Here is a 72,089-nt window from a genome sequence, read left to right as displayed (position 1 = left end):
TCAAACAATGGAGAGCTAAGCTAGGTTATTGAGGTGAAAAGCCAGATCAAGTGGGAATATTCAAGGTGGGTTCAAGGGGGTTCCCAGAGACTGTACCCCATCAGAAGAAGCATGGTTGTAAAGAACTTTAAGTGGCAAGCAGAGAAACTTAAATTCGATGTTAGAGGCAATAGAGAGCCAAGAGTTTATTAAGTTGGGGGCAGGAGAAGAAGAGTAATATGGTCAGACCTATGTTTCAAGAAGTCAGTCAGACAACAGCTTGAGAGAGTCTAGAAATGGCAAAAGGGATCAAAGTATATTCTGACATCCAGATAGTTGGTTGGATGAATTGGTTTCCAAGATAACTTCCATCTCTAAACTCTATGAGAGACAACAAGAAGCAAGCATTTATGAAGCACTTATCTTGTGCAAGGCATTTTACTAAGCCCTGGGAATACATATACAAGCAAATAGAAAGATAGTCCCTGTCCTCAAGGAACCTACATTCTAATGGAGAAAGATAATCTGTAAAAGAGAACTGAAGGGAGGGCAAAGAAGTGATTCAGGGTGTCCTGGAGCCAGCTCTGATTTGTGAGAGTTGATTATTAAATTTTCAGTGTGACCATTTACGACTCAGAAATAGGGGTTTGATTTATTGTTTCATGGGTTGTCTAGACTTAATAAAGTATTAATAATGAAAATTAACCTTAAAAGCATGTTTAGGTTTTTTCCAAAGTCCAAATGTTAAATAATTACCAGCACATTCTTGTACTGCTATGTAAATATTACTTGATCTCACAGGCTGTGCAGTAGATTGCTCAGGGAATAAAGTCAACACTAGATTGGAAGCATGGTGACTGGAGGCTTGAAAATAACCATAATAGTAATAACAATAATCTGTATTCTACTTAGTTATACAAATGCAAAGTGTTGTATATCCCTTACCTCATTTGAACCTCACAACACCTGTAGAGGAGAGAATGAAGGTAACTTGGGGGAGAGGGGTAGGGTATGTGAAGTCAGAAACATAGTGTATTACAAGGCAATAATCACAATATAAACAATAATTGTGAATATGCCTATGTAGTTCTGTATCGCAAAATGAAAGACTCTCCATATAGAAGGTAGAAGAAGTAAAACATTTATTCAGACACTAGATAACCAAATCCCAAAGCCAATAAGTCCAATCTATCAAAGCAGCAACTAGCTCCCCAAACCAGTAAGCCCACTTTATCATAACAGCAAAGAACTTAAAACACAATATCACAGCATTAAGCCTCACCATCCCATAACCTTCTCCCCTCTGCTGGGACCTTCCCACAAGCACACTCACAACACAGCTAGCATGTCTGTGTCTTCTCTCTCCCTCAGCTCAAATTGCTCTTAGTATTTCCTGTTCCATCCTTTCCTGCTCCTCTTGTCAGGAAGCTCCTGACTTAGGCTTCCTGTGACATAAGCAGGCCACATGGGCCTATTAATGGGTGGGAAAGATCTTCAAATTTATATTACCATTAAACATGGCCCAGAGGGGAATAAAGTTGGTTGTACTGAAGCCCTCTCCAAAATGCAGACCTTAGGATGAATTCACCAATGAGAGAAGGGGGTCACCATGATAGAGAAATGTTCTAGGATAAGAAGGCCCCAGATTCCAGACTGACACTGCAGTTAAGGCATGGTGTTGAAGGCTGAAAAAAAAATTGGAGAGGGATATAAAGACTACTGGTCTTATCAAAGATCTAGGTTTGACATGTGACACAACCTCTCTGTGGCTCAGTCTTACTATCTATAAAACAAGTATAATAATTGCATTTGTGCTATCTACCTCACAGAGTTGGTATGAGGAAAACATTGTAAAATTTAAAGTGCTATAGATACATAAATATATCATAACAAATGTTTAAGGTGCTATATACCTATGAGATATTATTAATTAATTAATATATAATAATGCATATTAATATTATATTTGAGACAGCATGGTTTAGCCAGCTCCAGAGTCAAGAAGACCTGGGTTCTAGTCCCATATGTGACAAGTACTGTCTGTGTGACTCTGTAAACAATCACTAGTCCCTAGCAGCTCTCTATAATTTACAAAAGAGTTATTGAACTGCATTGGTAAGAGGAATTTCTGCACCAGAAGTTCCAAATACCTCAAGGGTAAGGACTTGCATTTTTGTCTTTGTAATGCCAAGCATCTAGCACAGTCTGCAGTACATGGTAGGTCTTTAGTACACTTAAATTCTACTGAAGGCTCAGATACAAAACAGCTATGTGACGATGGATGCACTCTAAGACTCTAAGTTATGGTTGAGCTACTGATCTGAAACAAGTAGAGATACTTTTCATAGTTCCCTGCTCTGATGAAACAGATTTGGAAAAATGTTAATAACAACAACCATAAAAATCTCATTGCTGTTCTCCTAATACTTTGAACTTATGGGTTTGCGATGGTTCTGTTTAAGAATTGTAAAGAAATGAGTTAGGCTCTCTTAGAGTGTCATGGATAACATTCCGATATTTCAGATTTAAAGTATACATATCTCTCTAAAGTCAGCATGGCATGATAAATGTACCGGCATATATTGGCCCTGGAATTAAGAAGACCTGGATTGAAGTCCTCCCAAAACACATAGTAGCTATGTGACTGTGGATAAAACATCTAAGGTCACAGGAGGTACTTATTGTCATTGGCAGGAGGAATTTCCATGGCAAGATTTCCCTACACTGAGGAAAACATAGGTCCCCCATCTTTCTCCTCCACAGCCCCCTCTTCCCCAACTCTGTAAATGTATAGAGGTTTTTTTTTTTTTTCATTTAGCTAGGGTAGCTAAGTTAATAACCACTTAAGTATACAATGAAAGTTATCTTTGATTATATCCCAAGAGGAAAGGTTTTGTCATTAATGGGATAAAGACCAATTCCAATGAAATACTGCCTAAGGCAAGTCCCAACTGGAAGGTTCCTGAGTTTCATTCTGTTGTATATTTTGCAGGTATATTACAACTCTTTTGTTGGGGGGAAGAGGGACACCTAGAGAATTTAAATGGTGTCCTAGCATTAGAATGGCATGAATTTTTCAGTTTCAGTGCAACCAAAAGTTTTATGTTCCCCCTTGGATCTATATAACTAACAATCTTGTTAAAACCTAAAGACTATTTTCAGAAATCTAATGTTCCCTTTCCAGGAGAAGCCACCCAATAATCTTAGTTAAGCCACCTAAGCTCTGTAGGCCTCAGTTTCTCCAGGGACACAGTAGAGGTCATGTTTATCTCCAAAATTCTTAGAGATTTTTGATGAAAGTCATTACCTTCTTTTTCAAATTAAATTTAGATCATGGTTGTTTTGATTAAATTTAATTAAAAAGAAATCAAGCCACACAATAGAGGATTGAAAATCTATCTACAATTCATAAACATCTAAAATCCAGACTAACTGCCAAATTCTACTTTCTTCTACCTAATACTTTTGCAGAGTAGAAATAAGGAAGGATTTGAAGCAAACACTGTGAAATAATTAGAGCAAAAGTTCATTACATATTTTAGCTTCTATTTTAAACCACATAATTTTTTTTAATAGAAAGAAGGAAGGATTTGAGCTAAGTAGTGGGGAATAATTACAGACAAGGTCCATTAAATATTTTAATAATGTTTGAAGCCTATGTTAGACATAAGGCATTTTTCTTTCTTACAGTATGTTCTGACCACAATTTGTGCCCCATATCTCATAGATCCATACATAATTTGATCTCACAATTATTTAGATTCTGTATTTTTTATTGAAATTATCTTAAACTGAGAGGCAGTGTGTTATACTGAAAGGAACACTACATCTGGTTTAAAACCCAGCTATTCTACTATTGTACATATATGTGACCTTGGGTTAATTATTTCATTTCTCTAGGCCTCAATTTCCTCATCTATAAGTGTAGATGGGTAGAATAGACTTAATGATTTCTATGGAACCTTCAAGCTCTTTCTGTGACTCTGTCCTTGAAAAGAAATGTTAATAGATATTACCCAGTCTTTTCTCTCTGACTATAATCTTTATGATTAACTTGCTAGATTTAAGAGGTTAAGGACCTGGATTTAAGTTCTAACTAGCTCTGCCTTTTAGAACTTATATGACCTAGAACAAGGCACTTGATCTCTATGGGCCTCAGTTTCTTCCTCTGTAAAATGAAGCAGTGGGACTAGATGGCCTACCTACAAGGACTCTGAGCTTTAGACCTAGGACTTAATTCTCAGTGAGGGAACAGAATTATCTGCAAGTTCATGATGAGTAGAATGTCATTAGATTTAAAATCATAGGACATAGTTCAAACCCAGGCCCTAGCATCTTTACTCTGTATAACCTTATACAAGTAATTTGACCCCTCTGGGTCTCAGAATCCTCATCTGAAAAATAAGGGAGTTGGACTCCATGACTCCCAAGCTCCTTTCAATAGGTCTAAATCAATGAACCTATAATCCTTCCTAAAATAACTAACAGTAGTTCCAAAGTACACAAAGAAAGAGCCATTTGGGGGGGGGGGAGGGGGAGGGCTGATTACTAGCTACCAAATTCTTCCAAATAAGTGAAGATACTTCCAAATAGTTTAAGACCCAGAACAGAATGAAAAGTCCCTCACTCTTCCATTTGCTGACACTAAGACAGGAAATGTTAATTTTTTTGGTTTTTTTTAAAAGTAGATTTCAAAAGTCTTAGTTATCTTTTCCTCTCAATATGCTCTTCCCTTAGAGCAGATCATTCATTTATTCATTCATTCATTCATTGAATGGCAACCTTTGATCTAGTTCCTCAGGAATAAAGCTCCATGTTGTTACATTAAAAATTAGAATTAGTGACTACATTTTGCTTCTATCTACCATTTTGCTTCTATCTACCATTCAACTCCATGTAAGTCGCTTGATTTAAGAGGTTTCATGATTGTACTGTCCCCTCCCTACTATCACCTGACTTAAAGAATGTCACAAGAACACCCCTCTCCCTCTCAACTTAGTGTTTCCTGACTCTTCTTTACCAATGAGAGTCTCAGTCCTTATAATCCTATGTTTCCTGTTTTTCATTCCTTCCAAATTGAACATTAACTGAGAAAAACCAAACTTCTAAGTCCTTTATTTGTCAAGAGCCTTGGACTCAGTTTCTTTTGCAACCACATGCATTGCTAAATAAATCATTTGGATAAAAATTGGTTTTCTTTTTAATTCCACTGTAACAGTTATGGCAATCATGAAGGAACTAAGACTGCAAATCTCCATTGGCAGCTGGACCTTTTCCAAAAGGACACTCTGGAGCACTCTGGTAAAGATTTCTACCTATAAGCTTCCTCAGCAAATAATCACCCATCCCTGTACCTCCATATCCTCCCAAACCATGCATCCAGACAGTTACCTCCTTAAAAGTGAGTAGTACCCTGATGAGGGTACCATAATGGTCAGCTCTAGTAAACTGATGGACACATTGTTAGGGAAGTTTGGTCTGGGAACAGGCGAAATTTCCCACTCAGAAAGGGATGACTAAGGATAGAGCTCTAAGAATGCCTTGGAAGAAGTATAATGCAAAAAGTACTCATAAGAAGAGTAGAGTTTCAAATGATCTCTAGTTATTGTCATTATCAATTGATATATGATATCAATATATGATATCAATTCAGTTATTGATAATATTAAGCAGGGACTTACTCTCATAAACTTTTTGATTAAAACTTTCAGTGAGAGATAAGAAGGAAAACTTTCACCAGGAGTGCTTTTATGCTTCTATCTTGTCCCCTTGTCTGTGTCTGTCTACTTGATAAATCAAACTAGTCTGCCCCTGTGGCCTGATGAGCCAATGGAAAAAGAACTTTTTCTGAAGGACATTTAAAAAGAAAATCTCTCTATCTCTGTCTTTCTTTTTTTTTAATCTGTGTCTTTCTAACTTTAGCCAAGTGTCAAGAGACACAAATAAGAAGGAAGAGAATCTTTGTTCTCAGTCTGCAAGGAATTTGTCATTGTAAAACTAATTAGAGACTAAATTTATATCTCTACTGTAAATTTACAAATTATAATTCAAATGTTTTTGTAAAAGCTGAAATGTTTCATTAGGTTTTGGGGTACCACTCTATAGAATTTGTTTTAAGGAAAAATAACGATAAAATTCTGTGAAAGTTGCATGGAAACAACACTTAAACCTCTTATCACTCTTTCCCTGGAGAGGGATCAATTAATTGTTTTACTGCAAGGGGGAAAGATGATTTCACTCATTAGAGGAAGAGATTAAAAGTAGTATTAGTGAAGTTCCAAAGCAAAGGAAAAAATGGGTTTGAAGTTTGCAGTTTAAATTTCTCTTAAGCACTCAAGAACTGCTTATTATTAACCATTTTCTATGAACTTGTTTAAATGAGAAAGCAACTTAAAGAAAGTAAAATTTAATTTCAAAAAATGTTTGGTGTTATGACAGTATTTCTTCTTTGAATGATATAACAGAACTTAGGTAAACTAGTGGCAAAAATCACCTAAAGGTATTGGAATAGACCTTGGATTTATAAGCTTTTTAAGAACCCCAAAGGAAACAGTATTGCAATCAGTTGGTTTTGTGTACTAAAAACTTGTGCTAAATTGTAAAGGAAAATCAGTGGAATGAAGATAAATTCTATAGATGGTCTGGGACGTGATTGGAAAATAAAGACTGAAGGAATGAAGCAAACAGAAGAAAATAAGAGAGATGTTGGATCCAAATATGAAAAGAAAAAAAGAGAGATGCAGTTTTGATGGGCTTCAATATAAGTCCACTGAGGAGATATATAAAGAAAGGAAGAAAAAAAAGTTTAAGCAAATATAGATGAGAGAAGGATGGGTAGAAAGTTAAAGGAAAGTTAGTGTCTGTTTGCACTGATGCAGTTTGAATGGAGAGTTGGGAAGTAAAGGGTTTGGGAATTTTGGAAAGAGAGATTTGAGGGAGGTTTTGATCTTGTTCAGGTAAGAATATGAGAAACCTTATTCTTTGGAAAAAACAAAAATATTTTTGCAGCACTGAGTTATTTGAATAAAGCATCCTTTTTCTTTAATAAGTAGCTTTTCTTGCCTATTTGCCCTATCTTCTTTGACCTTCCCAGAGTTACAACTGAAAAGCATTAGGGAAAGGTGGAGCTGGATTAAGAAAACAAAGGAGGGGTGGAGCCAAAATGGCAGCTGGAAAGCAGGGACTTCAGCCCCCCTCCAAGTCCCTCCAAAAAACCTATAAAAAATGTCTCTGAACCAATTCTAGAACTGCAGAACCCACAAAATAGCAGAGGGAAGCAGGGCTCCAGCCCAGGATAGCCTGGATGGTTGTTGGGTGAGGTCTTTCATGCATGGAGCAGAGCAGAGTGGAGCAGAGCCCAGGGTGGGTGCCGTGGACCAACCAGACCAGGAGCTGGGCAGAGCGTGCCCTAGCGCCCTGAATCAGTGAGCTGTGGCAGTTGGCAGACTTCTCAACCCACAAACACCAAAGACAACAGAGAAGAGCTGCAGAACCCACAAAATAGCGGAGGGAAGCAGGACTCTAGCCCAAGACAGGCTGGATGGTCTCTGGGTGAGGTCTATCCCACACAGAGCTGGGAGCTGAGCAGAGTGGAGCAGAGCCCAGCATGGGCGGTGTGGACCAACCAGACCAGGAGCCGGGCAGATCGGGCCCTAGTGCCCTGAATCAGTGAGCTACAGCAGTTACCAGACTTCTCAAACCACAAACACCAAAGACAACAGTGAAGGATAGTGGGAAAAGCTGCAGGAGTGGAAGGAGTTCACAGTTTGGCCACCGCCCCGGGGGCAGTGGAGGTGGGGCAGCAACAGAAGTACAGCTGCAGTTGCTTCCAGCCACAGGCCCACCTGGTGGGAGGAATTAAGTGGCAGATCAGAGCAGGAGTGAAGAGCCTGATGAAGATCTAAGTCCAGTCCAGGTTGGGGGTTCTTGGGGAAGGAGGAGTGCTGGTGTGGCAGAGCTGGCACATCCCGCCAAGCTTGGAACATAGTTCTCTTTACTCTACAAGCAGTCACACCACGATGAAAAACTCAAGGGTCAAGTAATTTGGCTGGGAACATGGCCAGGCAGTGAAAACACACCCAGATTCAGTCTCAGACTTTGGAATCTTCCTTTGGTGACAGAAGACCAAAACATACAGCCAGAAGAAGTCAACAAAGTCAAAGAGCCTACAACAAAAACCTCCAAGAAAAACACGAACTGGTCTCAGGCCATGGAAGAGCTCAAGAAGAACGTGGAAAAGCAAGTTAGAGAAGTAGAGGAAAAACTGGGAAGAGAAATGAGAAAGATGTGAGAAAACCATGAAAAACAAGTCAAGGACTTGCTAAAGGAGACCCAAAAAAATACTGAAAAATATACTGAAGAAAACAACACCTTAAAAAATAGACTAACTCAAATGGCAAAAGAGCTCCAAAAAGCCAATGAGGAGAAAAATGCCTTGGACAGCAGAATTAGCCAAATGGAAAAGGAGGTCCAAAAGACCACTGAAGAAAATACTACTTTAAAAATTAGATTGGAGCAAGTGGAAGCTAGTGACTTGATGAGACAGCAAGATATTATAAAACAGAACCAAAGGAATGAAAAAGTGGAAGACAATGTGAAATATCTCATTGGAAAAACCACTGACCTGGAAAATAGATCCAGGAGAGATAATTTTAAAATTATTGAAACCTGAAAGCCATGATCAAAAAAAGAGCCTAGATATCATCTTTCAAGAAATTATCAAGGAGAACTGTCCTGATATTCTAGAGCCACAGGGCAAAATAGAAATTGAAAGAATCCACCGATCACCTCCTCAAATAGATCCCCAAAAGAAATTTCCTAGGAATATTGACGCCAAATTCCAGAGCTCCCAGGTCAAGGAGATATATTAGGAAGGCAGAATTTATGATTTCAAAGAGAATCTCATATGTGCCTAAAAGGTCCGGAACTGCAGGATATAAGGAATTCTCTAGGCAGAAGGCAGGAGAACTAAAGCATGTATTTACACTCCACAGTAACAATCCCACAAACCAGCGCCCCCATTTTGATATTTTCATCAAAAGCTTCCAGGCCCAATAAGTCCGCCTCACAAGGGTAACCAGGAGGCCACAGAGAAGCGAGATCATATAAGGCAAAATCGTATACATGCTTCCCCTCTACAGTAAGAAGATTACCCACTAGCCTCCAGTCAGCTCTGCTACCGGCAGCTCAGCTTCGGCTGTAGGCGTCTCTGGCTCCAACCGGAAAAGGAAAGGAGGATCTTCAAGCTGTCCTCTCCCCTCTTATAGAGTTTTTGACATCATCAAGCGCCGCCTGAATGACCAGGGCTGATTGGTTCTTGACTTGGCCCCTCCCTCAGTGTAGATCACGTTAACACACCTCCCCTCAGCCAGCGCCACGACTCATCACACAGGAAGCTCTGGTCCTGCCCCGGAAGAGCAAGCCCCAGCGTCCAGGGAAGCTCAACGAGGCGAGCTGAGTCATTCAAAGAAAACAAAGTCCATTCTGGCTACAGGAGAAAATATCGCAAGCAGCCAGAAAGAAACAATTTGAGTATTGTGGAAACATAATCAGAATAATCCAAGATCTAGCAGCTTCTACATTAAGAGATTGAAGGGTTTGGAATACAATATTCTGGAGGTCAATGGAGCTAGGATTAAAACCTAGAATCACCTACCCAGCAAAACTGGGTATCATGCTCCAAGGCAAAATATGGATTTTCAATGAAATAGAGGACTTTCAAGCTTTCTCAATGAAAAGACCAGAACTGAATAGAAAATTTGACTTTCAAACACAAGAATCAAGAGAAGCATGAAAAGGTAATTAAGAAAAAGAACAAGAAAAAGAAATTGCAAGGGACTTACTAAAGTTGAACTGTTTTGTTTACATTCCTACATGGAAAAATGATGTGTATGATTCATGAGACCTCAGTATTAGGGTAGCTGAAGGGAATATGCATATATATATAATATGTTTATGTATATACATGTATATGTGAGTGTGTATGTATGTATATATGTGTGTGTATATATAGAGAGAGAGAGATAGCAGGCACAGGGTGAGTTGAAGATGAAGGGAAGATATGTAAAAGAAATAAAATCAAATTAAGGGATGAGAGAGGAATATATTGAGAGAGGGAGATAGGGATAGATAGAATGGGGTAAATTATCTCACCTAAAAGTAGCAAGAAAAAGCAATTCTGTAGGAACAGAAGAGAAGGCAGGTGAGGGGGAATGAATGAATCTTGCTCTCATCAGATTTGACCTGAGGAGGGAATACCATACATACTCAATTAGGTATCTTATCCCACAGGAAAAAAGGAGGAAGAAGATAAAAAAGGGGGGGGGTGATAGAAGGGAGGGCAGATGGGGGTGGATGTAATCAAAAACAAACACTTTCAAAAGGGGACAGGGTCAAGGGAGAAAATTCAGTAAAGGGGGATAGGTTAGGAAGGAGCAAAATATAGTTAGTCTTTCACAACATGAGTATTGTGGAAGGGTTATACATAATGATACCCATGTGGCCTATGTTGAATTGCTTGACTTCTTAGGGAGGGTGGGTGGGAAGGGAAGAGGAGAGAGAATTTGGAACTCAAAGTTTTAAAAACAGATGTTCAAAAACCAAAAAAAAAGGTTTTTGCATGCAACTAGAAAATCAGATATACAGGCAATGGGGCGTAGAAATTTATCTTGCCCTACAAGAAAGGAAGGGAAAAGGGGATGGGAGGTGAGTGGGGTGACAGAAGGGAGGGCTGACTGGGGAACAGGGCAACCAGAATATATGCCATCTTGGAGTAGGGGGGGAGGGTGGAAATGGGGAGAAAATCTGTAATTCAAACTCTTGTGAAAATCAATGCTGGAAACGAAATATGTTTTAAAAAAAGAAAACAAAGGAATTGATTTGGTTCTTTGAGTAATTTAAAAAGAAATAAAGAAAAAATTGTGGGGCGCTGGGAGTGCCACCATGAATTTTTGAACAGGAAAAAAAAATATGTCCTGAAATTTGAGACACTGCCAGCTAGTGGCCCTTGGGAAAATTGAGATTTAAGTCTTACCATTAGCGACAATAAATCCAGATTTTACTTGGTTTAAATTTTCTTCTGAAACAAAATCATTATGTTGTCTCATTTATAGTGTGATTCATTCTTGTATTGTGATAATTGTGGTAAACTAGAGCATAATACAAATCATATTTGCTACTTAGCATTAAAACAATATGCTGAAAAATGCATGGATCAGGAACACCTGAGTTAAAATCTGGTCTCAGGATTTTATTAGCTGTGTGACCTTAAGCAAGTTTTCACTTGTTCACCTCAGTTTCCTAATTTGTAAGTAGATATATAAAAGCTACCATCTCCTAGTGTTGTTGTGATGATCACTTGATTGTACATTACTTAGCACTATATAAATATTAGTAAATGTAAGTACTCTATATTGGTCCTGGATGCAATCAGCATAAAATGCCAAAAGTGATTAAATGTATGATTTTCTATGTAAGATGATTTGGAAATGCATTCAACTGAATAGACGTCACCTGCCTAGTGATAGGTTTTGTTTCATGTCTTAAATAAATGGCATCCTGTATGTTATTATTGCATTTGGGAAATCATTGTATCAGAAATTCTATTAAAAGTAACCTCTCTTTTCATTTGGATACTGTTAGAGATGAATTTAGCTGTTAAAAGAATGGGGTAAAAGTGTTTGAAAACTGTTAAATATTTAATGGAGAATATTTGCTTTAAAGTAGTAAGTTACTGTGGGGGGGGAATAGCAAAATCCTCTTTAAGTTGCCTTTATCTGTGAGGTTCCTTAGGACTTTCTACTTGGGCAAGTGATAAAATCTCCTCAGCTCTACTGGCTGCATGTGTGAAAATTCTAAAGTATTAGCTCCTAGCTGAAATGGGGAAGTTTGCAAATCAATCTATAGATAGTAAAAAGCAAGTTTTATCTGAGATTATTTGGCTATCACTTACAAAATTATGAAATTATATTTGTTAATAAATAATATGTTTTGATGTTACATCTTTGAGCCAACTTAGTAACAATAGACAGATTCAAATATGTCAATCCTGCCTTAAGGGAGAACAAGCAATAGGGATTGGAGATTTGCTGTAATCCATATTTTTCTGGGGTTTTTGGGTGAGCTCTCAGGTATTCACTGAATGGGTTCAGAATGTGACCATTCTTAATTTATAAATGAAGGATAAATGAAACGTCCTTAGATTTGCTCATTGTTAACTGTTATTAAAACATGAGAAGAATGATAGCTTAGCCCTAAGCTGTGATTAGTGAACATTTGCTATTTGAGGTAAAATCGTGTGCAACTGAAATTGATACTATTCTAAGCTTTGATTTCAGTCATGATTGCCTAAATTGTTATTAAATCAATAATCTATCATTCAAGGGAAATGCTAGGTGCTGCCCAAACAGAGTAAAGTCTGGGAACTGCTACATGTGGATGTTTATCCCTGAGAAAAGCCGAGGGAATGATCTTGGCATAGGTTAAGGCAGGATCCTCTTGAGTCATTTTCACATTGTGCTGTGTCATTTTTGAACAGACCATTTTCCCCCCTCATTAACTATGAACCTGGAGTGATATCCTGTGAATGATGTGGAACTTTGCTGTATAATTGGCTATTAACTATGATGCTTGCCAAGAATCAAATGGAGCTAAGGGAGTTTTCCACTGTTATGGCTTATGTAAGGTTAGGCTATACCCTTGAGGGGACAGTCTTGATACAGTCAGCCACATCCCTCATTTTCCTTTCACAGGAAATTTCTATAATCAGCTTAGGTGAAGTGTAGAAGTTTTTGTTTTTGCGGTATTAAATCTACTAATCATTAGAGTAATATTGAAACATCTCTGAGTTACTATAATAGGATGCAAATATGAAAAATCTTACTATTTCCATCTGAATTTGTAGTCAATTTCATATACTAAGCAACTAAACAAATGGACTTGGACTTACCGTCTACTTGCTAATAGTTGTATATTCATGTGTAAGATTAGGTCATTTCTTTCAGAGTGATCTGGAAATAATATCCTCAAAAGAAGGGAATAAAATAAAGATGTCAAAAGTTTTCTAATTGAACAGAGTAGTAAATCTTGAGAGAGCAACAAGATCAGACTGTTTTCTCTAAGAACTAGGAGTGTGTGTGCAAAACATAGGTCAAGATAAAGGCAGCAAGTGGTATGTAAAACCTGAAATTCTATGAAGTCTTGTATGAATTATGGGTTCCTAATTTGATGTTCTTATAGCATTGTTGCTAATAGGATCAGAACCATAAGGCTTGAGCTGGTTTTTACCACATGAACTAGTTATTGGAAAAGCAAATTTAGGAGGTTGTACTAAATTGTATTGAGTCTTGTTACTGGCAGATTCTAGCAGAATTATCTAGGAATCTCTGCAAGTGACTAAGAACCAGACAAGTAAAGCTACTAGGAGGAAACCCCTTCAGACCTTCCCTAAGAACAAGACCTATTCCAGAATGTCCAAAGGAAGATGTTTCTAGGGACCAAAAAACTACCTGAGACATTGGGGACTCAAGATGAAATGTGGTGATAGAATGGGCATTCAAAGTGGATTAACAGATGTTATTTAGTATTGCTGAGCATTATTATATTGCTCTGGCTTTTTGTTTCATGATGTTTATGTTTGCTGAATTTTCCTGGGTGCTTTGGTGAAATGTAAATTTCCACTCTCAAATTAGAACATGGCAAGCTCTCTAAGTAGTTTGATCTGTAGCCTGACTTAGTTTATCCCTAGAGTCTACTTAATAAGATTTTTTTAAGGCATATACAAGATTATGACTCTATTTGTACTCCTTTCGGCTCTCACTTCACCCTTTAGTGCCCCCTAAACTAAACTATCATTCTGTCCAGAAATCCCTAATAAATAAGGCATTAAAATAAGTAAGGGGGGGGGGAGGTGAGAACCCCAGCATCAAAGGGAGGGAATGTTACATAAAAAATTAGCATTAGTGAAGCATTTTGTGAAGTTAAGTTTTAACTCCTTATAAGTCACTGAATTTAGGAGTTAGGCAATGCTGCTATTATCTTACTTTTTTCTTTCTTCCTTCATTCCTTTCTTCCTTTCTTCCTTCCTTTTTCCTCCTCCTCCTCCTCTCCCTCTGTCCAGATGGGGAGTCATACCTTTACGTGTGAGTGCTCCATCTAAAGAAATATAAGTTTCAATTGCTTATACTTCATAAGGTACCTTGGGGTTTGGGGGCTAGATTTTTTTCTTCTCTACTTATTTATTCTAGCAATAAAAAAACAGAGACAATTAACTCTTTTGCCTTATGTAGTTTTCATTTATGATTTCTCAAAATATAGCTTAAGAAAACCAGGTTTTGATAAAGCCCATTGGGATTCAAATGGAGCTACTTGATTATGCCTTTAAACTCAAATCTCTCTGGCTCTCACTGATTGACCAGTAATAGGTCCCAGCCCAAGCCTCACTTTCTCATTATTTGGGTTTTTATGGCTCAGAGTAAGTGTAAATAGTAGCTGTTTCTGTTCTAGCAAGAAATCCTGAGGGTCTTGCCCTCCCATATTGATTCTTTTGAGAAGGCAAACTAAGTCATGTTTTGGTTCAGTTCTTACCTAGCCTTTGATCACTCAGTCAGTGTTACCTCAAACTGAGACCAGGTTCACACCTTAGCATAAAAAGGCCAAAGTCTCCCACTGAATCAGGGCCTATCATCAGTCATCCTGATCTATGTCTTGCCACTGAACTCAGAATGACTTGAGGAGAGAGTGATGCTGATAACTTAAATCCAATTCACTTGCAAGTCAAGACATCACCCTCTTGACGTCATTCATCCTCTTCAAGAATGAAGGATGAACAACAATAATCCACCATTCTGTGAAGTTTTAAGTTTCAACTCCATGTAAGTCACCTAATTTAGGAGGTTTCACAAGAGTATTACTCCTCCTCACTGTCATCAGACTTAAAGAATGTCACAAGAACACCCCTCTCCCTCTCAATTCAGTGTCTCCTGACCCCTCTCAGCCAATGAGAAACCAGATGTCTCAATCCCACTCATCGTGTTCCCTGTTTTCACTCCCTTTAAATTAAATATTAACTGTGAGAAACCAAACTTTTGGGGTCTTAGTTTACTGAGAGCCTTGAATTTGGTTTGTTTTGCAACCATACACATTGCTAAATAAATTGTCTGGATGAAACTCAGTTTCTTTTTTATTCTGTCATAATAATGTTGAAGACACTAGTTAGGTAATGGTACATCCCACTGAGTTTTTGTTTAGAAATCTTCTATCTACAAATGCAAGAGGGACTCCTGGAACTTCTGTGAATGTAAAAAGAGATCCAACTTATTTTGATGTCTATAATTAGTACCATATTCTAGCAAAGCAAAACCAGGAGCCAAATCATTGCAGCAAACATTTATAAAGCACTTGTTATTAAGGCACCATGCTTGTCAGTAGAGATACAAAGTGAGAGATGACATGGGCCCCAATTTCAAGAAGCTTACAGACATAAGAGAAAATATACCTAGACAACACTGGGTAGTGGAAACAGGGTTGGCTTAGGTTCCAGTCTTTCTTCTACTAATATTCATTAGTCATGTTACCAAAAGAAAAAAGAAAAGAAAAAAGTAACCCTTATGAACCTTAATTTACTCATCTATAAAAGGGACTTATAATACTTGTACTACCTACATTATCAGATATATACAAGTTAAGGATTTTATAAATTTAAAGCTCTACATAAATGTAGCTATCATGAAGTACATTAACCATCATGATAAAGCTCAGAGTCAGATGAATAATTCAGGAAAAAGGCTGTGAGGAATGTGAGGAGAAAGAGAGCACTTTCACCTGGCAGAAGGAATTGGGGAAGGAAAACTCTGAGTGGAGCCCAGAAAGAAGGAAGGAATTGCAAGAGATGGAAATAGAGTCCTTTCCAGGAAAAGGAGACGGCATAAACAGAGGCATGCAGATGATGGAAGGCAGGACAGAAATAGGAGGGCCCTGAATGCATAGCTGGAAGTATATACTTTATGTCATAGACAATGTTGAGCCGTTGGAGGTTTTGAATACACCAATGATGTGTTCTTAGCTGAACATTAGGAATATTCCTTGGGTAGCGGTGTTGAAGACAGAGCATTTTCTGGAACTGAACCAGACATGCTCAGAGATTCAAACAATTGAATACAAGTCAACCCTGCTTTGATCAGACAATTCATAAGAAAATTCTGGTTTTTAAAACAGACAAATTAAATGATGATTATACTCAGTACAAAAAAGTTCTTTGAAATTGGAGTTCTTTAAGTACTAATCTTTCTTAGTGAATTTAAAATATGCATTGACTTATATACCTTTTCTTCAGGGACACATCTACTGTATAAAATAAAATAGACTTCTAATTATTTTTCATTGACCTATACTTATTGCTAAATTAGTAACTTGTATTGGAGTCACTATGGAGAACTCCTCAAGCATTAGGCACATACAGTGTTTCCCTTTAAGATACCAGCCCACTAAAACACTTATTATAGAAAAACAGAAAAACCCATTTATCCATTTTATGGTCTCTGAGTTATCATTTCCCAAACAATAAGCAATTTTGTTTCTTCCAACTTTGAAAACCCTACTTCTGCCTCACACTAAGGACAGCCTTTTGATTAGATGATAGAGCTAATGCAGCACAGTTAACCTACTTGCCTGCCAAATTAGATAGTTTTAGTTTAGCTCTTGTCAGTGACTAATTATGAATTCCATGAAAATAGACTATAAACTAGAAATGCTTTCAAGCAGCTTCAAAGTTTAAAAATAAGTTTTGTATAAATTTAAGATAGCACTGCTCCTAGTTTTGGATCACAGATTCAAACTATTGAATACAGGTCAACCCATAGTACTGCTACCATTTTTTCTAGTAATTGAGCTCTAACCTATGAACACACTGTCCAGACTGCTGTAAACCTAAGAAAATTCCCCTCGGAAGGGTCTTGCCAGAGTGGGAGATACACAAATAGAGACAGCCATGACACCACTCCAGTATGCTGTACCTTTGCTCTTTTCTATGCATATCCACTCAACTCCCCCCCCCCATAATATTTTAAGAAATATCAGGATTCAATAACTTATCAAAAATAATGCCACAGTTCATTGGTGGCCGTAGTTCAGTCCTTTCCTCCACCTTTCCATACATTTTCTTATTTTATCAACAAAGCAAATGTCTAAGTGTACAAATAAGAAACAACCACAACCAACAAGATTGCACCTAAAACAGAAAACCACTATGTATAGAGTGCAAAGCTCCAAAAATCACCATGTTTTGTGTTGTTTTTTTGAGTCTCCTTTGAAATTTTTCTTCTTTTTCTATGTCTTTTTCCAAATCTTTATTCTCATTATTATTTTATTTTATTTTATTTTCTTAGATTTTTTTCTTGAACGGTAGCTAGCATAGCTTAGAAGATAGAGAACTGGCCTCAAAGCAAGGAAGATCTGCTTTCAAGCCCTGTCTCTGACACTTGCATGGGCAAATCACTAATGTTGTCAGTGCCCCACAGGAAACTAAAATTATAAAGCACATTTGAAAAAGAAAGGTTTCCTTAGTGGAACTCCCTACACTATCTAAATGATTGGACAATTCTGGTCAAAAAATAAAAGTTATTGTTTTTGTACAGATGTCAGTGTCACATACTTTTGTCTTGTAATTAAGCTCCAATCTATAAACTCATTGGCCAGCCTCTTTTATCATTCTTTTGCTTCTACTTTCTTCATGTTGTATCACTTTTTGCATATTTTAACTATATTAATTTGAATTCTTCCCATTCATCCATTCTTATATTATAATAATATTCTGTTATATTCATATGCTAAATTTGCTCAAATTTTTTTCTAATACTGCTATTAATATATTTGCTATATTCTGGGAATGCAGTCTTAGTAGTGGGATGAGTGGATCCAAAAGAATTAATTCTGGGGCTTTGTGCATGTGATATAATATTGGCTCTCAGAAAAATTGAGCACATGTACAACTTCACCAGCAGGTTAATATTAATGTTTTCCCCCACCTAAAAAGCTCTACCAAGAATTAATTTTGCTTCTTTTTTTACTTACTGTTTTTACCCACTCGTATTTCTTCATTCCAGAGTTGACTGTTCATATCCTTTGAACATGTATCTATGTGGGGAATGAAAAGTCTTATAAATTTGTGTCATTTTCTTATATATTATAAGATTTTGTGAGTTATAAAATCTAAGTTATAAATCTATCTATGGAAACATTATGAATATGAGACTTTTATCAAAATGTTGATATCGATTATTTTTCCCAATCCATGTCTTTCCTGTTTTGTTCTGATTCCCCTTTTTATTGCACAAAGCTCTTTACCTAATCAAATTTGTTTTATTTTGTCTCTTTTATATTTGTATTTGGATTTCTTTATTTTGTTGAATAGCTAAGAATTTTATCACACTCAGGCTATAGAGATGGCATTTTAACATCTTCCGATTCTTACGATTCCTCATACAGTTTTTTGCCCCTAAACTATTATGAAGCTAGTTTTACATGAATAAGTGATAATAGAATGTTGGTGAACCACATAAACTCTGTATCTCAAGGCTGGTATCTGAGTGAACCATCATTACAACACCCCCTGAGGAGTGTTCACAAAACCTCTTCTTGAAGATCTCACCACCTCCCAATACAATACATTTCATTTGGGGATATTTTCCCTTATACAAGGTAACCCCAAAGCCTTACTGGATTCTAAACTTGAAAGCATTGAGCAAATCAAGTATTAAGCAAAAAAAATGTCCCTGCAAAATCTAGTTTATTTAGCTTTATGCGGAATAAATCTAATCCTTCTTCCACAGGATAGCCCTTCGAATATTTGAAGACAGCTTTCATGCACCACTTCCTCTGAGTTTTCTCTTTCCCAGACTAACTATGCCCAGTCCCTTCAACCATTTCTCATATGACATAGTGTACAATCCTTTCACCATCCTGGTTGTCCTCCAACTTTTCATTGACTTTCTTAAAAGGTGGTATTCAGAACCGAATGCATTTTTCAACATGTGGTCTGACCATGCCAGATTAGTGTAGAACTTTCACCTCCTTAGTTCCAGGCACTCTGCCTCAGTTAATGTGGCCTAAAATTGAATTAGTTTTGGCCAGAATACCATATTCCATACTGAGCTTGCCATCTACTAAAATCCCCAGGTTTTCTTTTCTTTTTTTTGACACAAGCTGCTGTCCAGCCATATTTATATGATCCTGGTTGGTGCAGTTGACATTTGGAACCCAAATATAGGACTTTATTTTTATTCTAGCTAGACTTTATTAGATTCTGGTTGTTCACCCTAGCCCAGGGAGTCCTAAGTGCATCCTGACTCTATAATCCAGTACATTAGCTTTCCCTCCCAGTTTGGAGTTCCCAGCATAATTGATATGCTAGCAATATTTTCACAACACTCTCAGTCTCAGTAATGAGATCACTGAATCTAAGAGAATGTATGTGTATTATCACTATATCCCAGTCACTGAGAAGAAAATGAAGAACAAAAGAGGATAAAGGATAAATATTTGGAAACAATCTGAATATCTATCAAAATGATAATATAAATAAAGACTCTCTTCACAAATATTTGGGGATCACACAGTAAGGTGAATTTTTATGACTTGTTTACCAATACTATTTTCTCCATCTTTTACTTTAAATGTATACAAAGAATCTTAAGGCTTCTTCTGCCTGAAACATAGTTTAAAAAAAGAAAAGAAAAAAGAAACTTTATGGATCTCTTTTCCACTAGCAGAGAAGGAATTGGGAGGGTAGAGGAGGAAACTATTGCCAAATACGTGTCTTTATAGTCTGGGGGGAGGGGGAACCTTTCACAAATCTTTTTTGTTTTTTTAATGTCCTTGCTTGTTGGCTTTGGCAGCTTCAACCTCTGCCTCCATAAATACCCAGGAACTGTTTAATTTGTTGATGACTGTGATAAATGTTGGACTCCACATTGGGAGGGCCAACAGATAGGGAAGCCTAACTTTTAGAGCTATGGTAAGGCGGTACTTTGATGATTTCAACCAAACTGTTGAATTTTCTTTTCAAGACATTTATTCGGAGCAAGCACAGGACAGAAGATAAAGCTGTGCAAAGCTCCAGGTCCTTAACTGAATTAGAACATAGTTCTCAGTGCCACTTTGGCGGGAGACTGTTTGCTATTGCAGATACTGTACTACCTTTAATCTTTATTTATAATGTCATAGTCTTCTTTTTATGTCCCTAATGCCTCTTACAAAATAAACCACAATGATCACTTGAGCATTTTTAATCTTCTAATTTATTCCAAGTAGAATTTTGTTTAAATTTTACTTTTTCTCAGCTTGATGGTTACAAAGGCAGTCACACTGGCAGGAACTGCAAACTCCACTTTTCAAGCACAGCCTTTTCTGCTTTACAAACTTTTCATCCAGGAATGTATGCTGGGGAAAACCAGCCAAGAGCAAATGAGGATTTAGGAGCTTCCTATTCAATGTTATTTACAGAGTCCCGCCTAATGGAGGAAGCTTTCTGTGCCTTGCTGTCCAAAACTACAGGGTAGTACCGAGCACACTGGAATTAGAGCAGAAGAACCCAATTAACCCTGATGCTGCCATCTTGTACCTGTGTAACCTAAAGCAAGTCACAGACAACCTAATCTTCAGTTTTTTCATCTGTAAAATGGGATTGGGCAAATTAAGGTCCCTTCCAGCTCAAAAATCCTCCAGGATTGCTCAGTTACAAGCACAATAAAATAACAGGGATTTAGCCTCCCCTGGGGCAACAAAATTAGAGGGCACCAAAATTGAACAAATCTACTTCTTTCATTAGCATAAAAACAATTAACATAAACACCTCGTTAGTAAGAATTCTTTGTTTAAAAAAGAAGCTATAGTAAACAATTGCCAAATTCGCTATACATTTGTATTTATTTATTTTTCACGTCATGATTTAATAAGTTCAGTTGAGGTCTATGCTGCTTTACCTGGGTACCAAAATTGCTAGTTCTAGTCCAAATCCTATCATTGACTCTGTTATTAGATTAGAGTTACCTATGGCTCCAAGAAGCTGGAGCATGCCCAGGAGCCACATCCCAGTAAAACTGTCTCAGTAGATATGTTAAACAAGGTTGAAGGTAATCAATAGGCCTCAAACCCATTGGTGTCATTTCCTGTACATACCTTCCTCTCAAGCTAAGCCAGTCTCTTCAGTTTTTTCCTGCCTATATGCCTTTGTTCATGGTGTTTCCCCCTTTTTGTCTGCCTGGGGAATATGGGGTGTTCAAGGAGGACTAGCATCTCTGATGTGAAAGTTTGCTCATCCACCTTTGGTGTCTACCTGGCACTCAACTTTCACCTGTGGCTCCGAGAAGCTAGATTAAGCACAGTAACCATATCCTGGCAAACCATTTCAGCAGACAGGCTAAACCAAACTGAGGGTAACCCACCAGAGAGTTAGGTAGTGTCTACCCCAAGATTTTGAAGGCTTCCCCTGGCAGAATGAGTGGATGAGAAAAAATTGTTCCATGATGGTGGCCGAAGCAGATGCTGTGGAGCATTTAAAACTTGGTCAGATATCAAAGACACCAAGGTCATCCACTGTATCCTCAGATGCTGTGGAGCATTTAAAACTTGGTCAGATATCAAAGACACCAAGGTCATCCACTGTATCCTGGGCCATTGCCAGTCATGCTGACTTTTGTCTTGCCACTGGACTTTGATGACTCTGGAAGAGAGAGTAAGGCTAGCAACTTTGTGCAACTCTGTCTCACTTAAATCCAATTCACATGTAAGCCAAGACATCCCCACTGATGTCACCGGTCCTCTTCAAAAATTAAGCATGAACAGCAAGGACAATTAGAATCAACTTGTTTCTTTCTCGGCTCCAGTTTCCTTAGCTATAAAAGAGAATTGTAACTTATTTTGCTCTTCGAATCATTGTTATTTCTAAATTGTCTTTTTCCCCCTCTTCCTCTGTTTCTGTTTTTCCTTATATTCATAATATTTCCCCCTAAGTAGTCTAATGATTCTGTATTTTTCAGTTTTGTCAGCCATCAGGCCATATTGAGTACTAATTTTTTAGTATATCATGACTTGTTAGTGTTTAAAATATGAAATTTCTTGTGCAAAGAACACAGCTACATAAATCTAAGTAATTCAAATCACAGAGCTGCTTATTGGTATCATTCCATTGTTAAATGTTTGTAATTGGGTCTGCAGATGCTGCCACTGGGAGTCCTCATCCTGGTTCCACCTGCCAGACACTGATCCCCACCACTTCTTCCTCTGCCACGGTGCCCAACCCAGGCATCTGTGCCCATGGCCGACCCCAATGTGTACTTTGTCATTGCCATGAGCCCCTGGACCAGATTGCTTTTAAGCTCTTTGTAGCCAAGATTCTAAAGACAGCAGAACTTCTATGCCATGAGCACTGGAGAGAAGGGATTTTGTTACAAGGAATCCTGCTTCCACAGAATCATTCTTGGGTTCATTTGCCAGGGTGGTGACTTCACACACCATAATGGCACTGATGGCAAGTCCATCTATGGGGAGAAATTTGCTGATGAGAACTTCATCATGCAGTATTCTGGTCCTGGCAAATGCTGGACCCAACACAAATGGCTCCCAGTTTTTCATCTGTACTTCTAAGATAGATTGGTTGGATGGCAAGCATGTGGTCTTTAGCCAAGTGAAAGAAGGCATGAACAAGCGTTTAGGTTCTCAGGATGGCAAGACCAGCAAGAAGATCACTATTGCTGACTGTGGACAACTCATAAGTTTTGATGTTTTGTTTTTTGTCTTAACCATCAAACCAGTCCTCTGTAGCTGGAGAGAGTAACCCCAGACCCTACATTCTCTTATACCCTGTAATCCTTGTGCCTTTACTTGCCGCAATTCTCTTTAGATTTCATTTCCTTTTTCCTTCCACAAGTCTGACTAGACAACAGAGCTAAGTTTATGATTATGAAATAAAAAACTGAACTACAAAAAAAAATAAATAAATGTAATTTATTAACTTAATACTTTGAGTTATATGTCAGGTGTATATCTACCTGGAACTGGGAGTAGGGAGACATAAGATGTAAGCCCAGTTTGGCCACATAGTTTTCTCTCTGGGCCTTGGTTTCTCTTCCTCCGAAGTGAGGAGGTTGACCCAGCTGTAATTCCAGCTACCAGTGAGGTTGAGGCTGATGTTCTGGGCTGTAGTGGGTCAAACTGATGGGGTAACTGCCCTAAGTACTGCATCTAAATAGTAAGAGCCCAGAAGTAGGGGGCCACCAGATTGCTTAAGCAAAGGAAAATTGGCCCAGATAAGAAACACGGAGCATGTCAAAGCTATTATACCAATCAGTAGTGAGTCCAATCAAGCCCATGAGCAGCCTCTATACTTCCAGAATGAGTGAAATGGAAAGACCCCCATCTTTAAAAAAAGGTATTGGAATTGGATACACATGCTTCATTTATAATAAATATCTATAAACATTTAGGAGACATCTATTTCCTGGAATCCCTGGCTCCCAAATGAACTCTCCCAAAATTTTCCTCAAAACAACACTAAGATAACTTTTCACATAGAAAATTCTAGAGTGGCAGAGCCAAAGAAAAGTTGGAGTGAAATTTTTTCTATCCCAAGGCAACTTTGGAGGTTGGCAAGAGAGGTATATGACACTAGGATGGGGGCTGGCCAGAGCACACACAGTGACAACACCAGCAGTGGGCCTCAGAGGCAGCTGCAACAGCAGCAACAGCAGCTTCCTGAACTCTCAGACAACATATGGCAACAGGGTTAAACGACTGGCCAGAAAGAAATTACAGGGGACCCTGAGCTGATAGTGGGTGCAGGACCCTAGTACATTGCCCTTACATAGTTTCATTTCATAATTTCTGGGCAGAAAGAAGCACTAGCACTTGCGGCCCCAGGAGAGCAGGGGATCTGGTCACAATTCCAGGACCAAGAAGAGTGCAGGCATTTGTAGCTGCAGGGGAACAAAGGCCCTTTCTTGGTAAAGGGCAAAGCACAGATCAAGAGAGGTGGCCATAATCTCTCCTTGGATCATACAACTTTAGAAACACTGAAAACTTGCAGACCCCCAGAACTAGCTCTGAAAACAGCAGCAGAAAAAAGACTAATGACACCTAGATGAGCAGAGCCCAACATTAGCATATAATTCAAAATCAAGAAATAGGTTGGGAAAATGATAAACAAGAAAAAACATAACTTGACCAAAAGAAAAGCTACTATGGTGGCAGGAAAGACCGTGACAAAAATTCAGAAAAAAGCAATAGTGTGAAAACAGCTACCAGCAAAACCTCAAAGAAAAAAAAATATGTTAATTGGACACAAACCCAACAAGAATTCCTGGAAGAGTTAAATAAAGAGAGGAGTAGAAGAAAATTAGAAAAAGAAATGAAAGTGCATAAGAACATTATGAAAAGAGAAGCAATAGATTGATAAAAAGAAACACAAAAATACTGAGGAAAATTACAACTTAAAAAACAGAATTTTACCAAATGGTAAAATGAAGCAAAAAAAATTCACTGAAGAAAATAACTCGTTAAAAGGCAGAATTAGATAAATGGAAAAGAAGATACAAATGCTGAAGAAAATAATTCCCTAAAAATTAGAATTGAGGGGAGGTAGAGCGAAAATGGCAAAGTAGAGACAGCAACCAGCTGAACTCTCTTAGCATTCCCCTCCAAACAACTTTAAAGTAATGTCTCAAATAAATTCTAAAGCAATAGAACCAATAATAGGTCAGAGTGAGGAATTTTTCCAGACAAAGCAACTTATGAGGTCAGCAGAAAAGATCTGTGACCCTGGATGTCAGATAGTCCAGAGACCACATAGCGGCAGTAGCAGCAGCAGGCCTTGAAAGTAAAGTGACTATGAGAGAGGCAACAGCAGCTTTGGGGGCTCTCAGAATAGAGAGAATAATGGGGTCAAGTAACTAGTCTGAAAGAGATTCCAGGACACCATGAGTTGACACTGGGCAAAGGATCCAGTTGCGTTGCCTACATGCAACTCTGCGTCACAGTTCCAGGGCCAAAAGGAGCCCTGGCACTTGAGGCTATAGGGAAACAGGGACTTTAGTGACAGATAGCTCTTTTGCATTCCAGAATATCATATCCCAAACTTTCTGCATCTTTAATGTGTAAAAATTGTAATTAGCCAAGTGAAAACTAATGACTCCGTGAGACTTCAAGAAACAATAAAACAAAGTCAAAAGAAAAAATAGAGGAATATGAGAAGTATCTCATGGGGCAAAAAACTGCCCTGGAAAGTAGATTGCAGAGGAAACCATTCCTTTTAAAAGCACTAGAAAGCACAAGGAAATTAGGAGGCAAATTTTACCTGTGAGAACTATGAATGGGGGAAATTTTATGATGAAATAAAAGATAGAGAGGGCCACAGGAAGTAAAATGGATAATTTTTGGGAAGCTAGGTGGTGCAGTGAGTAGAGCACCAGCTCTGGAGTCAAGAGGATCTGAGTTCAAATCCGGCCTCAGACACTTGACCCCTGCTAGCTATGTGACCTTGGGCAAGTCACTTAATCCCAATTGCCTTGCCTTCCCCTCTCAAAAAAATTGGTTATTTTGATAATAAATCAATAAGTTTTGGCATAAATCAAACCAATGCAGGGAGCCAAGATGGCAGCTGGAAAGCAGGGACCTGCCTAAAGCTCTCCCCCAGGACCCTCCAAACACCTATAAAAAATGGCTCTGAACAAATTCTAGAGCTACAGAACCCACAAAATAGCAGAGAGAAGCAGGGCTCCAGCCCAGGAAAGCCTGGATGGTTGCTGGGTAAGGTCTATCTCACGGAACTGGGAGCAGAGCAGAGCCCAGCATGGGCTGTGTCAGGACCAACCAGACTGGGAGCCAGGTGGAACAGGCCCTAGCATCCTAAATCAGTGAGCTGTGGCAATTACCAGACTTCTCAACCCGCAAACACCAAAGACAACAGAGAAGGTTAGTGGGAAAAACTGTGGGGACAGAGGGAAAAGAGGGGCAGTGGAGGTGGTGCAGCTCTGAAGAATTACAGCTGCAGTTGCTTCCAGCCACAGGCCCACCTGGTGGGAGGAATTAAGTGGCAGATCAGAGCAGGAGTGCAGAGCCTGCCTAGGTCTGAGTCACGGTCCGGGTTGTTGGTTCGGCAGAAGAAGAGCACTGGTGTGGCAGAGCTTGCTGTGTAGAAATAGCTGTGAAAGCAACAGCAAAGCCCCTCAAGCTTGGGACAAAGTACTCTCTACTCTACAAGCATCCATACCCCCACAAAAAACCCAAGGGTGAAGTAGTTGGCTGGGAACATGAACAGGCAGAGAAAATGGACTCAGATTCAGACTCAGACTTTGGAATCTTTCTTTGGTGACAAAGAAGACCAAAACATACAGCCAGAAGAAGTCAACAAAGTCAAAGAGCCTACATCAAAAGCCTCCAAGAAAAACATGAACTGATCTCAGGCCATGGAAGAGCTCAAGAAGAATGTGGAAAAGCAAGTTAGAGAAGTAGAGGAAAAATTGGGAAGAGAAATGAGAATGGTGCAAGAAAACCATGACAAACAAGTCAATGAATTGCTAAAGGAGACCCAAAAAAATACAGAAAAAAATACTGAAGAAAAAAACACCTTAAAAAATAGACTAACTCAAACGGCAAAAGAGTTCCAAAAAGTCAATGAGGAGAAGAATGCCTTGAAAGGCAGAATTAGACAAATGGAAAAGGAGGTCCAAAAGACCACTGAAGAAAATACTACCTTAAAAATTAGATTGGAGCAAGTGGAAGCTAATGACTTGATGAGACATCAAGATATTATAAAACAGAACCAAAGGAATGAAAAAGTGGAAGACAATTTGAAATATCTCCTTGGAAAAACCACTGACCTGGAAAATAGATGCAGGAGAGATAATTTAAAAATTATTGGACTACCTGAAAGCCACGATAAAAAAAGAGAGCCTAGATATTATCTTTCAAGAAATTATCAAGGAGAACTGCCCTGATATTCTAGAGCCAGAGGGTAAAATAGAAATTGAAAGAATCCACAGATCACCTCCTCAAAAAGATCCCAAAAAGAAAACTCCTAGGAATATTGTCACCAAATTCCAGAGCTCCCAGGTCAAGGAGAAAATACTGCAAGCAGCCAGAAAGAAACAATTTGAGTATTGTGGAAACACAATCAGATTAACACAGGATCTAGCAGCTTCTACATTAAGGGATCAAAGGGCTTGGAATACGATATTCTGGAGGTCAGTGGAGCTAGGATTAAAACCAAGAATCACCTACCCAGCAAAACTGAGTATCATGCTCCATGGCAAAATATGGATTTTCAATAAAATAGAGGACTTTCAAGCTTTCTCAGTGAAAAGACCAGAGCTGAATAGAAAATTTGACTTTCAAACACAAGAATCAAGAGAAGCATGAAAAGGTAATTAAGAAAAAGAACAAGAAAAAGAAATTGCAAGGGACTTACTAAAGTTGAACTGTTTTGTTTACTTTCCTACATGAAAAGATGATGTGTATGATTGATGAGACTCCAGTAGTATTAGGGTAGCTGATGGGAATATACATATACATGTATATATGCATATATATATATACATATACATATATAGACAGAGGGCACAGGGTGAGTTGAATATGAACGGATGATATAAAAAAATCAAATTAAGGGATGAGAGAAGAATATATTGAGAGAGGGAGAAAGGGAGAGATAGAATGGGGTAAATTATCTCACATAAAAGTGGAAGAAAAAGCAGTTCTGTAGGAAGGGAAGACAGGGCAGCTGAGGGGGAATGAGTGAATCTTACTTTCATCGGATTTGACATGAGGAGGGAATAACATACACACTCAATTGGGTATCTTACCCTGCAGGAAAGAAGGAAGAAGGAGATAAAAAAGGGGGGATGATAGAAGGGAAGGCAGATAGAGGAAGAAGTAATTAAAAAACAAACACTTTTGAAAAGGGGCAGGGTCAAGGGAGAAAACTGAATAAAGAAGAGTAGGATAGGAAGGAGCAAAATATAGTTAGTCTTTCACAACATGAGTATTGTGGAAGTGTTTTGCATAATGATACACATGTGGCCTATGTTGAATTGCTTGCCTTTTTAGGGAAGGTGGGTGGGGAGGGAAGAAGGGAGATAATTTAGAACTCAAAGTTTTAAAGGCAGATTTTCAAAAAAAAAGGTTTTTGCATCCAACTAGGAAATAAGATATACAGGCAATGGGGCATAGAAATTTATCTTGCCCTACAAGAAAGTAATGGAAAATGGGATGGGGGGAGTGGGGTAACAGAAGGGAGGGATGATTGGGGAATGGGGCAATCAGAATTTATGCCATCTTGGAGTGGGGGGAGGGTAGAAATGGGGAGAAAATTTGTAATTCAAAGTCTTATGAAAATCAATGCTGAAAACTAAAAATATTAAATAAATATATTTTTTAAAAAATCAAACCAACGCAGCCAAGTTTAGAAGGAAGACAGAAAACTGGAGGGAATTTTTGCAGCAAGTTTCTCTGATAGAGACCTCATTTCTCAAATATATATGAAACTCCATCAGATTTATAAAAATATGCATCATTCATCAATTAATAAATGGTCAAAGGATACGAACAGGCAGTTTTGGAAGAAGAAATCAAAGCTATTCATAGTCATATGAAAATTATATAAATCACTGTTGACTAGGGAAATGCAAATTAAAACAACTCTGAGGTACTATCTCATACCTATCAGATTGACTAACATGACATAAAAGAGAAATGATAAATGCTGGAGGGAGTGTGGGAAAAATTGAGACACTAATGCATTGCTGGTGGAGTTGTGACGTGGTCCAATCATTCTGGAGAAAAATTTGTTCTTCTTTTTTCTTTTTTTTTTTTTTGGTTTCAACAAATTGTTTTTTTTTATAAATAGTATTTTATTTTTTCCAATTACGTGTAAATATAGTTTTCTACATCAATTTTTATAGGATTTTGAGTTTCATATGTTTCTATTTTCCTTCCCTTCCCAAGATGGCAAGCAGTCTGATATAGGTTATCCATGTGCAATCATGGAAAATATTTCCATATTAATCATGTTGTGAAAGAAGAAACAGAACAAAAAGGGAAAACCCAAAAACAAAAAAAAAAACAAAAAAGTGAAAATAATAAGCTTTGATCAGCATTGAAATTCTATAGTTCTTTCTGTTAACGTGGATAACATTTTCTGTCATGAGTCTTTTGGAATTGTTGCCCAGCAGTACCACTACCAAGGATGTATGGTTGTTCAAGAAGGACTAGCACCTCTGGTGTGAGAACTTGCCAAGCACTTTTCATAGCTGCTTATCCACCTTTAATGTCCACCTTACACTCAACTCTCACTTGTGGCTCCAAGAAACTGCAGCATGCACAGCAGCCACACCCTAGTAAAAAACTATCAGGTTAAGGGTAACTGATAGGATGTCTAACTATTGGTGAGTTAAGGGAATGTCTGCACCAAACATGTGAAGACTACCCCTGGCACAGTGGGCAGATAATGTCCATGAAGGCAACTGAAGCAAGCACTGTGGAGCACCTAGAGCTTGGTCAGACACTGAAGATGCCAAGGTCATCCATTGTATCCTGGGCCATTGCCAGTCATCCTCACTTTTGCTTTGCTACTTAACTTCAAGGATTCTGTTTTTTCAGTCTTTTGTTTTAATGTTTCTTTCTTTTTTTTTTTTTTACTGGAAAACTTTTTATTGTAGGTGGAGTGGGATAGCTGGACACAGTTTAGATGATTCCAGTTTTGTTGGCAACATCTAAAGCATTGTAGTCTGGAGCAAGTCGGACATAGGCCTTCTTCTCTCCATCAGGCCGGATCAGTGTGTTGACCTTGGCCACACCGATGTCATACAGCTTCTTTACCGCCTGCTTTATCTGATGCTTGTTGGTTCTGACGTCCACAATGAAGACTAGGGTGTTGTTGTCCTCAATCTTCTTCATAGCAGACTCAGTGGTCAAGGGGAACTTAATGATAGCATAGTGATCCAACTTGTTTCTCTGAGGGGCACTTTTCCGAGGGTATTTGGGCTGCCTTCGAAGTCTTAGTGTCTTGGGTCGCCAAAAGGTGGGGGATGTTCGGATCTTCTTGTTTTTGTGGCTGTGGACACCCTTCAACACCGCCTTCTTGGCCTTCAAGGCCTTGGACTTGGCCTCTGTCTTGGGGGGGACAACGGCTTCCTTCTTCACCTTCGGCGCCATCTTGGGGAAAAGCTGTTTTAATGTTTCTTGATGTCTCATGAAGTCAATAGTTTCCACTTGCCTGATTCTAATTTTTAAGGAATTATTTTCCTCAGTGAATTTTTGTGCTCCCTTTTCCATTTGGCCAATTCTACTTATTTTTTGCTATATTTATTTAGTATTTTATTTTTTCCTAATTACAAGTAAAACAATTTTTAACATTCAGTTTTATGAAATTTTGAGTTCCAAATTCTCTCTCTCCTTTCTCTCTTTGCTCATTGAGAAGGCAAGCAGTTTGATATAGTTTATACATGTGTAGTCGTGCAAAATATATTTCCGTTTTTGTCATGTTGTGGAAGAAAACTCAAACCAACACAACAACAACCCAAGAAAAATAAATAAAGAATAAAAGGCATGCTTCAAACTGTATTCAGACTTCATCAGTTCTTTCTCTGGGGATGGATAACATTTTCATCTTAAGTCCTTTAGTTTGTCTTGGATCATTGTATTGCTGAGAATAGCTGCCATTCATAGTCGATCATCATACAGTACTGCTGTTACTATGTACAATGTTCTCCTGATTCTGCTCATCTCACTTTGCATCAGTTCATGTATGTCTTTCCAGGTTTTTCTGAGAACATCCTGCTTATAGTTTCTTATAGCACAATAGTTTCAATCATGATCATACATGACAACTTCTTCATCCATTCTCCAATTGATGGGCATCCACTCAATTTGCAATTCTTTGCCACCACAAAATGAGCCGCTATAAATATTTTTGTACATATAGGTCCTTTTTGTTTTTTTTTATCTCTTTGGGATGCAGACCTAATTTAGCTGGGTTAAAGGGGTATACATAGTTGTATAGCCCTTTGAGCATAGTTCCAAATTGTTCTCCAGAATGCGTGAATCAGTCCACAACTCCACCAAGAGTGAATTAGTGTCTCAATTTTCCCACTTCCCCTCCAGTATTTATTATTTTCATTCTTCTGTCATATTAGCCAATCTGACCAGTGTGAGGTGGTGCCTTAGCTTTGTTTTAATTTGCATTTCTCTAATCAATGTTGATTTAAAGGATTTTTTCTTATGGCTTTCATTACTTTACCTGAAAACTCCCTGTTCCCATTCTTTGACCATTTATCATTTGGGGAATGGCTCTTGTGTCTTTTTTTTTAATAAATTTCTCTATATATTTGAGAGATGAGACCTTTATCAAAGACATTTGCTATAAAAATGTTTCCACAATTATGATAACTAACTGCATTTCCATCCATCCTATTTACCCCCTGTTTATACTACTCTGTATCTCCTTTCCTCTGTCCATTCTCAAAAGTGTTTTGGTTTTGACTACTGCCTTCCCCAATCCACCCTACTTTCTATCACTCCACCTTCTTTTGTCTCCTTCTGCTCCTACTTTCCTATAGAGTAAGTTAGATTTCTATACCCAACTGATGGTTTATATTATTCCCTCTTTGAACCAATTCTGATGAGAGTAAGGTTCAAGCATTCAGAATTGATTCAAAGAGGGACAAGGCTATACACATACTCAGTTGGCTATAAAAATCTATCTTACCCAACAGTGAAGTAGGAAAGGAAGGACACAAGAAAAAGGTTGGGGAGGAGGCTGTGTAGAGTAAGGGAGGCAGTGGTCAGAATAAAAACAGACTTCTGAGGAGGGGCAAGTGTGACCAGACTGGCCTTTGTTTTCTTTACGTGGCTCAGTTTATCTCATTGGGTGCTTGGCCTGGTGCTCCTCTTATGGGGCAGAAAGCCCAGAGACCCATGCCTGTGAGCAGAGAACTTCCTGTGTGATGAGTCATGGGGCTGGCTGAGGGGAGGTGTTGACTCCAGAGCCATGCCCTATTGGGTGTTAACCTAGGGGAAGGGGCCAACTCAAGAACCAATCGGCCCTGGTCATTCAGGCGGCGCTTGGTGATGTCAAAAACTCTATAAGAGGGGAGAAGATGGCTTGAAGATTCCTCTTTTCTTTTCTGGTTGGCACGGGAGCAGTGGCAAGTGTGACTCTGGGCCAGCCCTCGCTCTCGGGCTGAGCCCAGATGTTGGTAACTATGAAATGTATTGGGTCTGTCTGTTGATATTTGTAATTTGTTTGTATTTTGTTTTGAAGTTCGGGGTGCTGGTTCCTTTCCCCCGAACTAAATGAATGTTCTGAACCTCAGGGTGCTGGCTTTTTCCCCTGAAGTAAGTGAATGAATCTGTATTTGGTCTGTCTCTTGATGCTTATCTATATGCTCCCCTGAACTAACTGAATGCTAACTGAATGCTGGCGTTTTTCCCCTGAACTAAATGAATGTTGTCTGTATGCTGCCTGAATGCTGGATTAAAGTAAGCTGGTCAACCCCTTCACTGTGCTTTCCTTGTTTAAGCAGATAAAAAGAACCTGTGGTTTCCCAGCATGCCAGCAGCCTCCTGGGTGCTGGCTGTGGGGGTATCTTACGCCCCCACAGGAGCTGCTAGCCGGATTATTAAAACAGCAAGATAAAAAGAAAGAGAGAATGATAAACAAAAGAAAATAGGATAGAGGGACATGTACAGTTAACAATCATAACTACAAATGTGAACGAAATTAATACCCAAGAAATGGAAGCAGATAGCAGAATGGATTAGAAATCAGCATTCAATAATATGTTATTTAAAAGAAACATACCAGAGGAAGCTAGGTGATGCAGTGAATAGAGCACCAGCCCTGGAGTTAGGAGGACCTGAGTTCAAATCAGGCCTCAGAAACTTGACACACTTACTAGCTGTGTGACCCTGGGCAAGTCATTTAACCCCAATTGCCCTGCCTTGCCCCCTCCAAAAAAAGGAAAAAAAAAGAATAACATACTTGAAACAGAAAGACACACACAGAGAGAGAATTAAAATAAGGGGATGAAGTAGAATCTATTATGCTTCAGCTAAAGTAAAAATGGCAGGTGTAGCAATCATGATCACAAAGAAAGCAAAAGCAAAAATAGATCTAATTAAAATAATCAGGGAAAACAACATTTTGCTAAAAGGTACCATAGACAATGAAATAATGTCAAAAATTTTTCCAGCAATTTTTTTATGATAAAGGCCTAATTTCTCAATTCTCCAATTGACAAATTGTCAAATGATATGAACAGACAGCTTTCAGAAGATATCAAAGCTATCTATAGTCATATAAGATACTCTAAATCATTACTGATAAGTGACATGCTAAGTAAAGCAAATCTGAGGTACCACCTCATACTTATCAGATTGGCTAATATGACAGAAGTAAGAAAATAATAAATGCCCAGAAGGGATATGGAAAATATAGGTGCACTAATGCACTGTTCGTAGTATGAACTGATCCAACCATTCTGGAGAACAATTTGAACTATGAACAAAGAGCTATAAATGGTACAGACTTTTTGAGCTAAAATACAACTCCTTGGTCTGTATCACAAAAAGATCAAAAAAAAGGAAAAAAATCTATTTGTACAAAAATGTTTATAGCAGTTCGTTTTATAGTGGCAAAGAATTGGAAACTGAGAAGATGCCCATCAATTAGGGAATGGCTAAACAAATTGTGATATATGATTGTGATGAAATACCATTTTGCTACGAGAAATGACGAAGGGGGTGGTTTTAAAAAAAAAAACCAGAAAGACATACATAAATTGATGCAGAAGGAAGTGAGCAGAACCAGAACCTCTTTGTGCATATTAATGGCAATGTCATAATGGTCATCAAACGTGAAAGATGGAGCTACTTTCATCAGTAAAATGATCCAAGACAATTCCAAAGGACTCATGAATAGAAAAAATGCTATCTACCTCTAGAGAGGGAATTCATGAACTCTGAGTGCAATTGAAATGTAGATCTTTAACTTTAACCAAAAAAAAGCAGCTACCTCTTACGTGAAATCTTTCTGTTCCCCTTAATTCTTGGTCCACTTACCCTCCCTCAAATTACTCTGTATATATCTTCTATTTATTTATCTGTATACTTACTTGTTATCTTTCTAACATGATATAAGCTCTTCCAGGGCAGGGATTATTATGTTTTTAACTTTTTTATTCCCATTTCTAACACAATGATACATAAGAGTGATTAATAAATGATTTTAATTCAATTCAGCTAACAGTGAAAAATATGTTGCTAAAAGGATTGGAATGGAAAGGGAAGGGACTTAAGTTTCCCTGAGATGTTTCTATTTTATCTTATCCCTGAAAGTTTTAGTTTCTCTTTGCTTCACTTTACAAAAAAAAAAATTTGACTATTTATGGAGTAGGCCATCCTTAAGGACCTTTATAATAAATCTCATTTTAATGGAGAATCAGAGTCAATATGGCACTGTATATTATCTTAGTGAGCATACTCAATGCAAATGATTACTTTCTAGTTCCTAGAACATTTATGAGATTCAAGAAAACATAAGCTTCCCTTCTACTATGCCCCATCCTAGTCAGCAACATTCCTTTAAACATCCACAAACAACCTAAGTATGTTTGTTCAAAATTGGCCTGTACTCTGCAGAAGTGGGGAAATGTGGTGATCAAAAACTGCATATGATATCAGACCTCTTTGATATATTGGTCACTTTTCCCAAACATTCCATTTCTTCCCCTTTAAAAATTATTATAAATAAATATAATCCCATCTCTGGGAAGGGTATGGAGAAAGATATAGAGACAAATACAGATAATTTTTATTTTTAAAAGATGTTAATAAAATTCGGTTTTTAAAAACACTTCCCTGCAATTGAGCCATTTCCTTGAATCTGATCTTCCTTCCAATTGGATACCTCTCAGGATTTCCAAAAATGTTTTGATGTGAGTAGATAGATTCCATTATTACTCAATACCCCTTCATGGAGTGAAAGGAAGGAGAAAACCAAGAGATGGGATTTGTTCCTTTGGACATCTGTTTAATTGACAATTAAGAGAATGAATAGATGTGCCCTTCCAGAAAGGTTATCTTGGAGTTTACAATTTACATATGTTGCCTATTTATTTTAACTTCTCAGATAACGGTAAATTTATTCCCTTCCCTATAGTTTGTGGCAGTCTCCCTTACCACATTAACACCTGTTTATATAAAATGCCTTTACAATTCTGAAATGTGGTTTGTATTTGTACTTAAACTGACTCAAGATCCTCTGAATTTACCACTTTGGTCTAGAAATCAGAAAAAGAAGAGGAGATGGAGGGAGCAACATTGTTCCTTTCTACCTTGAGACAGAATTGAGATGTACCAAGTCAGGGGGAGAGGGCACAAGGGAGGGAACAAAACCCAGGAAAAAAAGGAAAATGAACTCTCTTTGACTGCTATATTCATTTTCAATTTTGTTTCAGTTTAGCTCGGATATTTTAAAAGAATTGTCTTCACAGTTGAGGGTGGAGGGGTGGGGATATAGAAAAGAAAGCTATCTCCAAGGCCAGTTGCTGATGATTTAATAGTATTCTATGTTTGGGACAGATTGGCCAAAGCTATGCATTGAGATTGTTACCCTTTACTCAATCTTCAGATGATTATAGACTCAGTAATGAAAAGAACTTCAGAGTTCATCTAATCCAACTTCCTCATTTTACAAGTGAGGAAATTGAATCCCACAGAGATTAAATGACTAACCCAAAGTCACAAAAGAAGTTAAGTGGCAGAGATGGGATTCAAATCCAGTTCTCTAATACTGGGTTTGGAGTGAAGAGATCCTGCCTCTAGCACTTACCACCTTGGTGACCATGGTCAAGTCACCTAACCTTTACAGACTTCATTTTCCTCATCTATAAAAAATAAAGTAAAATAAAATGAAGTTGTTGGGCTAGGCTGCCTCTAAGGTTCCCTCCTCCTCCAAAATCTATGACCCTATATCACTAAATATATCACTTTTTCCATTATACCATGATGCAGAGAGGCTGTTTGGGACACTGAAGAACGTGCCTTGGACTCAGAAGATCTTGGCCTTTGTCCAAGTCACTTCTTCTCTACAGGCATGGGTTTCTTCAGCTGTAAAATGAGAAGGTTGAATTTGATGGTCTCTGTGATGCCTTTTTATTCAAAAGATATAGGGTAACTATCTACCTGGGGTTTGGAGAGAGGCTTCATCTTGCTTTTCTTCCTCACTTCATCCTAGCTTTTATTCAACAATCTCTTCTTTAAAATGAGGCAATTGGAACCCAAAGGAAACTGTTAGGCTCAAAATAAAACCCAGTTTCCAAAGAGAGAGGAAGGGATAAGGCTATGGTAGGAAGCCTTTTGACCCTTTGGGCAAGGCCACTTTAAGGAATTTTCAGAGTTGAAAAAGGTCCAGAGAACACTCCAGTAGAAGACTTCCCAGAAACCTCTCTGTCACAGGCAATTAAGTAACCACCTCAAATAAGTAATCAGGCTCTGTGTTAATCCATACATATCAAACCAAGGTGTTCTGACCTTTGTTATTCTGAAAAAGTAAAGCCAATGCCAGGAGTCTTTAAATTGGAATGATGGAAGTGATCCTTCTAAGAGATAAATATCAGAGGGATAAATGGACCCTAGAGAAGAAACATGCCAATGGAAATGTGATACATTCCTGTATCTACTCCCTTGCAGACAGTAGTTATTTAACATGTTTGCTGAACTGTTAAATGCTGAAGGTATGATTAAGGAAGAGGTAAGCTTCACAAAGGAAGCAGCTAGGTGGTTCAGTGGGTAGAGCTCTGGGCCTGTAGACAGGAAGACCTGAGTTCAAATCTGGCCTCAAATACTTACATGCTCTGTGACCCTGGGCAAGTCACTAACTCTATTTGCCTCAATCCACTGGAGAAGGAAATGCCAAACCGCTCCAGTATCTTTGCCAAGAAAACTTCATGGACAGTACTGTGCCATGGTCCACCTGCCAGGAAGAGTCAGACACAGCTGAACAACTATAACAACAAGCTTCAGAAAGAGGGAGATGACTCTTGCCCTGCCCCTAGCTTCAGGACCAATTTATAGGTTAAGCTCACTGTGACAAAGCCCTAGGGGCTGCTGTAGAGAAGGTGCTCCCAGCACTTGCAGTCCTTAAGCATGTAGAAACAATGTACTTAGCATTTAATCAACAAGTATAACTAGTTAAAATAGGAAGCTTTCAGAGGTGGTGGCCCACACCCTAAGTGAGCCCTTCCCTATGCCTTACTCACCCTGCCCCCAACTTCTCAGATATGACTAAAGGTGTCTTTCATACTGCTTGCCACAGGGAATTTTGTGCCCTAAAAATTGCTAGTTACAGCTGTGCTTCAGGAGAATGACAACATAGGGCAAGTTAATTAATAGTCTGCAGGGAATACATGAAATGAGTCTTAGAAAATCTACACTTTTCTGAGGAAAAAGGAACAATCTGGTAATTCCTTTCTTCCTTCTCCTTCCTTCCTTCTTGCCTTACTTTCTTATTTCTTTATTTTTCCTTTATTCTTACCCTCTTTCTTTTCTTTCCTGCTTTCTTAACTGCTTTCTTTCTTTCCTTCCTTCCTTTCTTATTTCCTTCCTTCATTTTTATCTTGATCCTTGCCTTCTTTTTTCTTCTTTCCTGTCTTCCTTCTTTCCATCTTTCTTTCCTTTCTTTCCTGCTTTCTTAACTGCTTTCTTTTTTCCTTCTTTTTTCTTCCTTCCTTCCTTCCTTCCTTCCTTCCTTCCTTCCTTCCTTTCTTCCTTTCTTTCTTTCTCTTTCTATCTTTCTTTCTTTCTTCATTTCTTCCTTCCCTTCTTTCTTTCTTCATTTCTTCCTTTCTTCCTTTCTTCCTTCCTTTCTTTCTTTCTTTCTTTCTTTCTTTCTTTCTTTCTTTCTTTCTAGAAGACCTCCTAAGGCAGACTATTGTCCTTTTGCTGAACACTAATTGTTCAAATAATTTTTCTAACATCAAATTTAAATTAGCCCCTTTGCAACTTCCAACCATTGCTCTTACTTCTGACCTTTGGACCCAAACTGAACATAGCTAATTTCTCTTCCTTATGATAGCTCTTCAACTATGTAAATATAGTTAGGGTATCCCCCCTATGTCTTCTCTTCCCCGACTGAAAATGCTGAATTCCTTTCAATGATCCTCACGTGGCTTGAACCCCTGGACATGGTTCATTTTATTAATATGCTGTCTAACATATAATGCCCAGAACTGAACACAATCCTCCAGACATGGAGGACCATGGCAGATTGCAGTAGGATTGGCCGTCTTTGACCCTGGTAGCTCTGCCTCTCTTAATGCAACCTGACATCACATTAGTTTTCCTGCCTGCCGTATCACATGCCACTAAAATTCCAAGATCCTTTACAAGTTTGCCTCTTGAATCTTTCTGAAGTTGATTTGTTTTTAACCCAAGTATACAATTTAATGTTTTTCAATGTTAATTTTTCCCCTTAAAAGCAGCAATGGGCTGACAAGATCTTTTATGATCTCAATGCTGTCATCCAATGTGCTTGCTGTCCCTCACTCCTAGCTTTTATGTCATCTACAGATGTTGTCTATAGATTTACCTAAGCAAATGACCAAAATGTTAAGAAGCATTGAACCAAACAGAGATTTCATAGGTACTCCATTGAATAGAACCTTCTACACTGATATTGAACTATTAATGCCTACTCTCTGAGTTTTACCACTCAACCAGTCTGCAATGCATCTAACTGTACTATCATCAATCTTTTGTCTCTATATGTGTTCCTCAAGAATAGCATGAGATATTTTATGCATACAAGGAACAGCGTGCCCCCTAAGAATATTTTACACCAAAAAAAAAAACAAGGCAAAGTTTAGTACTGGAGGACATCATCATCCAGAGACCATGTTTGCAGATGAAGTCAAGGCTTGGAGGAGTAGAAGAGCAATGCCTCACTTAGGAGTCAGGCACTTACTCATATTTCCCAGTTGAAGGCTTCTGAATTGAGCTAAAGTTTTACTAAATTCTGATTGAACTGTTCACTACAGTCAAAAGTCCTCAGTTGCAGAATATCATTGGAATCTTATTCAAGAATGGTCTCTCCTGGAGTAGGTGGCTTGGTCTACCCAATACAGAGAGCAGAATAACCAAGCAACAGGTGAGAACAGGCAAATCAGCAGGGATCTGTGACTAATGGATACTTGTCAGAAAAAAAATTGACAGCAGACTAATTTGGACTCTGTAACTTCTTCGGGTCATTCTGCTCACTTAACTCTGAACAGCATTCTTCATGCTATGTTAGCTGCTCAGCCAACCATCTTATATCTTTGGGAGAAGCAAAAATAATGGTACCTGGGAGGGGGTTATACATTTTTCATGTTCAGTGTCATTACAAAGCAATGTCCTTTCACTTTTAGTGGCTTGAACTAGGTGTGGGTCTACTTCAGTTGTCCCAAAATATATCTAGAGATACAGTAAAAGAATCTGTCAATATTTAAGGGCCATAGGGAGCCTAGCTGGGCTCTTTTACTCCCAGATTTCATGGGTGATAGATATTTTTATGGGTACTCCACGAATAATATTTCAATGTCAAAAGAAAGCAAACAATGCCCCAGCATGCTGAATGCTTATAGGATTATGAGATTCCAAACCTAAAGTTGGAGGGACTTTCTAAGACATATAGTCCAACCCTCCTCATTTCACAGTTGAAGGAAATGAGATCTAATGTCACAGAGGTAGTAATAGTCAGAAGCAGGATTGGAACCATGTTCCTTGATTTCAGGTCTTTTGACATGATTCCCTGTGGAAAATACATAGAAAGACACGGACATGGGTCACACAGGAAAGACAGACAAGCATAGATAGGCTATGATTTCATTTTCAGAGGGAAAACCACATCTGTAAGATCTTAGATCCATTTCAGTATTTTGAGTATGTAATTTAATAATAATAATTCACATTTCTAGAATGATTTAAGGTTTGCAAAGTACTTTGGGATAGGAAGGGAATGCACTCTCCCCATTTTCTAAATGAAGAAATCCGTGCTCATAGAGATTTAAGCGATTTTCTTGATATCAAAGACCTGGTCATTGTCAAAGACAAGATTCAAATTCAAATCTGAATTCTAAGCCCAACACCCTTCCCCACTATTGGAGGCTACTTTTTCCTGTAATTAGATTGTTAGTAATATCTAGATTGGCTGTGGTTGATTGTAAAGGAATTTTTGTAATCCTCACCTGGTCAGAATAAATACACTGACAATGTTATAAAACTGACAAAGAAATGTATGAGTTAAAGAGTTATTAGGCAAGAGTTATCACACAGGGAGAATTTTTTCTTTTGCATCTAATGGTAAGAAAAGGATGGCATTTGTGTTATTTAAAAAGGAATAAGTAACACCTGAAGACATTTCAGAACTGGACTAACAGAAACCACATTGCCTCATGTCATCATGTCAACATATATTTATTAGTTAAGAGCTCAGTTTAATCAAAAAAGAAAGCTTTTCTAATGTGTCCACAAAATCAAGATGAGGACGAGCACAAAAGGGAACAGTGCCCTAAAGAAAATAATACCTTCACACTGCATTGCAGATTGTGTTTGTTATTTCAAGTCAAACTACCCTTGGATCTAAGAAAAGTGTTAACTGCCATGTAAATTAATCATTCTTCAAAAATAGCTGTGACATATCTAGGTTCCTAGTAATTATGTGACATAGTGGATAGAATTCTGGAGAAGCCAAGAAAACATGAGTTTGAATCTTGCCCCCAACATTCACTAGCTGTGTGAGCTCATCTTAGGCAAGCCATTTAAACCTCCCTTTGCCTCAGTTTCCTTATCTGTAAAATGATGGGGTGGGACTTAATGGTCTTTCTAGTCCCTTCCAGCTCTAAATCTATGAGATCTTAATCCTATGACCCTAGAGTATCACTGACCCCATTAAATACATTAGGAAACAGAAGCTCCAAAAGGCTAAATAAGTGGAGAAAGAGTGTGCCATGAATTAAAACCAAATCCCAGGGTAAGAACCACTCTTAGGCATTCATCATCTTCATCACCATTGTTTGTAAATTGTCAACTGGACAGTTTTATGTTGGCAGAGAAAAATAGGGTAACTACCAACCCTCTTGATAGTTGCTTTGTCATTGGAGAATTAGGCCATTTATAATTTACAAGCTTAGAAAGTTGCCTAAGGCTCTGAGAAGTTTAATAATGTGGTGGTAGCCACAGAGCTAATCACTGTCAGAGACAGGATTTAATTCAAGGTCATCCTGACTCCAGGTCAAGTACACTAAATACATTACACCAGCATGCCTGTGCACATAAATTTTTGGTGTGCTGCTATTGTCTAGACCTGTGATTTCATAAATGTAGGGAACTCCCAATAAGGAAATGCCCTTTCCAATGAAAAGCAGCAAATTACAGTATTAGAGAGTTGCCTGAGACACTGAAAAGTTTAATGGCTGGTCAAGGGCCACATGGCCAAAATGTTTCAGAAGCAAGACTTGAACTCAGATCTCATTGACTCCAAAGGCAAATCTCTGTAATTCAATCAACAAACATTTACTAAATGTTTTCTATGTGCAGGAGAGAAATACAGTTATAGAGCTAGAGATGTTTTTTGAAGGACTCATGTGATAAGATGGAAACCAAACATCCTGTGTTCCATTTCAGCTAGCTCTTAAGAGGCAGCCCCATTCAGCATGTCTGGACTAGAAGCCAAATTTTCTATGCTTTAGGTATATTCTACCAAGTCCCACACCAAAGGGGCCCAAATTTCCTTGAGACAAAATGGGTTTCTAGCCCATAAAGAGATGAGCTGATTTAAAAAAAAATTATTTTACTGTGAACTTAAGAAATAAAACAAACATTTCCATAACATAGTAGAATGGGGAGAGATGACTGCATGTGAAACTGCAAATCTATTATGTACAATTTACTATTTCTACTAAATATATAATAAAGTTATGTAATTTTCTTTTTTCCCTCTCTCCCACCCTAGAAATGACTACCATTAAACATAAATACATACGTGTGTGTATATGTGTGTATTCATACTTACATACATGCATACATACATATGTATATGTATGTAAAATCATTCTATAAATACTTCTATTTATCAGTTCTTTCTCTGGATACAGATAGTGTCTTCCTTCATAGGTTCTTTGTAGTTAATTTGGGTATTTACAATAGTCAAATTACTTAGTTGCTCCAAAAATGTTGCTATTATTGTATACAATGTTCTCTTTGATGTTTCCTAGCATCATGTTCTCCTTGATAGGCTTATGGGTGATCTTTGAAGGAATGAGGAGCTCAGAATTTTATTAATGAGAAACAGAACATAAGCTTAAGGGACATAACTATTTTATCTTTAAGGGATAGGAGCTTAGGACAATTGCTGCCATTTCTGCCATTCTGTCAACTATATAATAAGGCAAACATCATTTCTCTACCATCCACCCCAAGCCAGCTCATACCTAACCAAGCCTTTGCTCTATATACAATGCAAGGTGGTGACAATGAATATTTGTTGAAAGAGGAAGCTTGGGAGAGAGAGAGAGCATTAGCAGATAAGGATGTAAGTAAAGCAATAATAAAACCATTTTAGTGCACAGAAAAAAAAAACAAACACACAGAAAAGGATACAAACAAATAAAGCAATTTTGTTACTAACTGGTGATACATACGTGCATGAGTGTATGTATACATATGTATATATTTTTTAAACTGCATATAATAGATCATCTTATAGAATTATCTTTCTTATTCTTCATAGAGAAATGTTTCTTCTATTATTAAATTCTCAATATAAAAAGAAAATTTAATTTAAAAAATGCTAGGAGAGTAAAAGAATAGGCAGGAGACTAGTATGGTAACACTTATACTGGTTCACATCATTAAGTGAGCTATCTTAGTATCATTAGTATCTGAAGACATGATGGCTATCATTACAATTATGCCTTTGGCCTCATCCTAAGAATATTCAGAAGGTAACTCCACTGGTGAATGGAGAGAAAAGAAGTATCTTTTTTATTTTTGAGAACAGGATAGAATCCTCATGGAAGGGCCCAAGTTGCTCTATGGTCTATAAACAAAGGAAGAGAAAGCAAGAATAAAGTAAAATTGTGGAAATGGGACAATTGTGAGAATTTGGGGGTTATTGTTAAAAGAATACTCCTAATAACTTCCACTCCTTTATTCTTGCAACCTTGAATTTCTATTACAGGGGTGCCTTAGACTTTTTTTTTTGCTTCAGAACTTTGATCAATGGTGGGACCAGAAAGGAATTCAGATGGTGAAGAAGGCCTCTTCCTTCCCATTAGAGAGTTAGTGGTAAGTAGATGAAGAATGAAGAATGCATTTTTAAATACTGTGAATGGGTTGATAGTTTTCTTAAGTGTACTTTTTTGTTATTGGAGAAGGTTGTATATGGGGCTTGGAGTCATTAGAAGGTGGCAATGATTTCACAAATAAAACTTTTTTTTTTAAATTGCCATGATTTTTTTCTCTAATATATCTCCAGTTCGATATGGTTTTACCAACATTTGATTTTTCCCCCTCTATATACATAGCCTCACAAACAATCTTTACAGATTTCCAATGAAAATGCAATGTGTAAAGTTCTAATCAAGACCAGCTCCATCTAGGGCCACATTAGGAATGATGGAAACAGTACTAAATGAAGCAGAGAACTGACAAAACAGGGGAGATGAACTAAGATAAACACCAGTGAAGTAAGCCTCTATTCCCAAAAGGCATACAAGCAAAGGAATCACTCTATGAGCTCTGGATCTAAGCCAAATATAGGGGCTCCTCTTCTCCTCTACACAGCCCAATACAAAACTATCAGAGTGGGCAGGCCTGTCTATGACAGGAGTCTCATCCACCCACCTTCTGGGGTGGAAAGTAAAAGTAAAGTAAAAACAGGCTGAATGTTCTGATCACTACCTGAAAGAAAGCCCATGCCACCCAGACATGTGATCATGAGCAAAACAAGTAGAACAAAAAGAATAATAATGAAGTAACATAAATAAAAAGATGTTGATTTCTGAGGGATGAAGGCATTAAGGAAGGTCCAGGAGAAGAGGTAACAAAACTTACTTCCTTACTGATGACAGAAATGTATGGGACTATGCAGACAGAAAATCATACGCACTCTCAGACAACATTCCTTCATTGACTGTTTTTGTTTAATTGCTATTCTGTGTCACAAAGGTAGATACAATCTAGAAAGGAGTGGGAAATGACAACAATGTTATAATGTGAGACAACAATAAAACTTTTAAAATAAAGCCCATGGAAATATGATCACCAAATTCCAATGCTACATGATGAATGAAAAAAATATTCCAAACAGCATGGGAAAAAATGGATCATATTCCAAGGAATAGTAGTTTATATAATACAAGATTATATAGCAAATATTTCAAAGAAAACAAAGATTTGGAAAATGTTTCAAAAAGCAAAAGGAAAATGCCTATAACAAAGAATAATTTATATGGCAAAGGTGAGCGCATTCCTATAAGAGGAATGGTAAAAGAGAAATGGAACTTTAATACAACAATGACTTCTAAGCATTCCTGATGAGAAAATCAGATTTGGTTAGAATATTTGAAAAACAAGTGATGAGGCAGAGTCAATGTTGCAGAGTAAAGGCAGCAGCACAGCTGAATTGTCCCAATATTCTCCTCCAAACAACTTTAAAAATAACACCTCAATTCATAATTCTGTACTGGCAGAGCCAACAAAAAGTCAGGATGAGGCATTTTTCCAGGGTAAGATGACTTAGCAGGTTGCAGGTGAGATCTGTGACACCAAGATATGGGCTGGGCTGGAGCATACATGACAGTAACTCCAATGATGGGCCTCGAAGTGATTGGGGCAGTGGCAGCAACAGCTTTGGGAACATTATAAGGGCAAGCAAAGTGAGACTTTTTGTTGTCTTTGTTTTGGAGTCCTCAGCACTGGGGCAATCAAGTGCCTTTTACTGAATCTTGCCTTTGTTTGTAGGAAGTCCACACCCTTTTGCTAGTTAGGTCATGAGAGGTGTGAAATCCTCAAGGGGTGTAAAACCCTCAAGAGGTGTGAAGCACTCTGACCCAGAAGAAGTGTATATATACTCTGAGGTTAGCGTTTTGTTTGGGGCTCACTTGTTGGAAGAATGTTGGTGTGGAGACTCCAGGTAGCCATTAATGAGCCCCCTGGCTTTGAAAACCCAGATATTTGTGCTTCTCTCTCTGGTAGCTATGTATGTATAGCTAGAAGCCTGTCTATTGATTTGTGTTATATGCTCTGCTTATATTTTCTTTGTTTATAATTTCTGTTTGTATTTGCTCTGAAGTTCAGGGTCCTGACTTTTCCCCCTGAACTGTATGTTTGATTAATGTGAGATTATAAACCCTTTTAAATTGCTTTCCTTAGAAAAGCAGATCAAAGAACCTGTGCTAGCAGCCTTCCTGTGTGCTGGTGTTGTTGGCATTACACCCCCACAGCAGCTGCTTGTAACATTGTTGTTACAAGCACTCAGGCCAGAGATGGCAAGAAGGTCAGACAAATGATCAGAGATTACAGGGGATCCTTTTTGTCACTGCATAAAGGACTTAGCACTATTTGGCAACTGTACTGACTCTATGCAGTTCTGGGTCAAAGTTCCTGGGTGGAGAGGAATATTAGTACTTGCAGTTCAGAAGATCAGGGGACCTAATCATACACAGTTCTGGGACCCTGAAGAATGCTAACACTTGCAGCTGCAGGGAAACAGGGGCCCCTCCTGGACAAACACCAGAGCACAGACAGGAGAGGTGACCACATCTCTCCTTGGGATCATACTACCTTGGAAACACTAAAAACTTATAGACTCCAAGAACTAGCTCTGAAAATAGCAGTATGAAAAATTCTGAAGCTTAAGAAAGTGACTCCCCCATCTCTAGAAGATCCCAACTTTAACATAAAGTTCAAAGTCAAGAAATAGTCTCAGAAAATGAACAAACACCAAAAAAGAACTTAACCATAAAAAGCTATTATGGGGTCTGAGAAGACCAAGACACAAAGTCAGAAGGAGACAACAGTGTCAAAATAGTCACAAGCAAAGCCTCAAAGAAAAGAAATATGTTAATTAGACACAAACTTAACAAGAATTCCTGAAGAGTTAAAGAGAGAAAAGTAGGAGAGGAAAAATTGGGAAAAGAAATGAGAGTGATACAATAAAATTATGAAAAGAGAATTAATGTCTTGGTTTAAAACTAGGCACACAAAAAAAACCCGCTGATGAAAATAAGAGGCACAAAAATTCACCAAAGGAAAAGAACTCCTTAAAAGTCAAAATTGGCCAAATAGAAAAGGAAGTACAAAAATTCACTGAAGAAAAGAACATCTCCAGAAGCAAAATTGGCCAAAAGGAAAAATAAGTGCAAAAAGTTGCCAAAAAAATTTCCTTAAAAATTAGAATTTAAAGAGTATTGGACTATCCGAAAGACAAAATTAAAAAAAAAATCTATCCATCACATTCCAAGAAATTTTAGAGGAAAACTGCTGTGATATCCTAGAACCAGAGGGGAAAATAGAAAATGAAAGAATCCACAATTACCTCCTGAGAAAGATCTCCAAATGATATATAGTTATGGAAATATTATCACCTAATTCCTGAGCTCCCAGGCAAAGAGAACATATTTCAAGCAGCCAGAGAGAATATCATGAAGTCACAGTTAGCATCACACACAAATTTAGCAACTTCCACATTAAAGAAACAGAAGGCTTAGACCATGATGTTTCAGAAGGCAAGGGAGCTAAGGATTACAACCCAAGAATGACTTACCCAGCAGAAGTGTATAAAGTCCTTCAGGGGGAAAATGGATATGAAGTAGAGTACTTTCAACCATTCCTATTGAGAAGACCAGATCTGGGGTGGGGGAGCCAACATGGTGGAGTTAAAGCAGTGGCTTGCTTAAACTCTTCCCCAAGGCCCTCCAAATACTTGTAAAAATGACACTAAACAAATTCTAGAGCACCAGAAACCACAAAATGACAGATTGAAACAAATTTCCAGCCTAAGACAACCTGGAAGATTGACTGGAAAGGTCTGTTGCACCAGTCTGAGAGAAGAGCACAGTCCAGTATGGGCCATGCCAACACAGACTGGGCTGGAGTAGGACTCAGAGGACTGAATCACTGGAAGCTATAGTGGTTTCCAGACTTCTCCACCAACAAAGCCCAAAAACAACTTAAAAGGTCAGTAGGAAAGGTCTCTATTGGACCTGGATGAGAAAGGAGCAAGGTCTGACCCCAGCTCCAACCCCAGAATGGTCGAGGCAGCAACAGGGGTATTGACTGCTTCAGAGCTCTTGGCCCACAGATGGTGGAGGGATCCAGCAGCTGATCAGAGGTGGATTGCAGGGATCTCTTTGGTGGTGCTGAGGCAAGATTCTCTTGTATCGCCCACGCTTGGATCTGGGTCTCAGTCCTGGGTGGTGGTCCTGGGGTGAGCAGGAGTGCTGGCATGGCAGAGCTTGTGGTGGTAGTGGAGAGGGAATCTTCCTCACAGTTCCAACGCAGAAAAGAGTGCTTGTGGTCACTTACATACCAGAGCACAGACCAGGAGAGGAGGAAACAACTCATCTTTGATCATATCACCTTGGAAGAACTAAAAATTTACAGGTCCTTAGAAATGTCTCTGAAAAAAGCTGCATAAAACCCCTGAAGTTTGGAACAGTATACCCTCCACACTGAAAACAAAGACTTTGCTTAACAAAAAGCCAAAAAGTCAAGTAATTAGCTGGAAAAATGAGCAAATAGTGGGGGGAAAATCAGACTATAGAATCTTACTTTGGTGACAAGGAAGATCAAAACATACAACCAGAAGAAAAGTCAAAGCTCCTACATCCGAAGCCTCCAAGAAAAATATAAATTGGTCACAGGCTGCAGAAGGGCTCAGAAAAGATTTGGAAGATCAAGTAAGAGAAGTAGAAGGAATATTGGGAAGAGGAATGAGAGTGATGCAAGAAAATCATGAAAAAGGAGGCAACGGCTTGCTGACAGAGACATCAAAAAATGCTGGACACCTTAAAAAAATAGACTAGCCCAAATCACAAGAGATCCAAAAAGCCAATGAGGAGAACAATGCACTAAAAAGAAAAATTGGCCAAGTGGAAAGGGAGATCCAAAGGCGCACTGAAGAAAATAATTCCTTAAAAATTAGAATGGAGTAAATGGAAGCTAATGACTATGAGAAATCAAGAAATAATAAAACAAAATCAGAATAATGAAAAAATAGAAGACAATGTGAAATACCTCATTGGAAAAACCACTGACCTGGAAAATAGATCAAGGAGAGATAATTTAAAAATTATTGGACTACCTGATAGCCATGATCAAAAAAAGAGCCCAAACACTACCTTTCAAGAAATTATCAAGGAAAATTGCCCTGATATTCTAGAACCAGAAATGAAAATAGATATTGAAAGAATCCACTGATCACCTCTTGAAAGAGATCCTAAAAAGAAAACTCCTAGGAATATTGTAGCCAAATTCTAAAGTTCCCAGGTCAAGGGGAAAATATTGCAAGCAGCCGGAAAAAAACAACTCAAGTATTGTGGAAACATAATCAGGATAATACAAGATTTAGCAGCTTCTACATTAAGGGATAGGATTGTTTGGAATATGATATTCCAGAGATCTAAGGTGCTAGGATTAAAACCAAGGATCACCTACCCAACAAAACTGAGGATAATACTTCGGGGGGGGGGGGGGAGGAAGGAACATTTAATGAAATACACTACTTTCAAGCATTCTTGATGAAAAGACCAGAGTTGAATAGAATGTTTGACTTTCGAATACAAGAATCAAGAGAAGCATGACAAGGTAAACAGGAAAGAGAAATCATAAGGGACTTATTAAAGTTGAACTGTTTACATTCCTACATGGAAAGTTATCTATAACTCATGAGACCTTTCTAAGTATTAGGGTAGCTGGAGGGAATACACATATATTGGGAATATATATATATATATATATATATGGAATATATAATATATTGTATATGCATATATGTATATTATAGATAGATAATAGAGGGCATAGGGTGAGTTGAATATGAAGGGATAATATCTAAAAATAAAGTTAAGGGGTAAGAGAGGAATGTACTGGGAGAAGGAGAAAGGGAGAGGTAGAATGAGGTAAATTATTTCACATAAAAGAGACAAGAAAAAGCTTTTATAGTGGAGGGGAAGAGGGGGTGGTGAGAGAGAATGAATGAACCTTACGTTCATTAGATTTGGCTTAAGGAGGGAATAACATATACACTCAAATGGGTATAGAAATCTATCTTACCCTACAGGAAAGCAAGGGGAAGGGGATAAGAGAGGGGAGATGATAGAAGGGAGGGCAAAAGGGAGGAGAGGTAATCAGAAGCAAATACTTTTGAGGAGGGACGCAGTCAAAAGAGAGAATAGAATAAATGGGGGGGCAGGATAGGTTGGAGGGAAATACAGTTAACTTTTCATAACATGACTGTTATAGAAGTATTTTGCATGACTACATATGTATAACCTATGTTGAATTGCTTACCTTCTCAATGAGGGTGGGTGGGGAGGGAGAAAAGGAGAGAATGTGAAACTCAAAGTTTTAAAAACTAATATTAAAATTGTTTTTACATGCAACTGGGAATTAAGATATATAGGCAATGGTGTATAGAAATCTATCTTGCCCTACAGGAAAATAGAAGGGAATGGGGATAAGAGAAAAGGGGGGTGGTGATAGAAAGTAGGACAGGTTGGGACCATCTTGGGATATTGGGAGGTGAGAGATGTGGAGAAAATTTGGAACTCAAAATCTTGTGGAAATGAACATCAAAAACTAAAAATTAATTAATTAATAATAAATAAAAAGTTGGAAAAGAAAAGACCAGAGATGAATTGAGAATTTCACATTCAAACACAAGACTCAAGGGAAGCACAAAAAGTTAAGCATGAAAGAGAAATCATAAGTGACTCAATATCATCAAACTGCTTACATTCCTATACAGGAAGATAATATATTTAACTTTTAAGAATTTTATCATTATTAGGACAGTTAGAAGGATTTTGCATAGATAAAGGGCATGAGTATAAGTTGATTATGTTAGAATGATCTCCAAAAAATTAAGGGATGAGAAAAGGATGTACTGGGAGAAGGGGGAAGAGAGACCAAGAATGGGAGAAATTATCTCACATAAAAGAGGCACACAAGGAAGATCTTATAAAGTAGAAGAAAAAATGTTGAAGAAGGTGGGTAATGCTTATACCTAACACTCATTGGAATTGGTTCAAAGAGGGAATTCAGAGAGAAAGAGAGAGAGAGAATGAGAGAGAGAGAGAGAGAGAGAGAGAGAGAGAGAGAGAGAGAGAGAGATCTGTGTCTTATTAAGAGAGGGAGGGATTCATTTGGGATCAATTCTAATTTTAGATTAGTAGTATTGATTTCAGTCCTTTTATTTCTCTACCTTCATTTTCTTAATAAATAAGATGGTGCTTTGCTCCTGACCATCTGGTTAATCTGGGATCTTTTCACAATAGAACCTTTATTGTCTCCTCGGACATTCTTATCCTGAAATATGTCTCTGCCATGCTCTCCCCCTTCTCCCACTGGTAAGTCCCTAGTCCCTCCTTTAGCTTCCACAATGAGGAGGGTCCAGGCTAGCTATTCTTCATTCCCTCTGATCTTTTCTTCTGACTTTCCGGGTACTTTTTCCTTGTATAATGAAATTTTTGTGTGTTGTTAATTAAAGTCATAATAAAAACAAAAAAAATTAAAGGGCAGTAATAGTAAATGATAGTAATTAATGTAGTATTTTGAAGTTTATAAAGCACTTTATGCAATAATCTCTTTGAATCCTCACATTGTTATTGGATAACTAAATGTGAAAATACCAGGTTGTCAAAAGCATTGTTTTGTTGTCATTGTTTTTGTTGTTTTAAATATTGTAGGCTGTAACTTGCTTAAGCATCCCCCTAAACTTTTCTGCTCTTCATAACATTCTGAATAATTTCTCCACTATTTGTAATTTTTCTTGATGTTTTGAAATCTTTGCTACTCAAATCTGTATTTCAAAACCAAATGCAAATCACTCAAATTAATACAAATTCTTTTCTTTACCTCTTCCTGCCATTTAAGACTTCTTTCCTTATTCTCAAAGATTCTTTCAAATCCAAAGGATTTTGCCACTGGTCAACATGCAGGCAAAAAAGGGTGTCTTAGGTCTAATTTTTGAAAATAACCAATTGCCAGAATGGGGGAAACAAATTTCAAAGACAAGTCACACATGGGAAGAAAGCAAGGTATCCTACAGAGTATTTTAGGTCAAGACTCACTACAGAGGCTATGATTATTTCTGATTTCTTTCTCAGACAAGGAACTATCACATATATTTTTAAAATAAACCTTTGAACAACCAGAGAGGACAGATACAAATTTGTGGGAGTGGTTATTATGCAACATCACAAAGCAAAAATTCTAAATTCTTATTGTCACATGGACTAGGAACATTTAACACAGTTGGACACATCCCTGGCTTTCTGAACTTTCAGATGTTCTTTAAGCCTTGCAAATCAAAAGGGTGCCATGGCAAAGCATATACTACCCCCACTGAGAATTGCCCAAAAATCTTTTGGAGTGAAAGTAGTGTTATATCCTTTAAAAAATAAATAGAAATTTTCAGAGACCTGTGGTGTGTGTGTGTGTGTGTGTGTGTGTGTGTGTGTGTGTATGCATATATTTTGTATGACATTGCAATATCTTCCCAGAACGGGTATATGTGTGTGTGTGTGTGTGTGTGTGTGTGTGTGTGTGTGTATAAAATAACTTTGAGAACGATAGAAACTCGTGGAAAATTGTTACTGAGCAATAGAAGCTTAATTATGAGGGATACAATTATTTGTAAAGACATGGGAAGGACAGGAGCTCAGGCTGAATGATAGATGTCTACCATACTTCCACAAGAGGAGGCTACTATAATAAGAAAGATGCAAACAGATTACTCTCACTTCATTATCCAATTGAGACAAGGAGGTAATTTTGACTTTTCAAAGACTATACTGGGGGGAGGAGAGTGGAGTCAAGATGGCAGAGTGACATATAGCAATTTTTCCTTATCTCCTGCACATCCCCCTCCACAACAGCCTATAAAACACAGTAAATGAAATTCTGATTGGGAAAGCCAAGAAAAAGTCACAGTGAGTAATTTTTCCAGCCCAGGGCAGCTTAGGAAGATAGAAAGATCTGCAGATACTGGGGAGAGGGCTGGTCAGAAGTGCCATACAGCAACAAGCAGAAGTGGAGGAAGTGGCAGTGGGCTATGGCAGCAACAAGGAGTAGCCTAGCTCCCAGGAATAGAAAGGGGAAAGACTGCATAGGCAGAAAGGTTTCTAAGGGAACTCCTCCTGTATTAGCACTGGAAGCAGGAACAGGTGCCATCTGGCAGCTCTATTACCCATTACCCAGTTCCAGGTAACAGTTCCAGGATGGAGAGGAACAGTCATGGTTATAGTCATGGTCATGAAGAAGAAGGACTTCAACCTGTGTAAGGAGCAAGGAGCAAGTTCTAGAAATATGTGGCTCTAAGCCTAAGAACAAAATAGAGACTCAATTCTAACCTTTGGTCTTGTACATAAGCCTACAATGGAGTAAATCGGGGCAGAACACGAAAATCAAGAGGAAGCCAGCAGTTTAGTTACTATGAACTTGCAAAACCTCCCAGTGGGCTGACTGTGACTAAATCCAGGAGCAATTTGTGGAAACTCAACCAAACATAAACCAACAGACCCAAATCAGGTCAGGAATTTGTAGAGTGCAGACCAGGAGAACAATGAGCAGACCTCTCCTTGGTTCACACCACTTTGGAAGCACCAGAAACTTATAGGACATAAAAGACAGAAGCTCAGGCCAGACATTTCCCCAAAGCTGAGCAGAGACCAACACTAACAAAAAGTCCTAAGTCAAGAGGTTGCCTGGGAAAATGAGGGGGAAAAAAAAACTGAGAATTAAAGCTACTATGGTGACAAAGAAGCTCAAGACACAAATACAGAAGACAATGACTTGAAAATATTTACAAGCGAATCCTTAAGGAAAAATGCGGGTTGCGTACAAAACCATCGAAAGTTCCTGGGAGAGTTAAAGAGATTTTAGAAAGAGCAAAAATAATTTTTAAAAATCAAAGGAAGATAGCAGAGTAAGCAGTAAATCACTGTAACTCTCCCATACTCACTTCCAAACAATCATAAAATAGAACCTCCAAACAAATCCTGGAACAGCAGAAACAACAAAAAGATGGGGTGAAATAATCATTTAGCTCAAGAAATTTGGAGGATCAGCAAGAAAGGTCCACCTCACTCAGGTGAAAGGGTAGCATAGTCCAGGATGGGAAGCTTCCCAGCAAGCCCCACCTCAGAAAACCAATGGAAAATACTGACCCCCCAGCATGATGGAGGAAGCAAACAGCAACATTAGGAACCCCACCCCCAATATGCTTTAACATAGCCACGGAAACCAGCAGACTCCAGTTCTAAGAACCACTACATGCTTTAGTGCAGTCTTGGGCAAAGAAGCAGCCTCCAGAGGCCAGACCACCACATGCTTCAGTGTAGCCATAGGGAAATACAGAAACACCCCACTAGGGCTCAGCACATGCCAGACACCACCAGTAGGGCACCAGCTTAGAACCAGGTAAGCTTCTAGACCCCTATGGCACCCAGCAGCACCAGCCAACCTCCAGGCCACCCCCTCAGTGCAGCACCAGATGTGAGGGTCCTCTATGGGCCTCAGGGGAGCATCAGTGCAGCACTGGGTAAACAGTCAGGGCCTGCAGACACTAGCACAAGAAACCTGAGACAGTGCCCCTTCCACCCTGGGAGTGGCTCAAATGTCAAGGAAAGGAAAAAGGCAAAAAAGGAACATAAACCAATAAAAAAAAGAATCTGCCCATAGAATGTTATTATGGTGACAGGGAAGATCAAGACACAAACTCAGAAGGAAACAACAATGTCAAAACACCTATGGGCAAAACCCAAAAGACAAATTGGGAATGGTCTCAAGTTCAGAAAGAACTCATGGAAGAGCTCAAAAAGGAGCATAAAAATTATATGTGGTGCTAATGTGATCAAAGATCTTCCACGCCCATTCAATAGGTCTCAGGTAGAGCTAGTTAAGGGAAGCTTGATTAGGAGAGGCTTGCTTGTAGGCAGCCCCACACCCTTTTGCTATGAGGTGCTAAGCCCCAGTCCTAAACAGGGTATATATATATATATATATATATATATATATATATATATATATACACACCCTGTGGGTAGCCATTTAGTGGAGTCTAGAGAGCTGCAGAGACCAGAGAGCTGAGAAAAGAAGAAGGCAAAGAAGATAAAACTGGGAGAAGAAAAGAGAACTGTGTGAGAGAGAACTAGAAGGCCTCTGAGAACCTCAAGGGCTTTCAAAACTGCAGGAGGAAAGGAGACAGGCAAGCAGACAGTTAGGATTCATGAGTGCATGTTTATGGGAAAGCCTGAGCAGAAGAGAAGGGAAGGTTACAGGACAGCTTGGCTCTTTGCTGTGATACTGTGTTTTAATCTCCTTCCTGTTACATTGAGGTGGACTTACTGCTTTTGGAATGCAATTACTGCTATGTCAAATTGGGGTTATTGGTTCTGGGATTTGATCCTCTCATGTCTGAATAAATGTTTTACTTCTTCTGCCTTTTATTTTTTATTTATTACTATTTTTTAATCCAAAGTAATTTAATTATTTTCAACATTGATTTCCACAAGATTTTGAGTTACAAATTTTCTCCCCATTTCTATCCTCCTTCCCATTCCAAGATGGCATATATTCTGATTGCCCCATTCTCCAGTCAGCCCTCCCTTCTGTCACCCCACTCCCCACCCAATCCCTTTTCCCCTTACTTTCGTGTAGGGCAAGATAGATTTCTATGCCCCATTGCCTGTATATCTTATTTCCTAGTTGGATGCAAAAACAACTTTTTTTTGAGCATCCACTTGTAGAACTTTGAGTTGCAAATTGTCTCCCCTCTTCCTTCCCCACCTACCTTCCCTAAGAAGGCAAGCAATTCAACATAGGCAGCACATGTATCAATATACAAAACACTTCCACAATAATCCTGTTGTGAAAGACAAACTATATTTCCCTCCATCCTATCCTGTCCCCCTTCATTCAGTTTTCTCCCTTGATCCTGTCCGTTTTCAAAAGTATTTGTTTTTGATTACTTCCTCCCCCAATCTGCCCTCCCTTCTATCATCCCTCCTTTCTTATCCCCTTCCCCCTACTTTGCTGTGGGGTAAGATACTGAATTGAGTGTGTATGTTATTCCCTCCTCAAGTCAGATCTGATGAGAGCAAGATCCACTCATTTTCCCCTCACCTGCCCCCTCTTCCTTTCCAATGGAACTGCTTTTTCTTGCCACTTTTATGTGAGATAATTTATTCCATTATATCTCTCACTTTCTCCCTCTCTCAATATATTCCTCTTTGACCCCTAAATTTAATTCAGTTTTTTAGATATCATCACTTCATATTCAACTCACCCTGTGCCCTCTGTCTATATATATGTATATTCCCTTCAACTGCCCTAATACTGAGAAAGGTCTCATGAGTTACAAGCATCATCTTTCCTTGTAGGAATGTAAACAGAACAGGTCAACTTTAGTAAGTCCCTCATGATTTCTCTTTCTGGTTTACCTTTTCATGCTTGTCTTGATTCTTGTATTTGAAAAATCAAACTTTCTATTCAGCTGTGGTCTTTTCATCGAGAATGCTTGAAAGTCCTCTATTTTATTGAAAATCCATATTTTGCTTTGGGGCATTATACTCAGTTTTGCTGGGTAGGTGATTCTTGGTTTTAATCCTAGGTCTTTTGACCTCAGGAATATCATATTCCATGCCCTTTGATCCCTTAATATAGAAGCTGCTAAATCTTGAGTTATCCTGATTGTGTTTCCACAATACTCTTTCATTCTGGCTGCTTGCAATATTTTCTCCTTGACCTGGGAACTCTGGAATTTGGCTATAACATTCCTAGGAGTTTTCTTTGTGGGATCTTTTTCAAGAGGTGATCAGTGGATTCTTTCAATTTCTATTTTACCCTCGGGTTCTAGAATATCAGGGAAATTTTCCTTGATAATTTCTTGAAAGATGATATCTAGGCTCTTTTTTGATCATGGCTTTCAGGTAGTCCAATAATCTTTAAATTATCTCTCCCGGATCTATTCTCCAGGTCACTGGTTTTCCAATGAGATATTTCACATTGTCTTCCATTTTTTCATTCCTTTGGTTCTGTTTTATAATATCTTGATTTCTCATCAAGTCACTAGCTTCCACTTGCTCCAATCTAATTTTTAAGGTGGTATTTTCTTCAGTGGTCTTTTGGATCTCATTTTCCATTTGGCTAATTCTGCCTTTCAAGGCTTTCTTCTCCTCATTGGCTTTTTGGAGCTCTTCTGCTGTTTGGATTAGTCTATTTTTAAGGTGTTATTTTCTTCAGCATTTTTTGGGTCTCCTTTAGCAAGTCATTGACTTGTTTTTCATTATTTTCTTGCATCATTCTCACTTCTCTTCCCAATTTTTCCTCTACTTTTCTTACTTGCTTTTCCAAATCCTTTTTGAGCTCTTCCATGGCCTGAGACCAGTTCATGTTTTTCTTGGAGGCTTTTGATGTAGGCTCTTTGACTTTGTTGACTTCTCCTGGGTATATGTTTTGATCTTCTTTGTCACCAAAACAAGATACTATGTCTGTTTCTGAGTTCTTTTGCACTGCCTGTACATGTTCCCAGCCAACCACTTGACCTTTGAGCTTTTTGTCAAGGTATGACTGCTTGTAGAGTACTTTGTCCCAAGCTTTAGGGGCTGTGCTGCTGTTTTTAGAGCAACTTCTACTCCACACTCACCGCAAGCTCTGCCACAGCAGCGCTCCTCCTCCCCCAAGAACTGCCAATGAGGACCACGACCCAGATCAAAGCAGGACAAAGCAAGAGAACACTGCCTCTGCACCAGCAAAGTGCTCCCTACACTCCTGCCCCGATTTGCTGCTAGATTCCTCCCACTTCATGGGCCAGGACCTCCGGAAGCAGCTGATGCTGGAGCTCTGGAAGTAGCCACAGAAGCTTTCTGCTGCTGCTGCTACCACTGCCTTTCCACCTCCACCACCTCTAGGGCTGGGGCTGAACTGCTCTCACCCCAATCCAGAAGTTTTCCTACTAACCCACTCTGTGGTCTTTAGCCTTTGTGGGTTGAGAAGTCTGATAACTGCTACAGCCCAGTGATTCATGGCCCTAAGGACTGCCCTGCCTGCCTGACTCCCAGTCTGGTCTGTCCTGGCACAGTCCATGCTAGGCTGTGCTCCACTCCCAGCAAGGTATGAAAGGCCATTCCCAGAGACCATCCAGGCTGTCCTGGGCTGGAGACCTGTTTCTCTCTGCTATTTTGTGGGTTCTGTAGCTCTTGAATTTATTCAGAGCCATTTTTACAGGAGTTTGGAGGGATTTGGGGGAGAACTTAAGTGAGTCCAAGCTTTCCAGATGCCATGTTGGCTCTGCCCCCTTCTGCCTTCTGTACAGAGAGTCTCTCATACTTTGTAATTCTGAACTATAGAGGCATATTCATGGTCACCATTGTGTGGCCAGAGTGGCCTTTGTTTTCTTTGAGTTTATCTCATTGAGCCTTGCTGGGTGCTGGGACTGCTGCTTCTCTTCTGGGGCAGGAAGCCCAGAGACCCATGCCTGGGAGCAGAGAACTTCCTGTGTGATGATTCATGGGGATGGCTGAGGGGAGGGGCCAACTCAAGAACCAATAGGTCCTGGTCATTCAGGCGACGCTTGATGATGTCAAAAACTCTCTAAGAGGGGAGAAGACAGCTTGAAGATCCCTTTTCCTTTCCGGTTGGTGCGGCAGCGGTGGTAAGCATGACTCCTGGCCAGCCTGAGCTCTCGGGCCGAACCTAGATGTTGGTAACTATGAATTGTATTGGGTCTGTCTGTTGATATTTGTAATTTGTTTGTATTTTGTTCTGAAGTTCGGGGTGCTGGCTTTTTCCCCCGAACTAAATGAATATTCTGAACTTCAGGGTGCTGGCTGTTTTTCCTCTGAAGTAAGTGAATGAATCTGTATTTGGTCTGTCCGTTGATGCTTGTAATTTATTTGTATTTTGTTCTGAAGTTCGGGGTGCTGGTCTTTTCCCCTGAACTAAATGAATGTTGTCTGTATGCTCCCTGAATGCTGGATTAAAGTAAGCTGGTCAACTCCTTCACCATGTTTTCCTTGTTTAAGCAGATAAAAAGAACCTGTGCTTTCCCAGCATGCCGGCAGCCTCCTGGGTGCTGGCTGTGGGTGGATCTTATTGGGCCTGGAAACTTTTGATCAAAATATCAAAATGGGGACGCTGGTTCGCGGGTCTGTTACTGTGGAGCTTAAATACATGCTTTAATTTTTCTGCCTTCTACCTAGAGAATTCCTTATATCCTGTGTTTCTGAACCTTTCAGGCATATATATGATTCTCTTTGAAATCATAAATTCTGCCTTCATAACACATGATACTCCAGAATTTGGGTGAAAAACCTGTACAATTTTGTAGAAATGATAGGATAGTTCAAGTGATTATTATCCCCTGTGAAAAAATAGCCTTTGTGAAAACTGACCCTCCTCCCAAAATAACTACTAGAGGGGCAAAAGGGTCTTGCTCCATTCATAGAATAAAGTTGGGAGCTAAGGTATGGGTAAAATGGAAGCCAGATGATATTCCAAAGGCTGCAGAAGTCATAGTCCATGGGAAGGACAACACTGTAACAGTTGTCTATTCAGGGGAAGATAATTACCAAATCGTACCCCTGAACCATATATTTTACTGTTCATAGGGCTATAATAATAGATTCATGGACCACACAGGTATGGCTGATGCTGGTAATTGCCACAAGCCAGGAAGGTGACCTTGTGTGATTAATGGATGAAAGCTTGTAATCTTGGGGAAAGGCTGGGAAGACAATCTTAGTCTCTATCTAGGATGGGATCCTCTTGGCTTAGTTTCCTCATTGTGTTCCGTTTGAAAAGAAACATTTCCCATCTGAGTTTGGCTCTGATATTGGATCTTTGCATAACTGAAATATCAACCAAACTGGAGATGATTTTATTTGAAGGATAATAGCCCATACTTGCCTACTCTTTTTGTTCTTTGTTTTGGCTAACCTTGTTGCTAGTTCTGTCTCCTTTAGGCTTAAGCACCCTGCACTTTCCGGTGACTGCCTAAGCACGTAGCATTCTTGGAATTGCTGCAAGCTCACTAAAGAACTTACCTCTGGAATTGGACTCTTTGGGGCAGGGACACCTCTACATCCAATTTCAGCAAGAAGAAGCTATGGAAAATGAGACCTTCACCCCTTACCCCAAGATTTTGAGCCTCAATCGTTTGGAGGGGGGAATGATGATAGTGTTCTGTGTACCTATTTTGTGTTATCCTTGCTATATTGTTTTATTGTTATGATATTATTGATCCTATGTAATGGATACAAAGATCTAGGGGTGGACATTTGAATTATTAACAAGTATTTGGGGGATGATTGATTGAAGAGATTATCTTGCTGGGACCTAGGGGTGGATCACATTTGAATTGTAAACCAATATTTGGGAATGTCACTGAATGATATGTTTTGCTTTATTGTGAATGATATGTTTTAGTTTCCTGCATAATTGGATCACAATGTTCTAGGATATATAATTTAATTTAAATTATGATTGGATTGTGCATCCTAGAACATTGTGAGGGGTGGAATGTGGCCAGAGTGGTCTTTGTTTTCTTTGAGTGACTCAGTTTATCTCATTGAGCTTTTCTGGGTGCTGGGTCTGCTGCTTCTTGTCCGGGTCAAGAAGCCCAGAGACCCATGCCTGGGAGCACAAAACTTCCTGTGTGGTGATTCATGGGGCTGGCTGAGGGGAGGGGCCAACTCAAGAACCAATCGGCCCTGGTCATTCAGGCGGTGCTTGATGATGTCAAAAACTCTATAAGAGGGGAGAAGACAGCTTGAAGATCTCTTTCTAGTTGGCGTGGCAGCGGTGGTGAGTGTGACTCTGGGCCAGCCCGAGCTCTCGGGCTGAACCTAGATGTTGGTAACTATGAATTGTATTGGGTCTGTCTGTTGATATTTATAATTTGTTTGTATTTTGTTCTGAAGTTTGGGGTACTGGATTTTTCCCCCGAACTAAATGAATGTTCTGAACTTGAGGGTGCTGGCTGTTTTTCCCCTGAAGTAAGTGAATGAATCTGTATTTGGTCTGTCTGTTGATGCTTGTCTGTATGCTCCCCTGAACTAACTGAATGCTGGATTAAAGAAAGCTTGTCAACCCCTTCACCTTGCTCTCCTTAGTTAAGCGGATCAAAAGAACCTGTGCTTTCCCAGGTGTGCCAGCAGCCTCCTGGGTGCTGGCTGTGGGTGGATCTTATGGCCCCACAGAAGCTGCTAGCCGAATTGTTAAAACACATCGATATCATGAATCTTGCCTTACTGATACATTATATAAAGAGAAGTTGAAGAAAAATGGGGGAAAGAAATGACAGTGATGCAAGAGAATTATGAAAAAAAAATCAATAGTTTGGAAAACTGCTTAAAAAGTAGAATTGGGGAAATGGAAAAAGAGATGCAAAAATCCACTGAAGAAAACTACTCCTTAAAGAGCACAGTTGGTCAAATGGAAAAGTAAGTACAAAAGCTAACTGAGGAAAACAAAACTTAGAAAGTTAGAATTGGGAAAGTGGAAGCTAATAACAATCTGAGACATCATAAATCAATCAAACAAATTTAAAAGAATGAAAAAATGGAAGACAATATAAAATTTCTCACAGGGAAAACCAGAAAATAGATCCAGGAGAGAGAATCTCAGAATCATTGGACTATCTGAAAGCCACAAACAAAAGAAGGAACTGAACAGCTTCTTCCAGGAAATTATCAAGGAAAAATACCCTAATGTCCTGGAACCAGAGGGCAAAATAGGCATTGAAAGAATCCACTGGTCCCAAAATAGAAACTCCAAGAAAGCCAGTAGACAAATTTCAGAGCTATCAGGTCAAAGAAAAAATACTACATGTGGCCAGAAAGTAACAATTCAAATATTGGGGAGTCACAATCAGGATCACAAAGGACTTGGCAGCTGCAACATTAAAGGTCATAGAACATGATATTCGGAAGGGCAAAGGAACTAGGACTACAACAAAGAATTGCTTACCTAGCAAAATTAAGCATAATTCATCAAGGGGGAAAATGGTCATTTAACGAAATAGAAGGATCTCAAGCTTTCATAAGGAGAAGACCAGAACTAAGCCAAAAAATTGAACTCCAATATCAAGCCCCCAAAACATAAGGGATTCAGTGGAGCTGAACTATTTACATCCCTAAGTGGGAGGATATTTGTAACTCTTAAAAATTTTATCACTAACAGTACAGATAGAAGGAATGTACATAGGCAGAGGGTATAAGATGAATTTGAGGGAATGACATAAAAAAATTAAGGCACGATATTGTTGGTTGAGTTGTGAACTGATCAAACCATTTTGGGGGGAGTGATTTAGAACTATGCCCAAAAGGCTATAAAAATGTGCATACCCTGTGACCCAGCAATACCACTATTAGGTCTGTATCTCAAAGAGATCATACAAATGGGACAAAGACCCACATGACATTGGCCTTCTGTTCTGAGACAAGGAGTGTTTTCTAGAATTATTACACAATATGGGCCATAGATAGATTTTTAAGGGCTTATAAATTGGTTGCTAAGCCTTCTTGGCAATGGTCTCAAATAAAGTCCTCAATTAAAATATAAAATTTGCAAAATGTTTCTATTCCCCTTAGGGTCAAACCTCCCCCATCATTCTCAATGTAAATTATTGCTGAATAATTTCAAAGACCGCCTTGAAATGAAGAAGTATTTTAATTTGTGGTGATCTTGTGGACCAAAGAATGGGTATAAACCATCCCAGAGTACCAACTATTTTTATTGAGTTTATTTGTATGAATCTATTAATGAAAACACATTTTAAAATGTCTAAATTATATGGAAATAATTCTAGTTTTAAAAACTCAATAAAAATCTTAGCTAGACTTCCCTGTGAATGTCAGCAGCTCAGACCTCCTCACAAAAGTCATAGCATGAAGGTAGTGAGACTTCTAATCCATAGGTGTAAATCTTGGGATTTTCATAGGATTCCTTAAGAAGGTGACAACAGAGTTGGGATTGAAGAAGAAAAAGACACTTCGCCAAAAAAAAAATATGACTGAGGGTAAGAGTCCATTCCACTCATAGCACACTTTGTCATCAAAGAAACACCAGAGAATATTGTGAAAAATGGAGGTGGTGGAGAGTCTAGTTTAGCAGCATTGTAGTGCCTGTAAAGGACAATAGTGCATACAGTGCCTAGAAAACGTAAGTTGAGACAAGGCTACGCAAGGCCCTGAATGCTTGGAATAGGAACTTTTTTTTTTTCATTAGGTAATGTCAACTACTGAAGGCTTTTGCATAGAGGAGTAAGATGAACAGATCAATGAGTTAGTAAGATAACCAGATTGTGGCAAAAGATCAAGCAGGAAGCTAAGACAATCATCTATGCCACCAACAAAAATATGATTATACAATTATGACTCTACAGGGTGAATAAATTAGAAATTATTCTAGTGACTTAGAAAATTGACTGAATTCCTGAATCTAGGAAGGCTTCCTGGAGGAAGTACTATCCAACTTGTGAAAAAGAACAGAGGAGGGTAAAGCAGGGGGAGATTGTTCCATACCTTGTATCAAATTGTTCAAAGGCTTAAAAGATAGTGGGGAAGGATGGGAAGAATGGGGAATATTTTAGTCATAATAAAATGTAGGTATGCAGAAGAGTGACATGGCCAAGCCTCTGATGAAGATGATAAGTTGTTATGGTTTCCCATATTGCCACTCCCACTAATATTACTTGGTTTCTCCCCCGCCTCCCTCCCCCCCCCCCCCCCTCTCTCTCTCTCTCTCTCTCTCTCTCTCTCTCTCTGTGTGTGTCTCCCCACCAGTGACTCTACTTGATTCTCACATACAGACACACACACACACACACACACACACACACACACACATTATATGTAGTTGATTGGAATGAGGCAATTGAGATTTTGTGATTATTGGTGTTTGGGAGGCTGTTTTCGGTTCTGTCTGCATATTAGTTCTTAATATATGATTTGAGGGAGAAATATTTTGACACCTGTAAAAAAACAAAATACTCTTTGGGGCAGAGGTATTCACTTATATTACAGGTTGAATTTTATTTAATATGCATACTTTACCAATAAAATTATTTTAGAAATATATATGTAATAATACATATATGTATATGTAATATTTATTGACTTTTCTGTGTACATTTGAGCTGAGTCTTGGAGTATGGGGAAGATGTCAGCACCTTGAGAACAAGGATTTCTATATTCTTTTGTTTGAACCCCCAGCAAGGTGGCATGAAGTTATGGGTAGTGAACTGAACTCAGCTCCAAAAAGATTAGTCCCACCTCTGACCCATATTAACTATGTGATCCTAGGCAAGTGACTTTACCTCTTAGTGCCCTGGGGAAATTTCTAAACCTGTAAGTTTCAGAGAAAGTACCAGCTTGCATTAGCAGCATTGGTAGCATTCTTTACCAGGGAGTTCCCTATACTAATAAAATCTCAGGTTTAGTCCCTTTTCCTATACATATCCCTTTCCCCAGGCCTAGCTAACAAATGATAGGCAAATTGCTTAATACATGGTGATGGCATTGACTTGAATAAACCCAATTAACTTGGAGTGATGCTATGATAGTAGCTCACAAGGGACCCAAGATATAGTATAGATTACTTAAGTGTACAATGAACAGTTTTTCCTTCATGTCTAACCCGTTAGCTCAGCAACATTAGCACCTATGTGAGGCAAGAATTCTACTGGCTTTCCATGTGCTCTGATTTTCCCCATGCATGATCTAGGAATCTGTCCAAGGGTGGGGTGAAAACCAAACCTCAGGAACAGAATATACTCTTCATTTTTCACTCATTAAAAATTCTACAAACTTTCACTTTGGGAAATCCGAAGTTCCTCTCTTTCTATCATCTGCCTTAGTGGGCAAGGATCTAATGATATTCCTAGCTTTTCTTTGTGCAAACTGAGGTCTATTGCTGGCTGAAGGCACTTGGAAATAGGCTCCTAGGGACTTGGGAAGGGAGTGTTCAAGGGCAATATGACGTGACCAGTTCAGCAGCACATAGGAAAGTTCTGGCAATCAGATTTGGCTGGGCCATGTGAACATTCCAATATAACTTTAAAAACTGTTACAACTGTTTATTAATATTTAATGAATACAGAGCTTATGTGATATAAGTAACAGCCTTTGATGAAAAATACCAAGGAGATGATACAAAGTGACATGCAATCAGAAAAAAAAGCATTATCCAAGTTTTGATACTAGAATAAGTATTACTCACTGGAGGCCTCCCTTTCCTCCCCCAACTTATTGAAGAAATAAAGCTCTGAGTGTAGCAGCCTTGGTCTCATACTGGTAGATAGCAAAAGATCACTTTCTAAATGGTGAATACATAGGCCTAATTGTGTTAATAAACTGTCCAAAACCCTTCAGTGTTTTCCCATTGACTACTGAATCAAGTCAAAATGCCTCAACAGGACAGTCTAGGTTTTCCATGGTTGGAAGCCACCCTACTTTTCCAACTTTAACTCTCTCCTAATTTATTTTCCAGGCAAATTAGCTTGATCCTTGTTCCTGGGTTCAAATTCTCTGATGCTCATGCAGACTGTTCGTACCTGATTTGTGGTGGAGCTTTCTGAGCTCATATTGGTCTGATCAGCCACAGTCATGTTGTAATGTCATTTTGGTCCTATTCCAGTACTAAAGACAACGATGAGTGAATGAATCTATGTAATCTTGGGTAAATTACTTGACCTCTCTGAGCCTCACTTTTCTCATATATAAAATAAAGAAAGATGGGTGAGATGACTTTTCAAGGACCCTTCCAGCCCTGGATCTACAAATCCTCTCCTTCCATTGGTATACTCCCAGACTTCAGACACTTGGCTCAAGTGCCATAAAAACGTCTCTGATCCTCCCCAGGTGTATGTGATTTCACAACGCTTTATAATCCTCTCACACTCTTATAATGCCGTTGGTATTGCATCTCCTCCACTGAAGTCTTATTACAATGCTTCTTTGTAGTATAGATGTAACCTTAGGTTCTTAATGATGAAACAAGGGAAGTGCAAGCTCTAGCTGGTTCTCTCAAGCTTCTGACTACCACCTCCCCCAATTTGCTCTCCTCTCTAGTAGTTGACCCCTCCCTCCCTTTCTCTTATGCTTTTCTCTCCTACGTTCCTATATATCCCCTCTTTGAACCAATCCTGGTGAGAGTAAGGTTCAAGCATTCCCACTCACCTACCCCCCCCGAAATTACTGTTTTACTAGTGGGTATGAGTTCCAATGACTCTAAAGCTGGCGTGTTTCTCTCCAAAAATAAGATGCAACAAAGCCCTCAGCACCCAAGGTCTCCAGAGAGCCAAACTTGTAAAATATCATTTTAAACATGCTCTGCCAAATTTCAAAAACCTGGATTTTTTAAATCTATTAAATAAATCCTTTCAAAATATCATAATTTCTTTTTGCATTATAGAAAGAAAAAATGGGATTTTCAGAGGTAAAAAACAATCAATGGAGTCATTAATTTGTATGTCTTTTATTTTAGCAGTGGTACAAACTGAACAATAATCATCAAAAAAATTTTCTGTGTAATCATATTATAGGGCTGTTTTTATGGCAGGTGGGGTGCAAACGAAGACAGCTTCCTGCATGGCCTGCTGTTGGGCTTCTCTTGAGTCCAAACTAAAAGGGAAGGTGGATGTGTCAGAGGAAAAAGCAATATTGTCATTTGGGTAATCTTACAGTGGTATTTTTGTTGGTTTTACATATCTGGGACTCTTGTTCCACTGCTGTTGCTCCTTTTTGGTCCTGATTTTTGCATCCTATTGCAACAATGAGTAAAAGAGGGAAGATCAGAAGAAGACTATGTGACATCCTATAGCCCTCTGAAACTTTATATGCAATCCTTCTTCTTAGCAATCTAGGAAAGCTGAGAAGGGAAGTTAAAATATAATAGACAAGGGGCAGCTAGGTGGCACAGTGAGTAGAGCACCGTCCCTGGAGTTAGGAGGACCTGTGTTCAAATCTGACCTCAGACACGACATATTTACTAGCTGTGTGATCTTGGGCAAGTCACTTAACCCAAATTGCCCTGCTTTCCCCCCTCCAAAATAATAGTAGACAGAAAGCTGGACTTGGGGTGAGAAAGACCCATGTCTAACACTTAATAACTCTGTGAAACTAGGCAAGTCTCCTCAGTAAAATAAGGATGATAATAATATTTGTGCCTATGTCTATGTCACTGAGTTGTTTATTAAATATGAAAATGTTTTAAAGAGCTTTCTAAGCTTTTTAGTGCTATATACATTCCATGTGGCCAGGTGGCACAGTGGTTAGACTGCCAATCCTGGAGTCAGGAAGACTCCCCTTCATGAGTTCAAATCTGACCACAGACACTTACTTGCTGTGTGACCCTGGAAAAGTCACTTAACTCTGTTTGCCTTAATCATCTGTAAAATGAGCTGGAGAAGGATATGGCAAACTACTCCCATATCTTTGCAAAGGAAACCCCAAATGGGGTCATAAAGAGTTGAACATGATTGAAATGACTCAGTAACAACAACATGCATTATAAGTTATTTAGGACTCAGATCTTAAATCTGCTTGTGCAGTATGAAATTCTGAGCCTTTCCTCCCTCCTCATCAGCACTTTTTAGTTTCCTTGGCTTTTTTCAATTCTGAGCTCAAATTTTACCTTCTGCATGTGGCTTTTCTCAGTCCACCTTTCTTTTTTTAATTTTTTTATTTTTAGTTTACAACACTCAGTTCTACATAATTTTGAGTTCCAGATTTTCTTCCCCCCGTCCCCGCCTCCCTCCCCAAGATGGCATGGACTCCGATATATCTTCTACGTACAACTTCACATTGAACTTATTTACACAGTAATCAAGTTGTGAAGAAGAATTATGACCAATGGAATGAATCCTGAGAAAGAAGAAACAGAACCAAAAAAACCCCCAAAAACAAAAGGGAGAAAAAAAGGGTGGAAAAGGCAGGCATAAAGTGTGCCTCAATCTGCATTCATACTTCATAGTTCTTTCTTTGGATGTAGACAGCAGTCTCCATCATGAGTCCTTTGGAGTTGTCTTTGCACCTTGTGTTGCTGACAAGAGCAAAGTCTATCAGGGTTAGTCCTCACAGAATCCATGTATCTGTGGTTGTGTATGATGTTCTCCTGGCTCTGCTCCGTTCACTCAGCATTATGTTATGGAGGTTTTTCCAGGTTGTTATGAAGTCCATATCATCCCCATTTCTTCTACAACAATAGTATTCCGTTACCTTCATATACCACAACTTGTTCACCCAATTGATGGGCATCCCTTTGATTTCCAATTCTTAGCTACTACAAAAAGAGCGGCTATAAATATTTTTGTACACATGGGTCTTTTTCCCACTTGTGTGATCTCTTTGAGATACAACCCTAGAAGTGGTATTGCTGAGTCAAAGGGTATGAACATTTTTATATCCCTTTGGACATAGTTCCAAATTGCTCTCCAGAATGGCTGGATCAGTTCACAACTCCACCAGCAATGTAACAATGTTCCAATTTTCCCACATCCTCTCCAGCATTTATCATTTTCCTGTTTTGTCATTTTAGCCAATCTGACAGGAGAGATGTGGTACCTAAGAGTTTTTTTGATTTGCATTTCTCTAATAAGTAGTGATTTAGAGCATTTTTTCATATGCCTATAGATATCTTTAATTTCTTCCTCTGAAAATTGCCTGTTCATAGCCTTTGACCATTTCTCAATTGGGGAATGACTTGTATTCCTATAAATTTGACTCAGTTCCCTGTATATTTTAGAGATGAGGCCTTTATCAGAGACACTGGTTGTGAAGATTTTCTCCCAATTTTCTGCTTCCCTCCTAATCTTTGTTGCATTGGCTTTTTTATACAAAAATATTTCAATTTAACATAATGAAAATTATCCATTTTGCATTTTGTAATGCTCTCTATCTCTGTGTCATGAATTCTTTTCTTTTCCATAAATCTGACAGGTAAACTATTCCTTGCTCTCCCAAATTGCTTATAGTATCAGACTTTATTCCTAAACCATGAACCCATTTTGACTTTATTTTGGTATATGGTGCAAGATATTGGTCTATGCCCAGTTTCTGCCCTACCATTTTCCAATTTTCCCACCAGTGTTTGTGAAATAGTGAATTCTTAGCCCAGAAGCTGGATTCTTTGGGTTTATCAAAAAGTAGAATGCTATGGTCATTGACTTCTCCATCTTGTGTATCTATCCTATTCCACCGATCCACAACTCTGTTTCTTAGCCAGTTCCAGGTAGTTTTGATAACTGCTGCTTTATAGTACAGTTTAATATCTGGTATGGCTTGGCCACCTTCCCTAGCATTTCTTTTCATTAATACCCTAGATATTCTAGACCTCTTGTTCTTCCAGATGAATTGTGTTATTATTTTATCCAGCTCTGTAAAATAATTTTTTGAAAGTTCAATTGGTATGGCACTGAATAGATAGCTTAATTTAGGCAAAATTGTCATTTTTATTATATTAGCTCGGCCTAACCATGAGCAACTGAAATTTTTCCATTTATTTAGATCTGACTTTATTCATGTAAGAACTGTTTCATAATTATGTTCATATAAACCCTGGGTAAGTGTTGGCAGATAGACTCCCAAATATTTTGTAGTGTCTACAGTAACTTTGAATGGAATTTCTCTTTCTATCTCTTGCTGTTGGACTTTGTTAGTAATGTATAGGAAGGCCAAGGATTTGTGTGGGTTTATTTTATATCCTGCAACTTTGTTAAAGTTATTTATTATTTCAAGTAGTTTTTTACTTGATCATTTAGGATTCTCTAAGTAACCCATCATATCATCTGCAAAAAGTGATAATTTAGTTTCTTCTTTACCTATTCTAATTCCTTCAATTTCTTTTTCTCCTCTTATTGCTACAGCTAATATTTCTAGTACCAAATTGAATAGTTGGGGTGATAATGTACATCCTTGTTTCACCCCTGCTCTTATTGGGAATGCATCTAGCTTATCCCCATTACAAATAATGCTTGTTGACGGCTTTAGGTAGATGCTATTTATAATTTTAAGGAAAGCTCCATTCATTCCTATGCTTTCTAGTGTTTTTAATAGGAATGGGTGTTGTATTTTGACAAAGGCTTTTTCTGCATCTATTGAGATGATCATGTATATGGTTTCTGCTAGTTTTGTTGTTGATATGGTCAATTATGTTAATATTTTCCTAGTATTGAACCAGCCTTGCATTGCTGGAATAAATCCCACCTGGTCATAGTGTATTATTCTCATGATAAGTTGCTGCAATCTTTTTGCCAATATTTTATTTAAACTTTTTGCATCAATATTCATTAGGGAAATTGGTCTATAATTTTCTTTCTCTGTTTTGACTCTACCTGGTTTGGGTATTGGTACCATATTTGTGTCAATTTTTAAGTATGTGCCATGTACCACTGAGAAGAAAGTATATTCCTTTTTATCCCCATTCAGTTTTCTCCAGAGGTCTATCATATCTGCCTTTTCTAAAATTCTGTTCACCTCCTTAACTTCTTTATTATTTATTTCGAGGACTGATTTATCAAGTTCAGAGAGGGGGAGATTGAGGTCTCCCATTATTATAGTTTTACTGTCTATTTCTTCCTTTAACTCCCTTAACCTCTCCTCTAAGAATTTGCATGCCATACCATTTGGTGCATATATGTTAAACAATTATATTGCTTCATTGTTTATGGTGCCTTTTAGCAGGATGTAGTGTCCTTCTTTATCTCTTTTAATTAAATCTATCTTTACTTTTGCTTTGTCTGAGATTAGGATAGCTACACCTGCTTTTTTTACATTAGCTGAAGCACAATAAATTTTACTCCAGCCTTTTACCTTTACCCTGTGTGTATCCCCCTGTTTAAAATGTGTTTCTTGTGAACAGCATATTGTAGAATTATGGTTTTTAATCCATTCTGCTATCTGCTTCCCTCTTATGGGAGAGTTCATCCCATTTACATTCCCAGTTATGATTAATATCTGTGTCTTTTTCTCCATCCTATTTCCCCCTGTTTATGTTTTTATTTCTCCCTTTCCCCTTCCACTCCTCAACAAAGTTTTGTTTTGACCACCACCTTCCTCAGTTTACCCTCCCTCTTGATTCCCCTCCCTTATCTTACCATTTTCTACTTGCTACTTCTTCCCTCCCTTCTGACCACCCCCTCCCTTTTTGCCCCCTTTCCCCTCCTACTACCTGTAGGACAAGTTAGATTTCTATACATATCAGGGTGTGTTATTCCCTTCTTGAACCAGTTCCAATGACAGTAAAGCTCAAATACTGCTCTTCTCCCTCCCTTCTTTCCCTCTACTATAATGTGTTTTTGTGCCTCATCATTTGATGTAATTTACCCTTTTCTATTACCTCCTTACCTCGTTTCCTATAAAACTCCCTTTACATCTCTTAATTATGTTTTTTATCCTTATATCAGTTATTTTATACAGACATTCACAGTCTATGTGTATCCCTTTCAATTTTCATAACAGCTGTACTATTCTCAAGATTGACATGTGTATGTATATATATAGTATATATATATATATATATGTATATATATATATATATACTATATATATTACGTACATAAGATGATATAATCCTATATAAAGATGTAACTAATTTGCCCTTATTGATTAATAAGGTTCATGGGGGTTTTTCCCCCTGTTTACCTTTTTATGTCTCTCTTGAGTTTTGTATTTGAAGATCAAATTTTCCGTTGAGTTCTGGCCTTTTCATCAAGAAGGTCTGGAATTCCCTTATTTTTTTGAATGTCCATCTCCTTGCCTGAAAAATTATGCTTACTTTTGCTGGGTAGTTGATCCTTGGTTGTAGTCCCATCTCTTTTGCCCTTCATAATATCATATTCTAATTTCTCCTGTCATTTAATGTAGAAGCTGAGAGATCCTGCATGATCCTGACTGTAGTTCCACAATATTTGAATTGTTTCTTTTTTGGCTGCTTGCAGTATTTTCTCCTTGACTTTATAATTCTGAAATCTGGCTATAACATTTCTTGGTATTTTCAATTTGGGATCTCTTTCAGGGGGTGATCAGTGGATTCTTTCAATGATTATTTTAACCTCTGGTTCTAGGACCTCTGGGCAGTTATCTTCAATAATTTCTTCGAAAATACTGTCAAGGCTCTTTTTTTCATCATGGATTTCCAGTAGACCAATAACTCTTAAATTGTCTCTCCTGGATCTATTTTTCAGGTCAGTTGTTTTTCCAATCAGATATTTCACATTTTTTTCTATTTTTTCATTCTTTACATTTTGTTTGACTACTTCTTGATGCCTCATAGAGTCATAAGCTTCCACTTCCTCAATTCTAATTTTTAATGAGTTGCTGTCTTCATTTGCTTTTGATCTCCTTTTCCAGTTGGTTGATTTTGCGTCTCAGGGTGTCATTTTCTCTATTTAGATTCTGAATCTCCATAGCCATTTCACCAATCTTATTTTCAAGGACTTGATTTCATCAGTGTCTTTTTGTCCATTTTTTTTCATTTTTTCTTTTACCTTCCTAATTTGGTTTTTAAAATCCTCCTTTAGCTCTTCCAGTAATGCTTTTTGGACTCAAGACCAGTTCACATTCCCTTTTGAGGTATCAGATGTGGGTATAGTGTCATTGCTATCCTCTTCCAAATTGATATTTTGATCATGCCTGTCTCCATAAAAAGAATCAATGGTCCTCAGTTTTTTTGTGTTCTTCATGTTGGTTAACCTTTTCCTGGCCTTACAGTGGACTTCTGATTTTGGGGCTCAGTGCTCTCTGCCCCAGGTTTCTTATTCTGGGGATTGTGAGTCTAGTTAACTGGCTTTGTGTATTATACCC

General features: G+C 38.5%; 1 protein-coding gene across 1 annotated transcript; it reads right to left on the bottom strand.

Moving 5' to 3' along the window:
* Nucleotides 1-29,706: 29,706 nt before the first annotated feature.
* On the bottom strand, nt 29,707-30,177 carry LOC118844595 (60S ribosomal protein L23a-like). Its single transcript, XM_036752522.1, has one exon. It carries the CDS (start codon nt 30,175-30,177, stop codon nt 29,707-29,709), a length of 471 nt encoding a protein of 156 aa, XP_036608417.1.
* Between the last annotated feature and the right edge of the window lie 41,912 nt (nt 30,178-72,089).

This window comes from Trichosurus vulpecula, chromosome 3, assembly GCF_011100635.1.
Source record: "Trichosurus vulpecula isolate mTriVul1 chromosome 3, mTriVul1.pri, whole genome shotgun sequence".
In the NCBI taxonomy this organism is placed as follows: Eukaryota; Metazoa; Chordata; class Mammalia; order Diprotodontia; family Phalangeridae; genus Trichosurus; species Trichosurus vulpecula.
The sequence above is the reverse complement of the archived record's forward strand: the minus strand, read 5'-3'. Positions and strand labels throughout refer to the sequence as shown.

Coding starts and splice junctions, on each gene's coding strand:
- LOC118844595 (XM_036752522.1), bottom strand. CDS start 30,177: ATGGCGCCGAAGGTGAAGAAGGAAGCCGTTGTCCCCCCCAAGACAGAG.